General features: G+C 34.2%; 2 protein-coding genes across 9 annotated transcripts in view; both read right to left on the bottom strand.

Annotated features, from left to right (window-relative positions):
- Nucleotides 1–24,808, bottom strand: part of LOC142350056 (glutamine synthetase-like) — a 42,149-nt gene extending 17,341 nt beyond the window's left edge. The window contains exon 1 of one of the 2 annotated variants that reach the window (XM_075401975.1): nucleotides 23,993–24,808. In XM_075401975.1, the coding sequence (XP_075258090.1) occupies nucleotides 23,993–24,522 (530 nt within the window). In that variant the 5' untranslated portion in view covers nucleotides 24,523–24,808. The remainder of the gene's footprint in view (nucleotides 1–23,992) is intronic. The other variant, XM_075401973.1, reaches the window with a different exon arrangement.
- Nucleotides 24,809–41,006: 16,198 nt separating this feature from the next.
- LOC142350015 (uncharacterized) lies at nucleotides 41,007–69,124 on the bottom strand. Of its 7 annotated transcripts, none has more exons than XM_075401940.1 (4): nucleotides 50,890–51,074; nucleotides 50,596–50,793; nucleotides 49,315–49,628; nucleotides 41,007–41,556 (listed from the first exon to the last, which is right to left on the bottom strand). In XM_075401940.1, the coding sequence occupies exons 3-4, from the start codon at nucleotides 49,465–49,467 to the stop codon at nucleotides 41,320–41,322; spliced, it is 390 nt and encodes a 129-aa protein (XP_075258055.1). In that variant the 5' UTR covers nucleotides 49,468–49,628; nucleotides 50,596–50,793; nucleotides 50,890–51,074; the 3' UTR covers nucleotides 41,007–41,319. The 7 variants fall into 7 exon arrangements, with proteins under 7 accessions (XP_075258055.1, XP_075258047.1, XP_075258071.1 ...); XM_075401932.1 differs by lacking the exon at nucleotides 50,596–50,793 and adding an exon at nucleotides 49,687–50,145; XM_075401956.1 differs by lacking the exons at nucleotides 50,596–50,793; nucleotides 50,890–51,074 and adding an exon at nucleotides 69,019–69,124.
- Nucleotides 69,125–72,089: the final 2,965 nt, after the last annotated feature.

Below are 72,089 nucleotides of genomic sequence, written 5' to 3'. Positions count from 1 at the left end.
ATAAAATAACTGGACCTGCAAAGATGCCCGCCTAACAATTGTGGAGGACGGTCACAAAATTATCATCGGGAGAGATTTTTTCAATAGTCTTGGTCTTGCAATTGTCCTACAGTAAGAACCAGAAAATGGTAAATGTGTTAATAATGTTAATAATTCTACATGTAAGATTAAAGAGACAATTGCGGCACAATTTCATCATTTTGTTTCAAGAATTGGCCTCTCAAAGACACTTGTAGCGAAATCAAAATTTCATCAAGAGTTCACAGAATGTACCAAAAAGGCCGACGCGTTTCCATTAATCTACAACCTAGGGTTACGGCGGAATTAAAACGTCTACAGAATGAAGGCCATATTGAAAATTTATCTAATTGCTCAGGCAAACATTTTATATCTCCAATCGTGATTACAGTTAAGAAAGATCAATCTATCAAATTAGCATTAGACTCTAAAGTATTAAGTAAAGCCATACACAAAAATAAATACCAAATGCCTGACATTGACATGTTAATAGACAGAATCTCACAACACCTCACAAGCACCCAAAATGTTCAACAAGCATAGTTTTCCACATTAGATCTCAAATATGCCTATAGTCAATTACAATTGCACAAAGATACATGTTATTTGTGGAGAATCTACTGGCACTTATAGATTTAAAACAGGATTCTTCGGTCTCACTGACATGCCGGCAGAACCTCAAAAAGCAATGGACTATACACTGATAGGCCTAAAAATCACCTATTGTTTCTTAGATGACATGATAAATGTTAGCACAAGTTCTGAAACCGATCATTTAACATATGTCAAAAAGTGTCTTAAAAAATTAGATGATGACAACTTGAGAATTAATCTCCAAAAATGTCATTTTGCAGAAATTGAATGGTTGGGGTACAAATTTACGCAAACTGGCATATCACCACTTGAAACACTGCAGCAATTCTAGCAATACCATCACCATCAACACTAAAACGAAATGTCTTCCACTTAGACCACTTCTCGCAAAATCCACAAAATTTATTTGGACAGAAAAACATAATAAACATTTCAACTTAATAAAGGAGAAAATTGCTGCCAGTACGGAAAATAGTCACTATAATCCGAAATAAGACGTCAGAGTTTAATGTGATGCTTCACGTTCTGGGTTGGGAGCCGCGCTTGAACAGAACACACCTGAAATTTGGAAACCAATAGCATTCGCGTCGCGATTTCCAAATCCAATAGAAGAAAGTTACAGTGTTAGTGAACTAGTATTATTGGGGATAGTTTGGTCCATTGAGTAATTTAATTTTTATCTGTATGGAAAAACTTCACTGTCATAACAGATCATTGTGCACTACTATCCATATTAAAAGAACACAGATCAAATAAATCTTACAATAGTCAACTCACTAGATGTATTGGCCGATTACTTCCGTACAATTTTACAATTGAACACATGCCGGGAGCAAAAATGGTTCTGGTGGATTACATATCCAGAAACCCATTCGCAAAAGCTAAAAAAGTTTCCACATATGATGAACATTTAGTAGTAACAACAATATCTAAAATTCGTGATTCAATGAAACATCTAATTCGAAATTAACAAAACACTACACAAAAACTTAATAGCATATTAAATTTACATTCACCCTCTTATCATTCAAATCAGTTAATCACAACGCAAATGCCTACATCATTAAATGATAATCCGCAATTTAATACTAAACCAGTTGCATAACAATCACTACATTGTAGAAACTTATTACCATTCGATCCGCAATTAACACTTTCAAATTCAACTGTTAATCCGTATTTAAATCCACCATTTGCATCGCAAATGCCTTCCAAAATTGCAAACTGACAATTTGTACCAAATAATCTTACAGCAAACAATTCACATTCCATTGACAAATTAACTGCAAAAGCACTGCAAATGTCAGACATTAAGGAATGTGAACAATTTGAATATTAGAGCCCATAATTGGTATTAAATCAAGTAATCAACACAAATATGTCAAATGAAGCCTGAATGTAAAAAATCCTGAGTATAAATATTGCCCACAGAAACATAACCCGCTTTTTGGCCAAAACTCACTCAGAATAAATTCCAATCAGAAAAACTCTTTCAACTCAATCACTAAAATGCCACGAACAAAGAGAAATAATGCTACCCCACGAGGGCCCGAGTCACCTTCTCAGACACCACACCCTCAACACGGAAACAAGCCCCTCTGGTAGTCTACTCGATGCAGCAGAGGAGTTGCGTTTCACCGATACGCTCAATAAAGTCTTTAGTAATAAAAACTACTAGCAATACTCACCGGGAAAGATGCAATTTTGAAAGAAGTCCGCGACTGTGTGCTCAGAGATGACCCGGACGGATCGAAAGAAATTAATCCATACATTTTTTGCTATTGGCGAGAACTTAGTGTAAAACATGGGTGCTTTTGTCTGGATGAATGAATTGCAATACCGAAGGCAATCAAGTACGCAATATTAGAAGATATCCACTCAAGGCACCCTGGAGCTTTGCTATGCTGTCGCAAGCACAAAATGTTTGGTGGCCATATATCCATCGGGATATACTGGCAAACGCCAGTGAGTGCAAAGCCTGCACGGAAATCGGTAAGAACTTAAAATCAGTGTTTCCGCACTGCAAATGGACACCTTTACCAAAATGAATTGAACCAAATGACGAAATCCAAATAGATTTTGGTGGGCCAATAATTAACGAAAAAGGCAAAGAGCAGTATTTTATTATAAACGTAGATAGATATTCAAAATACCCTATAGCCGAAATAGTAAGTAATGCTTCTGGCACAAACGTAATTAAATTTCTAAATAACTACATATATAATCACGGGGTACCCAAAACTATAACATTAGATCAAGCTAGATGTTTTACGAGAAAAAAGTTTGAAAAATTTTCTACAGAAAGTAATATTACACCTATATACGCACCCGCAAATGACCATAGGGCAATAGGACTAGTAGAACGTCCTTTTCAAACAATTAAACGACAACTATCATGTTCGAAAACACAACCAAATAAAAAATTTAACTTAGAACAATCACTACATGCAAATTTACAACGATTAAGAATATCAAAACAAAAAACAATAGATACTACACCATTCGAGGCACATTTGTGGTAGAAAATGCAATACACCAATTTCAAACATCACCACTAAATCGAATAATAAAAATTTAAATTATAATAAAATAATTCAACATTATTTAGATGAAGATACAATTCCTGGCAGATCCTATCTGACAGAAGAGCAGTGGGCAGACACGGCCTTATGTTCCGATACTGAAATCGAAAAAGTAATTTGTGCAGCGGACAATCGAGCACAAAAAGAGCAAGAAAAAATTAAGGATGGCGAATCGCGTCGGAAGGGCTAGCAGGACCAATTCCGTGTAGTGAACATAGTGTTCAGGAGAAAATTGCGCGCAAAATTTTTGAGCGCCAACGCCAGAAAAAGAACTTACTTAGTTTGGATGAAGTTCTCGCTCCTGGCAGTCCAGTTGGGAAGATAAGTCCAACTACTAGCGTTATCAAAGAACCAAATCGACAAGAAGTGCGCCTAAGAAACTCTGACATCGCAAAATTTGGACCGAAAAACGAGCGAGATACGGAGTTGGGCCAATATATTGAACGTAGATCAAAGAAAATTTCCGAGAAAACGCTCGAACAAAAAATTACAAACCATAGGAGAGATCTTATTCGAAAAGACTTAGGAAAAAGGAAAATTAAGCGAAATAAAAGACCAGCTGACGATGTCAGTTTTATCTCAAAGGGTAGATCTTGTATTTCAACGACGAGTAATGTGGCACAAGCACTAAAAATGAGGATTCCAAAACGAAACCCAAAGCATGATCATGCCTCTACAAACCGACCGGGTTTAACACAAATCCTTCTCTTTAGCCCACCTGTGCCACTTGCATCGCCGCCGAACAATCACAGTACAGCTGGACCATCCGCGTCACAAGTGGCTTCACCACAACACCCAACACCGATATTTGGGAAGGAACGTAAAGGAAAAATACAAATGACAGTGAGCGATACAACGGACTGGGATACGTCATCAGTGCGGAGAAGCAAAAGGACTTTAAAGAAACAGAAAAAGTCTACAACATGAATTGTTGAGAAAATACAAAATACGGAGGGATATTCGGCTGATATTCCCGTATCGGACACAACTATTATTGGGGAAGTGTCACCAAGGAACCCCAATGAGAGGTGAACTACTGACTCTAACCCGAACCTACCGAGAGAGATGACGGTTTTAGAAGCTCAAGAACATTATGACTCAGATTAAAACTCAAAAACTATTTGAACTCTATATTTTATTTATTATTTAGTATTCTATTATGTATGAAACCGGTGAATAGGTATTAATTTTCTGATTTTATCTACTAATTTTTTTCTCCAACAGGGGGAAATGTCATACGGGATGGATTTTGTCCCCAGAATACCCATCATTATATTTAGTTCATGTTTTCCATTTGAAGGGCAGGTGCTTTAATTTAGTTAGTTAATTTTAGTTCATCATGTTTTTGAACCACTTTAATGTCTGTTCATATTTTAGACCAAAATTGTCTGTTCACACTGCAAACATTTTGTTAAGTCCTTCCTGTTTCGTGATTAACTCGTGAAATAAAGTTATTTCCTTTTCAATTACAATTTATTAATTTCAATTGTCACTCTCCAATTTGCATTGCTATAATTCAGTTTCAATTTAATTTTAGCAAATCACTTTTCAAATACACCTGCTCGATTGATATTGAGCCATTCGCACCACGAACATCCGATTCAAAGTTGAGGATTCAAATAGCCTAAGTTAATTGGCAAACGCGACGCAATTGCCCTAGCTTAGTGGTTTGATAAGCATTCGCGACTCGATTGACTAATACAATAGTAATCGAGTACAACAAGAATAATAAAAATTTGGTCTGCCATAAAAATTGATATTTTGATTAAGTAAATATTTCGAATTCTTTTTCTGCAAACATTTAGTAAACGATTTTTGCCTCGTATAGTAAAACATTAATTTGAGATAAATTACTAAAAATATTTAGCTCAATAGAAATTTTCGTTAGAATATTTTAATTTATTGCAAGCGGTGGTAATCGTTATTGAGGAAAGACAAGGCGTTAAACAGAGAAACAAAAACAAAAAACGCATGTATTGAGGATCGCTGCTGTTTTTGCGATATTTCACTAAAGCTTCATTTTATATCTATTGTCATTTTTGGTAACAGCTAGCTGAAAATAAAAATAAAAGTAGAATATTTTAAGAGAACCAAAAATTATTTTGAGCAGTGATCGACTGACTCATTACGTTTTTTCCCCAAAAATAGAAACGTTAAGCATTTTACGCGCGACAAGTCATTTGGTGTGTATCGCAACGTAACGTGCAAAAATTTTTTGTTAACAAAAAGAAGAATCAAGATGGGAAGTTTCGGAGTACTAGCTAAAAAAGTATATATCGACTGTCATCGGGTATTATTGAAAGAAGTTATTTCAACTTCGGTTATTTCGACTTACGTCTGAAGAAATGCATCTTCCTTATCTTTGGTTAGAGGATGCTCAAAGCAATATTTCAATACTACTGGAATTATTTTTAACATCAGTCAAATCACATCAATTCAAATCTAATCGCTTGCTCAAGATCGACATTGGTCTGCCTTTCTTAACATTTCTTTTCTGATTCTTGTTCAAAAATAATCGGTTATGAAGATCTCTTTTTCATAAATGCAAGTTTTTTGTTGAGATGGATTGATGAATATGTCAAACAAACAATATTTGTCTAAACTTTGACTGTCATCAATGTTAAGGAAAAACAAATCATTGGAATTGTTTTTAGCGTATTAATCTCATCTGTTATTTGATCTTAATCAGTATCAAAAAACAGCCCAAAATGTGTTTGAAGGTAATTCGAGTTTGCAATGATTGATAAACGCTAATCTCTGCAATAAAAAACAGTCCCACTAACCATTAAAAAATCATAAAATTAATTGTTGGAAAAAGTTCGACAGTTCTATTGAAACATATTACCTTTGCAAATGGTTCAAAAAAGCAGCAGATGAATTCATAAAACTCAGGCCATATTCTTTTTCCTAGCAGTTTCTATTTTCTCTTTCATTTATAGTTTTTTTGTTATAGGCGTTAGGGTTTTGTCTTTCTACTTCACATCACCAGAGCTTCACCAGCCGATCATTTTAAAGCGATGTCACTGACAGTGGTTCCAGATCTGCTATTTGTCAGCCACCAAACCAAACGTGAAGCGTTTCGGCGTCTTGGCGTTTCTATTGCACTCGGCCTACTGAATTGGTTTAATTGGTTTAACACACAACCAGATAAAAGTTTTGTTCTCCTGACAGCATTTTTCAAGAATAGACATAATTGGCCTCTTGATTAAAAAGGATACGTTAAAAAGGAAGCTTAAGGTCACATGTGAAGCCTTTACTATTTTTACTACAATTTTTTTTCTATAATTTTGTCCAAGTTGGATCTGTTTGTAAAACTCGATTATCAATGAAACAAACGTCTTTGAGAAAAATTTACTGTTATTCTCAATTGAACAGCAAAGAGTTGATCTAAATTTTTTTACGAGCCGCAAAAAGAGGCAAATACCAAAGGTAGAAAAGTTAAACATTTTACTATTTTGAAAAGTAAAACTGTGATTAGAACAATAAATTAGAACAATAATTTTGTTAAATTGAAGACGGGAATTAAGTTTCACTTCAATTTGATCATTTGAAGTGTGAATTTTAACTAAATCAAAAATCAATCAATTTTATGTAGTAGTAGTAGTAGTAGTAGTAGTAGTAGTAGTAGTAGTAGTAGTAGTAGTAGTAGTAGTAGTAGTAGTAGTAGTAGTAGTAGTAGTAGTAGTAGTAGTAGTAGTAGTAGTAGTAGTAGTAGTAGTAGTAGTAGTAGTAGTAGTAGTAGTAGTAGTAGTAGTAGTAGTAGTAGTAGTAGTAGTAGTAGTAGTAGTAGTAGTAGTAGTAGTAGTAGTAGTAGTAGTAGTAGTAGTAGTAGTAGTAGTAGTAGTAGTAGTAGTAGTAGTAGTAGTAGTAGTAGTAGTAGTAGTAGTAGTAGTAGTAGTAGTAGTAGTAGTAGTAGTAGTAGTAGTAGTAGTAGTAGTAGTAGTAGTAGTAGTAGTAGTAGTAGTAGTAGTAGTAGTAGTAGTAGTAGTAGTAGTAGTAGTAGTAGTAGTAGTAGTAGTAGTAGTAGTAGTAGTAGTAGTAGTAGTAGTAGTAGTAGTAGTAGTAGTAGTAGTAGTAGTAGTAGTAGTAGTAGTAGTAGTAGTAGTAGTAGTAGTAGTAGTAGTAGTAGTAGTAGTAGTAGTAGTAGTAGTAGTAGTAGTAGTAGTAGTAGTAGTAGTAGTAGTAGTAGTAGTAGTAGTAGTAGTAGTAGTAGTAGTAGTAGCAGTAGTAGTAGTAGTAGTAGTAGTAGTAGTAGTAGTAGTAGTAGTAGTAGTAGTAGTAGTAGTAGTAGTAGTAGTAGTAGTAGTAGTAGTAGTAGTAGTTGTAGTAGTAGTAGTAGTAGTAGTAGTAGTAGTAGTAGTAGTAGTAGTAGTTGTAGTAGTAGTAGTAGTAGTAGTAGTAAAAGTAGTAGTAGTAGTAGTAGTAGTAGTGGCGAAGTCTTTAGGGATATACCATGGGTTTTCACCCTTTATGTCATTATTGAGTAAGTTTGGAATGTTGGTTACAGTTCGTGCATTGGCAGAGTATCCTCCAGGTACATTGATTGTCTTCGTTGAACTTTTCAAAGAATTTCCAAAATGGCTGTGTTATTCGTGCTTTTCTGTTTTCTTTCGTTGTTAAGTCGATATGTTTACTCAAAATGTTGTGCAGTGTTCCGTTTCGTGTCCAGAAGTTATTGTCGGTCCTTTTGAGTCTGGTTTTGGGAATGTTGAAGCTGGAGTTGGAGCCTTGTCTGGTTCGTTCGTTGGTATTACGTGATATGTAGTCTGATGTTTTTATGTCATACTTGTGGTCAGTGATGGCGCAGAACAGTAGGAGACTGTGGAGTTCGAAGTACATTGAGAGTGGCAGTAAGTTGAGTTCTTTGAGTCTTTCTTTATAGGGAATTGTGTTGTTTAGAATCCACTGTGTTGCACTTTTCTGTATTCTTTCGATGTTTGACAAGTCTGTTTTGGTGGGGTACCAGACCTCACATGCGTACGATATGACGGGTACCACGTATCCTGTGTATGCGTTTAGTCTGTCTTTAGTCGCTGACTTGAAAGAAATGTTACGCTTGAGGAACCACAATGATTTCAGAGATTTAGTTCGACGCAGATTACAGTTTTCTTTTCAGGAGAGGTTGTTCGAGATTAGGACACCACGGCCTTTTTGAACTTTAACAGAATTGACAGCGACTTTGTTCATTTTGACCACTGATTGTTGTTTGAAGTGTATCAGACTACATTTGTCATCATGGAGATTCATTTTGTTTGCGACACACCAGTTATGTAAACTTATTAGGTCACTTTCTAGGAGTTCATGAGATGTGCTTAACAGTTTGTAGTCATCGGCATATCCGAAGCATTCACTTTCACTTGCAACAGTGGGTAGGTCATTTATGTAGATTAAAAAGAGTAGAAGACCTAGTAGAGACCCTTGTGGGACCCCTCTAGTGACATCACGGAATTCAGATCTTGAGTTGTTTATTTTCACGCATTGTTTTCTATTGTCCAAATAATTGGCAATCAGTTTTAGGGCTGTTCCACCTATTCCCATTTTGTAGATTTTCAAAAGCAGGAGATCGTGAGGTGCCTTGTCGAAGGCTTTTTCGAAGTCTAAGTAGAAAACCGTTAGTTCATCAATTGCCGAAGAATCGTTGAGCAGGTATACTTTATCGAGGAAGCAGATAAGTTGTATAATGGCTGAGCGACCGTCTCCAAATCCAAATTGAGAGTCGTGAAGTTTTTGCCTTACTACCGGGTATAACCAGTCAAAGATGACTTTTTATAGGACTTTCGACGGGCAACAGAGGCATTTAATGGGTCTATATTTCGTTATGTCGCTTTTATCGCCGTCCTTGTAGATTGGAGTTATTTCGCTTTCTTTCCAGTATTGTGGGTATACACCTTTGTTGAAGCAGGTTTGAAAGATGACAGTTAATGATTTAGCCAGTGTAGTTGCAAGTTGTTTTAGGGTCTCGTTTCCTATTCGATCCGATCCTTTCGCCTTTTTTGATTTAAGAGAACTGAGTTTTTCCGTGACTTGTTTTTCGCAGCAAATTATTTTGTTGAGTGTATTTGGCCCGCAGTCAACGTTTGTGTTGTTTGTTTTTAGTTTAAAAACACTTTGGAAGTATTGGTTAAACAGGTTTGCCTTTCCTTCATCATTTTCTGCTACTTTGTTTTGGAAATGCATTTCATGTAGGTACGGTGGTGCTTTTTTAATGGATCTCAGATAGGCTTGGATCTTACTGAATTCCCTTGTTCTGAAAATCTCGTTTTCGTAGTCGGCTTGGTCGTTACAGGATTTGCTTTCAAGATCAAGAATTTTTTGCAGGTTTAGGGGTTGGGATTTCTGGCTTCTTTGCGTTTGAGTGTGTTAGTTGGTTGATCAGGTGGGAGGTAGGTTTCGAGATCCATGGAGGGAGGTAAGATCGGTGGCTAGTAATTCTTGGTACGTTTTAAGTAAACAGTTTGTTGAAACATAGGTACCATTGATTGGTGACTTCGTCTACATTGCTGTAACAGTAAGGTTCGAAGGGATTATCGAAGATTGTTTGATTAAAATTCTCCCAGTTAGTCCGAGAGATTGCATTGGTTTTGAGACTTGTAAGGAACTGCGCGTATTTCTCAGGTGGCCATCTGTAGGGACTCTTTTTTGGAGGGATATAGATACAGCTGATCAACAATTTTTGTGCTTTGGTTTTGTCAGTTAGTAAAACAGTTATCGCGTCTTCAAATGTATGGTCAAGTGTCAGTTGTTCAGCGTTGATGTCTCTCCGTACCGCAATGAGTACTCCTCCGTGTTTGGAGACATTTTCAGTTGATGTTCTGTCATTTCTGAACATTTGGAATTTATTGAGAAAAAGAGACTCGTTCGGGACAGATTTTGTTAGCCATTTCTCACTGAGACATAAGACATTGTATTTTCGGGTTAAAATAGCATTTGCAAGAGTGAAACGTCTTTGCAGGTCGAGGACGCTGTGTACGTTGAAAGTGATTAGAGTAATTTGTTCGGTTCTGTTTTTCGTTGGTATAGTTTAGTTGCTATAGTTGGTTGCTTGGTTTATGTTGCTATAGTTTAGTTGCATCGGCTCTTTCAAGAACGCATACAACGTTATTTATGTTTTTCCTCGTCATCATGTTTGCAATGTACCAAACTGTCTAAATGAAAATTGTGAATTGAAGGTCATGTTCGTTAAGTGCTTCCATCCGATGACAGTGATGTTTTTTTCCGGTAAATTTTTCTGTCACAGGTATTTATTAGATGGTACGTTCAAGGTGGTAACGGAAAAACTTTGACTTTTATAAAAAAGCGTTTCTTTTGTGATTATTTTTAGTGTATGTCTAATGTATGATGGCAGCGTGTAGTCTAACAGAGAACTATTCCAAGGATTAAAGTTCGCCAGCATCAGACACATTGATGAATCGAAACGTTTCTTACGGTTAAAATCGATATTCAATCGCATTTTGGAAGTATTAGAACCGAGTAAAAACCATGGCCCGAAATTATTGTATTGGTTGATAAAACCATCAGACACAAGGAAACAGTTTTCCGGAATTTCGATATTGATCAACATTTTCTACTTTTAGCCATTTGACATTGCAAGATTTACATATGACCGATTACTCGTTTATTTTGTATTTTAACACTATTTAAACATTTTTTCATTGTATAATGGCAATTTTTCATATTGTACATTTCCTCTGTGTATTTTGTTTTCTGAAGAAGTGAGAATTATATCTCTTATCGGAACCGGTTAATTCAAATTATTGGTTTTTTTAAAGAAATAAACCAAACCCAAAATGCAGCTTAAAACGCTATCGATACTTATTCAAATATCTTGGCTACTGAGGAGGATAACGGTGTAATCTCATTACAGCATTAAATGACATTTTGAATGATTATGAACATGATTAACATGTGAAAAAATAATTTGCTCATATAAGTGAAGAAATCTGAAAACGGCTGACCTATTTTTTACAATTCAAAGAATTTGAATTGTATTGGGGCGCTGTCTTTTTACGACTCGAAGAGGAGTATCGGAGAAGTCCTTTTTAAGACTCGAAGAGGAGTATTGGAGAGGTCCTTTTTTTTAATCACTTTAGTTGGAGTGAATTTTGAAGCAGGAAATGAAAAATATTAGAGTGGTTTGGGTGCTGAAGCAAATTGAAGAAGGGAGCGAAAAGAGAGTGATTTTTTGTTCATTCCGATGTTTTCGAGAGAGCGAGAAATTGAGGTGTGAAAAAAAATTGTAAGCGAGCGAAATTTTGTATTCACGTGCGGCTTTTTAAAACCGTTTTTTGTTATTTTTTTTTGGTTTAGAAGTCTGATTATGATATTGTGTGATGCTTAGGGTTGTTTTAATAGTGGTTTGTAGGTTTCTGGTCATTATTAAGAATTTTATACCATTTTGCTGGTTTTTCAGCTATTTTGCTGAATTTTAAGTGAATTTTAGCAATTTTTTGCGTTTTGTTTTGTTCTAATGCTTTGTATGGGCTTTGAATAGACGCATGTTAGTTACTGAGTCTTTAGATACCAAGTGATTACATTTTCTTGTGTTTTAAATGAGTTTTTCTATTAGAAAAATGACAATGAACTGAAAAATTTTTAAAAATTTTTCTTAAATTTTTTTTGCTGTTTTCCGCTTTTTTTCTAACTTTAGAGAACGTTTTTAGCCTATTCAACTTTCATATTGTTTTGGAAGTCTTCCAATACTATATTTGCTGCAATTAACGTTTTTTGGGTCTATTTGCTACCGTGAAATAAAAAAAAGCTAAATTTTTTCTAAGATTTTCAAATTGTTTTTAAATGCCCTTTGTGTTCTTCAAGTTTTTATAGCAATTGGGGATGCCTATGGTCTAAATTAGTTGTTTTTGATGCGTTTTGATTTTTCTGATTTTAGTTTTGATTCAGTTTGTTAAAGATAATTGAATAAATTTTTTGAAGATTTCCGCGAATTTTCTGTTTTTTTTCAATTTTGGCTGAAATCTTCTGATTGTCTGCTTTTTGCTACTTTTTAGTGTTCTAGCTTTTGATAGGAGCTACTCTAGAGGTTTTGTTGGAATATATTTAGTGCACTTTCAGTGACGGTTATTACTAACTTTTCTTAATCTCTGACTTTTTTTTCTATTTTTTTCGTTCTTCGTTTTTACTTTTATAAATAGACAATGCTTTGGATTGGTGGACGCTTGACAAGATGTAGTATTAATAGTTTTTTGAAATAATGATTTAGATTCAGCATAATGGCATTTGATTCATAATTTGTGGTCAAATTTTGTATTTTTACAGAGAATATTTTTGGTTTTTTTTTTTCATTTCCTTTCTTTTACCTTCGTTTATTCTACTTGAAAACTTTGTGTTGGGTTTTTGTCTCAATTTGCAGTGATTCAACGAAATAAAACTAAACCTACTGCATGAGTTTTTGCCAAAAGTTGTTTTTTTTTAAACTTGCAGCTCAATGTAAAATTTTTATCACGTGCTTCATCGTCTTTTCTGGTCAGTTATTTTTTCCTTGTTCTTTTTCATTTTCTTGTTTTAAAGTGGCAAGTGTTATTCAGTAGGATGAGCATTATGTTAATTATTTTGGTCAATCAGTAGAATAAGTTTTACATTTGTTAGGGGTGTTAGTTTTTTCCTTCGAGTCGTTTCCGGAATTCTTCCGGCTATGTTTTTTTTTAACCAATGTTATTGGAGTGATTTTTGAAGCGGGAAAATGAACCGCGTGAAAAAATTTAGAGTAATTTTGGTGCTGAACAAAAGTGAAGAGCAGAGCGAAAAGAGAGTGGTTTTTGTTCATACCGTTGTTTTTGAGAGAGCGAGAAATTGATGTGTGAAGAAATTTTCTCTAAGCGAGCGAAATTTTTTTGTTCACGTGCGGCTTTTTAAAACCGTTTTTTGTTAATTTTTTTTGGTTTAGAAGTCTGATTATGATATTGTGTGATGCTTAGGGTTGTTTTAATAGGGGTTTGTAGGTTTCTGGTCATTATTAAGAATTTTATACCATTTTGCTGTTTTTTCAGCCTTTTTGCTGAATTTTAAGTGAATTTTAGCAATTTTTTGCGTTTTGTTTTGTTCTAATGCTTTGTATGGGCTTTGAATAGACGCATGTTAGTTACTGAGTCTTTAGATACCAAGTGATTACATTTTCTTGTGTTTTAAATGAGTTTTTCTATTAGAAAAATGACAATGAACTGAAAAATTTTTAAAAATTTTTCTTAATTTTTTTTGCTGTTTTCCGCTTTTTTTCTAACTTTAGAGAACGTTTTTAGCCTATTCAACTTTCATATTGTTTTGGAAGTCTTCCAATACTATATTTGCTGCAATTAACGTTTTTTGGGTCTATTTGCTACCGTGAAATAAAAAAAAGCTAAATTTTTTCTAAGATTTTCAAATTGTTTTTAAATGCCCTTTGTGTTCTTCAAGTTTTTATAGCAATTGGGGATGCCTATGGTCTAAATTAGTTGTTTTTGATGCGTTTTGATTATTCTGATTTTAGTTTTGATTCAGTTTGTTAAAGATAATTGAATAAATTTTTTGAAGATTTCCGCGAATTTTCTGTTTTTTTTTTCAATTTTGGCTGAAATCTTCTGATTGTCTGCTTTTTGCTACTTTTTAGTGTTCTAGCTTTTGATAGGAGCTACTCTAGAGGTTTTGTTGGAATATATTTAGTGCACTTTCAGTGACGGTTATTACTAACTTTTCTTAATCTCTGACTTTTTTTTCTATTTTTTTCGTTCTTCGTTTTTACTTTTATAAATAGACAATGGTTTGGATTGGTGGACGCTTGACAAGATGTAGTATTAATAGTTTTTTGAAATAATGATTTAGATTCAGCATAATGGCATTTGATTCATAATTTGTGGTCAAATTTTGTATTTTTACAGAGAATATTTTTGGTTTTTTTTTTCATTTCCTTTCTTTTACCTTCGTTTATTCTACTTGAAAACTTTGTGTTGGGTTTTTGTCTCAATTTGCAGTGATTCAACGAAATAAAACTAAACCTACTGCATGAGTTTTTGCCAAAAGTTGTTTTTTTTTAAACTTGCAGCTCAATGTAAAATTTTTATCACGTGCTTCATCGTCTTTTCTGGTCAGTTATTTTTTCCTTGTTCTTTTTCATTTTCTTGTTTTAAAGTGGCAAGTGTTATTCAGTAGGATGAGCATTATGTTAATTATTTTGGTCAATCAGTAGAATAAGTTTTACATTTGTTAGGGGTGTTAGTTTTTTCCTTCGAGTCGTTTCCGGAATTCTTCCGGCTATGTTTCTTTTTAACCAATGTTATTGGAGTGATTTTTGAAGCGGGAAATGAACCGCGTGAAAAAATTTAGAGTAATTTTGGTGCTGAACAAAAGTGAAGAGCAGAGCGAAAAGAGAGTGGTTTTTGTTCATACCGTTGTTTTTCAGAGAGCGAGAAATTGATGTGTGAAGAAATTTTCTCTAAGCGAGCGAAATTTTTTTGTTCACGTGCGGCTTTTTAAAACCGTTTTTTGTTATTTTTTTTTGGTTTAGAAGTCTGATTATGATATTGTGTGATGCTTAGGGTTGTTTTAATAGGGGTTTGTAGGTTTCTGGTCATTATTAAGAATTTTATACCATTTTGCTGTTTTTTCAGCCTTTTTGCTGAATTTTAAGTGAATTTTAGCAATTTTTTGCGTTTTGTTTTGTTCTAATGCTTTGTATGGGCTTTGAATAGACGCATGTTAGTTACTGAGTCTTTAGATACCAAGTGATTACATTTTCTTGTGTTTTAAATGAGTTTTTCTATTAGAAAAATGACAATGAACTGAAAAATTTTTAAAAATTTTTCTTAATTTTTTTTGCTGTTTTTCGCTTTTTTTCTAAATTTAGAGAACGTTTTTAGCCTATTCAACTTTCATATTGTTTTGGAAGTCTTTCAATACTATATTTGCTCCAATTAACGTTTTTTGGGTCTATTTGCTACCGTGAAATAAAAAAAAGCTAAATTTTTTCTAAGATTTTCAATTTGTTTTTAAATGCCCTTTGTGTTCTTCAAGTTTTTATAGCAATTGGGGATGCCTATGGTCTAAATTAGTTGTTTTTGATGCGTTTTGATTATTCTGATTTTAGTTTTGATTCAGTTTGTTAAAGATAATTGAATAAATTTTTTGAAGATTTCCGCGAATTTTCTGGTTTTTTTTCAATTTTGGCTGAAATCTTCTGATTGTCTGCTTTTTGCTACTTTTTAGTGTTCTAGCTTTTGATAGGAGGTATTCTAGAGGTTTTGTTGGAATATATTTAGTGCACTTTCAGTGACGGTTATTACTAACTTTTCTTAATCTCTGAATTTTTTTTCTATTTTTTTTCGTCCTTCGTTTTTACTTTTATAAATAGACAATGCTTTGGATTGGTGGACGCTTGACAAGATGTAGTATTAATAGTTTTTTGAAATAATGATTTAGATTCAGCATAATGGCATTTGATTCATAATTTGTGGCCAAATTTTGTATTTTTACTGAGAATATTTTTGGTTTTTTTTTCATTTCCTTTCTTTTACCTTCGTTTATTCTACTTGAAAACTTTGTGTTGGGTTTTTGTCTCAATTTGCAGTGATTCAACAAAATAAAACTAAACCTACTGCATGAGTTTTTGCCAAAAGTTGTTTTTTTTAAACTTGCAGCTCAATGTAAAATTTTTATCACGTGCTTTATCGTCTTTTCTGGTCAGTTATTTTTTCCTTGTTCTTTTTCATTTTCTTGTTTTAAAGTGGCAAGTGTTATTCAGTAGGATGAGCATTATGTTAATTATTTTGGTCAATCAGTAGAATAAGTTTTACATTTGTTAGGGGTGTTAGTTTTTTCCTTCAAGTCGTTTCCGGAATTCTTCCGGCTATGTTTTTTTTAATCAATGTTATTGGAGTGATTTTTGAAGCGGGAAATGAACCACGTGAAAAAATTTAGAGTAATTTTGGTGCTGAACAAAAGTGAAGAGCAGAGCGAAAAGAGAGTGGTTTTTGTTCATACCGTTGTTTTTGAGAGAGCGAGAAATTGATGTGTGAAGAAATTTTCTCTAAGCGAGCGAAATTTTTTTGTTCACGTGCGGCATTTTAAAGCAGTTTTTTTTCGTTTATTTTGGTTAAGAGGTATGGTTATGATTTTGTTTTAATTTTAGGGTGGTTTCGGTAGCGGTTTGAAGGTTTCTGGTAATTCATATGAATTTTATAATAATTCGGAGGTTTTTAATGTATTTTGCTGATTTTCGAACTTGCGTTTTTTGACGATTTTTTTGTTTTGCTGGCTCAAATGGTTATTGAATGAATCTCTTCTACTTGAGAAAATTAATGAAAACAATTGGTTATAGTTTTCTGGGTAAGAATCTTTTTCTTGTTGGGAAATATGACAAAAGATGGCGAAAATTGGAACAATTTTTCTTAATGTTTTGCAGTTTTTCGTTTTTTTTTCTGTTTTTAGCTAAGTTTCATTGCCTATAATGACTTGTCTATTGTTTTGCGAGCATCTGGATACCCTATTGGCTGAAGGGAATTTTTCTTTGGTTTTATATGTTTTTTGAAATATTAAAAAACTTACTAACTTTTTCCAGTTTTTCAGTGAAAGTTTTTTTAAGAGCTTTTTTTCATAATTTAGCCTAAAGTTTTTTTTTTCAAATTTCACATAAGTGGTTTTTTTTGTACTAGTTGTTTTGATGAAGCTAATTTGGCAGAGATAGTTTTTTCGGGATCTCAATTTATAACAAAATTTGATCAGATTTTTTATCATATTTCAACAGATTTGATTTTATTGTTTAACTTTTTTGTTTCAAGACTTTTGTCCAGGATAATCGTAATTTAGTGAAGGCACGTTTTGTTTGATGAGTAATTGGATGGCGTTTAAATTGATTTTCTATTCGAGTCATTTCCGGAATTCTTCCGGCTATGTTTTTTTTTAAGATCTGTTCACACATTTTCATGATTTTTGAAGTCAAATTGGAGTAGTGATTTTGGTCACGCCAAAAACGGAAATGAAGCGAAAAAGCGAGTGGTTTTGCGGCGTGAATTTTTTTCGTTCTAATTTTAAAGTAGAGTGAGAAAACGGTGTTTGAACAAAAGTTCGCTTTCTCGCTAGTGGTTTTTTGTTCACATGCGGCAATTTCATTCTGATTTTTACTGTTTTTTCGGTTTTTCAAATCGGATTTTTTTCTAAATGGTTTTTCCAATCCTTGCACAGCCATTCTAGGCCTAGTTTTTTGTTTGAATGAAATTTTCATTTCTCGCTAGTGGTTTTTTATGTTCACGTTCTGCATTTTGACATTGATTTTCTGGTTTTTTCTTATTTTTTATCTGATTTTTCTAAAAATTATTTTCTCAATTAATTCATAGTCCTTTCTAGGTCTAGTTTTTTCTGTTTAGTCAATGAAAATTCTTTGAATTGTACGTCAGGACTTGTCCTGCTATGTTTTTTTTTAAGATCTGTTCACACATTTTCATGATTTTTGAAGTCAAATTGAAGTAGTGATTTTGGTCACGCCGGAACAGGAAGTGGAGCGAAAAAGCGAGTGGTTTTGCGGCGTGAAATTTTTTCGTTCTAAATTTAAAGTAGAGTGAGAAAATGGTATTTGAACAAAAGTTCGCTTTCTCGCTAGTGGTTTTTTGTTCACATGCGGCAATTTCACTCTGATTTTTACTGTTTTTTCGGTTTTTCGAATCGGATTTTTTTCTAAATGGTTGTTCCAATCCTTGCACAGCCATTCTAGGCCTAGTTTTTTGTTTGAATGAAATTTTCATTTCTCGCTAGTGGTTTTTTGTGTTCACATGCTGCATTTTGACATTGATTTTCTGGTTTTTTCTTATTTTTTATCTGATTTTTTTAAAAATTATTTTCTCAATTAATTCATAGTCCATTCTAGTTCTAGTTTTTTCTGTTTAGTCAATGAAAATTCTTTGAATTGTACGTCAGGACTTGTCCTGCTATGTTTTTTTTAAGATCTGTTCACACATTTTCATGATTTTTGAATCAAATTGGAGTAGTGATTTTGGTCACGCCGGAACAGGAAGTGGAGCGAAAAAGCGAGTGGTTTTGCGGCGTGAAATTTTTTCGTTCTAAATTTAAAGTAGAGTGAGAAAATGGTATTTGAACAAAAGTTCGTTTTCTCGCTAGAGGTTTTTTGTTCACATGCGGCAATTTCACTTTGATTTTTACTGGTTTTTTTTTCGATTTTTTGGATCGGATTTTTTTCTAAATGGTTTGTCCAATCTATTCATAGTCCTTTCTAGGTCTATTTTTCTGTTTAGTCAATGAAAATTCTTTGAATTGTACGTCAGGACTTGTCCTGCTATTTTTTTTTAAGATCTGTTCACACATTTTCATGATTTTTGAAGTCAAATTGGAGTAGTGATTTTGGTCACGCCGGAACAGGAAGTGGAGCGAAAAAGCGAGTGGTTTTGCGGCGTGAAATTTTTTCGCTCTAAATTTATAGTAGAGTGTGAAAACGGTGTTTGAACAAAAATTCGCTTTCTCGCTAGTGGTTTTTTGTTCACATGCGGCAATTTCACTTTGATTTTTACTGGTTTTTTTTTCGATTTTTTGGATCGGATTTTTTTCTAAATGGTTTGTCCAATCTATTCATAGTCCGTTTTAGGTCTAGTTTTCTTTTAAGTCAAAGAAAATTCTTTGAATTGTACGTCAGGACTTGTCCTGCTATGTTTTTTTCTTTATGAGAATATGAATCTCAACCAGTCTTATGATTAGATTTTCTTCAACGGTAGCTCCTAAATGCAAAACGTTGATAATTGAACAGCAGTTGAGAAGTGTTTCACAATTTTTTCATTTTTTGGGGATAAATAACTTTATTAATTTTTACTTAAATTTGTTTCAGCCAAAATGGATACTGATTAAATTGTCATTCACGGTGTTAGTTTTTAATAGCAAAATTCCGGGCTGAAACTGAAGAGAGGGAATAAAAATAGATCGTACACAAAGAAGATCGAATTTTGATAAGGCCTTCGGTACAGAATTTGAGTGCGCGACACTTAATTTAGATTTAGAAAACCGACTTTTTGTCTAACATTTTTTTGTCAGAAAAACTTGGCTGCAGTCAACGCCATTGTGATAATTTTGCTTCAAGTTTGTTTTGCCAACATAGACGACACGAAAAATCAGCAGTTCAATGTTGATTTTAAAACGAAATTGGTTTGTCAGTCTGTAGTCTAACAAAAACTTTTTTTGCGGAATATTTGTCAAGTTGAGTTTGGTTGATGGACCAAAATGTTAGTGGTCCGTTGAACATCTGCCTCCACTAATAAATTTACCATCTTAAAGTCAAAGTTCATTTGGAGCCATATAAGGTATACATAAGACATAAAACTCATTTTATGAAACTTTATAGGTAATTGATTTCTCATTATTAATAGTACTTTTATGACATTTGTATATTATTAATACCCTTCATTGCGTGTTTTGTTTTTCTGAAAAGTGAGAATCAGTTCTAATTGGAACTTACTCCCACTAAATTGCTTTTTTCATTCAGAAACCGAAATTGAACTGTAGCTAAAGTGGTTCCTGATGCAAACTAATAAGAACTTCGATTGCATAAAAATATCTTAAACTTATGAAAACATAAATTACTTATTTGAGCGCAAAAACACCAAAAATGTGCACTATCTATTTACATGACTGTGAGTCCCGGTCGTTCTTTAAATTGTGTTTTCAGCCTTGATTTTGCATCTAAAATTCTTTAATTGAACAGCAGTTCCAAACTATTTCTCAAATCAGATCCATTAATAGTAATTTTTTTTCTATCAAATTGGTTGAAAACTGATATTTCAGCTTTCTATTTTTGTTTGATATCAAACTCGTCCCGGAAGATTGGGAGTGATAATAGATAGCACACAATAATGCCTCTGTTTTTGGTAGAGAATGAATGCACCTGACATTTAAATTAGATCAAGAAATCTGATTTTTTTCCTATAAATTTCATTTTTTATCGATGAAATTGAATTGCGTTCAATCCTACTCAGAGTTAATTTTGCCGCGAGGTTTACTGCAATTTGTTCGTTTTAGCTTGCACTCTTTTCTGCCAAATTATTTGAAGAACAGTTTTTGACCTTGTCTTTGTTTGATAACACTAAACTCTTCCAGCTAACCACTGAAAGCAGCAATAAGAGGAGGATGGTGCACCATAATTCCTTGTTTTGATGTGAGATCTATAATACGGAGTTTAAAATCCTGATACTTATTTTAAGTCTTATTTTAGAATTTTCATACGAAGAAAATTGGTTGCGGTGCACTCTAATGATATGTTTTTTCGTTAATCTTTTTTTTGTTGTCATTGATATCAAGAATTCCCGGCATTTTTTTATTGTCCGAAAAATAATGCGCGCTTTCTGAGTTTAGTTAATATCATAATTCTAATGTTTCAGCAAAATACTGGAAGTGAGACAAATTCGAATTGATATTGATTGCAGTTCAAAATATTTACAGAAAAACTAATCGATCAAAAAATTTTTGGATACTTTTTATTTTTTTTGCTATTTATTCGTTAAAAACAAATAGAATAATGAATAAAATTTTTCGCATTATTTAATAGGACAATGTTTGATGGTTGCAATTGATGGTCATTTGACAATTTTTGACTACATGCGCGAATTAATTTCAGCTATTTTAAGGGAAATAATACTCTAAACAGTTTAAGAATAGCCACAATAAACGGTTTCATCAATTAAAGCTGTAATTGTGATGAAAACCATCTGTATAAAAGTAAGTTTTTAAACACAACGCAAACAGATGCATTTGACTGGACATTTCGTAGCTCATATTCTGTTCTTTAAACTTTAAAAAGTTCTTTAAAAAAGAGCGACGTCTATATAAAAAAGGGTTCGGACGAGTGGGATCATTCTTTTGTTTTTATTTTAATAGAAAGAAAACTCAAAGAACCGATTCGACAACAAGCATTCAATGCTTTGTAAATTGATAAATTGAGGAACCAATTTTTACGAAAAAAACCGAAATAAAAAAATGAATATCTATTCAGAGCAATTCAGCAGAAAGACCAACCAAAAAAAATGTAAGAACTCAAAATTCTCCTTCTTTTGAAAAAAAATATAATTCCATTGAAAAAATTGTAAGCATTATTCTTGAGGTTTTTGTACCGGCGCTATTGCACTCTTTGAGATATATTATTACAAACCCGCAGAAAAATCATTTAGAGCCAAAACTCTATTTTTCCAAGTAATCAAAGCCAAGCACTATGAAAAAAAACCAGCTTCAACGAGACCTATTACTTTTGGGACTTAGTAATAATACATTATAAGTAAAAAAGTACACAAAATTTGAAGAATTCAACGGAACTTTGATTTAACAAACTAGTTATCAAATGTATAAAATCGCATATTCGAAACCAAAAAAAATAGAAAAAATTCAACTGCTGAAATATTCTGTTAACAAAAATAATTACAGGTCTATAAAACAATTTTTGAGTGACAATTAATTTCCAATGATCTGTCATTTTTTTTCCGGAACGAAAAGAAAACGATTCTCTGTCCAATTCAGAAATTTCAATATGCTTCTATATAAAAATCAGCTGTTCTCATTTAAAAAAGTCTTATTATTAAACTAGTCTAAGTGTAAACAAGAAAAATTTACCAAAAAAATCACATGAGTAAAATAACAAAAATATTATAAATGAAATTGTAACAATGGTATGTCCATGATTAACTATCGAATGAAGAGGACACTCATTATTGACTTCTGAACATTTTAATCAAGGAGATTGAAGGGTGACAACAAAAAATAGCAACAAAAATGTGGGAACTCAAATGTCAAATAGTTTTTAAAAGTGTTAAGTGTTCCAGTCATAAAGACCATTGTTAGAGAAGTCAAGCAGTTCACAGGGTTCTTAAATTCACTAGTTGAAGTCGATGAGACCTTTCCTTACTCAAACTGCAGAAAAAAACATCTATAGTAAGTCAAAACTAAAATCACAAAAATTTACACCAGAAGTAAATTGTTTCCAAATGATGATTGCCATATACTGTAAATTGAGAAAAATATTTAGGTTCATTTCGAGTTTATCAGAGCTTCAATGGGACTTGTCGGTGTTCGGACTCAGCAACACAAAAACTCTAATACCAAAATGTGCACACAAATACAATGTTTTAATGAAAATATTTATTGTCAAAATCGACAAAATCAATCGCTTCCCATCGACTAATTCGGACAACAGTACATATTCACTTTTAAAACAGATGCACCGTAAAAATGGTTTTTGTGAGAAAGTCACGAGAAGAACCAAATCTGGTCATTAGGCCGCAAAACATAAAAATAAAAAACGGCTCTAATAACCGAAAAATCTAGATCCAAATGCAGATCTGTTTTATACCTAAGAATATACCCAAAAAATATCTTTGATATCGCTTGAAGGTACTAAAACTCTTAAATGTTGACATTCTGCATGTTGACAACCTGTAACATATTCGGGCATAAATTAACAACATTCTTTTTAAAAGGGTTAAAAATGTGAACATAATCATTGTTAAACAAAAATGTTCACAAAGAATTTAAACCTCCATAGCTGCTTGAAAAATAAACCATTTTGTAAAAAAACTTTGAATCAAAACTAATTTTAATTTGATATTCTACGCTTGACACGCTTTCTTATGATTCCTTTCACAACTCTCTACGATGAATATATCGATCGGCGAAAATTGACTGAACAAAAAAAAACCCAGTTGAACGTATAGTTCCTCCCCCACAACTGGCGTCGAAACAATCAAGTCATAGAAGCAGTTCAATGAATCCTTTTGGAAATCTTTTAGGTGAAATCCAACTCAAAATTCCCAGAGAAATTATCACTACGTATACAATAATGACTGTATAAAATGTTTTGTAAATTTATAAGACCGTTCCTTAAAACCACGGACATCAATATGCTCATTTAAACACTAAATAACGATAGTCGTGATATTGCCCTGGAATATAAAACTGGTGATTATATCTGCATTAATTTAGCGAAAGCTACAAAAGCCGATTCAAAAAAGCACAATGACTTCTGAATTATATACAACAGACGGTTGATCAGCAGATATAAAAACACTTTATCTTGCGTGGCATTTGTAAATTTCAGACCACAATAACAGTTTTTGACAAAACAAATCATTCGGCTTTATTTTTCATATTAATCTGTTGCGAGCTGTTCTGAACTGAATGTGGTGATGACTCACTTGGCAGGGGATTTTTACTCAAACAATAAAAAGTCTTGTCTATCATCTTTATTTTGCTGCTTACATTAACTTCTACCATCATCTTTCTATTCCTTTCCAATATGATGATTGGTATGATAAAGATGAGACCTACTCATTATACAAAAACCGAATATCGAACAGATGGCTTGCTTTTTCACATTAAAGGTCATATATAAAGTAATCTTCTCAGTAACTCGAGTTCTTTTCTTGTCGAAAGAACTGTTTTCAGATCAGCAGAATAAGCAATTTTCGCTGCTTAACTTTATTATATATTAAAAAGGAGTAAAAAGAACTAACATCTACTTTCCACTTAATCTGAAAAGCACTGTATGAATTTTTGGAAAATTTTCACGGAAAGAGTTTATTGATATGTAATAATAAAGTAGATTTTTTAAAATTACTTTTATATTTTGTCGGCCATTAATTTCATTCTGACTTGCAGCAATACGCAATACTTAAATGCTAAACAAAATACTTCAAATATTATATTTTGATTTTTTATGGAATTCAAAAATTTTTTTACCAACGTTCTGATTTAAAGTTTTGGCGGAGCGAACTACTTTTCCAAAATCAAAACTTCTCATAAATTGCTATACTATAGTATAAAATGCGCATCCATACCTCTCTGACATGTCGTAGCAGAAATCTTCGGACACTTTCATTATGACAGGAATGTAAACATTGAGCCCCGACGTCAGAGGTTCCCCGCCCTTTCCCACTCCAAATTCGTACTCATGAGCCGAGTAAAGTTTCAACCCAAACTCATTTTCCAATTCAGTCAGCAATTTCCTGCAGACATAACGAGTGTCGAACCCACAGGGTGTTAAGTCTTTGTCCTTTTCTTTCAATTCACACAGAACTGCGGCAACTTTTCGGCCAGATTTGGATCCGGACCATTGGCAGAGGTGCCATGTGTCCAAATCGGGAACTGCGTAGCAATCAGGGAATCCCTCATCATCAACTATGGAATAATATGTCAAAAGTGACGTTGTTGACATAACAGAGAGACAATTTGGCAGTCCAGTTCCTCCCGGTTTGCTCAATCGTTTATAATTACGACGAGGTACGACTTTCGCTCGCGGAACTGCATTCATATCACAGAATATAAACCTAACAAAATCAGCGTCCTGGTTTTGATTATTGGAACTCATTGTTAAAACGTGCTGTCAATTAAAGATGTTTGAATATACTAAATTTCTGCTTCGTGAGCATAAACTGCAGTGACTTAACAGTCAGGGGAGAAAACTTAGATTGGTAACTTTTTATTTCTGCTAGCTAAACGGAAGGTCAAAAGATGTCTCTTAATCGGTTATGCTGGCACTTTTGTTTGACTGGTCAACAATTTCATGATTTCAAGTGGTGCCTCACTTGAAGATCAAGATTTCTCTGATCAAAAGACCATTTGATTTCACATTCAGTAAATAGTACATTTTCTGTCTCTTCGTAGAAGCGCACCAAATGTAACGTTTATAAGTTCAAACTTCTCAAAATCGAGTACTAAATTTCAGCGTTTATTTACTTAAAGTAATTATGTACCAACCAAACATGCCAATGAAAACACGCCCATCAAATTAAGAGTAAAGATTAAAGCAGTTAAACTTTAAACGTGTACTCTCTAATATTTATTTGGGCAAACTTGGCCTTACTCTTATCATATGGTGAGTAAAACAGTCTTCTTTAAGCGTTGACTGATCACTGAAAAAAACTTTACACCTACTGCCTAACAGTCGAATCCACTAAAACTAATTCTTACGAATAATTCTTAGAACGGGTAGCAAAAAGTAATCAAATTGAATGAAGTTAGAGTCAAGGTTTTTTTTTTGCAAAATTCAGACATTTCGCACAATTTTGGCGAGAAGAAAAAGAACTCAAGCGAATAACGGGAACAGACGTTTGGTGTTTGACTATACAAAAATCCAGCCAAAAGACAGTGAAATTTCAATTTAATTGCCGGTAAGATGAAAACCCGTTTGGAAAAACTACAGAAAAAACAGAAAATGAATCGAAAAATGAGAAGCATGAGAAGTTTTTCTTTCAATAATTTATCTTTGTTTTCGAACGTAATATTTGAAACCTTCTCACCTTAAAAGAATATATATATATTTATATATATATATATATATATATATATATATATATATATATATATGTATAAATATAGTTCATTCAAACAGTTGACATTTAAATGCTCTTTTCTTGAAAATACTAAATCGTTTCTTCCACAATAAATTGAACAAATTGTCAAAGTTTTCTTTAAATAATACGTTTCTTGTGAAGATAAAAACAGTAAATATAGATAACAGCTATCAACTTCCCAACCTGCTAACTCTTGATGAATGAAAACAGCTAAATAAAGAAACTTCCTACACTCTTTTTGTTGATTTGTCTAATGAGTTTCTTCACCCCCCAATGGATTCGGTTTGTTCCAGGAATAAATCAGAGATTTAATAAAAATCATTTCAGGACTTTGCTGGAGAATTGTGTTTTGGGTAGTAGCATAACAGCAAAGCTAAATGACGATACAATTATTCCACTGGACAGGGCAATTCATGCCTATCAGGTTACCTCAACGCTTGAAAACTAAAAGTTGTTGACAAGTATGAGTAAAAAAAACCAAAAAAGCTACTTTTGCAGGATGAGACTAATAGCGTTTCAAGATGATTTGCTAAATAGTACTTATGGAAATGGTGATAATGCAACTGCAGTGCTTAAGCTAAATGATATAATTCGAAGTGTCCCAACCTGCAATCCATGCATCACACACTTCAACCAACTATACCATAACAATGTGCAATTAAAATATAAGTTGGGGATACCATTCTTTAAAAGCTCTTTGCTAGGATACCTGTTAAAACCTCAATTGGGATTATTGACTTCAGTAAAATACCATCTAAGGCTTCTTATAAAATGCAGAGCAAATTCTTTTATTATCAACAACGCTACTTTTCACACCCTCCAAACTACAACCAATCTTTTAATTTTTGTCATCCATACTATATGATGTCAAACATTAACATTTATATGAAACAAATGGAAACATTTTGATTGTATGTTCGATTAATCGGGCACGAATAGTTTGACATCAATAACTGATTACATTGTTTAAAGCTGTAATTCTGATAAATGTATGTTATTTTTTTGACGAGGCAAACAGTGGTTCACATGCCACTGAGCCTCACTTTGGAAAACTCAAACATTTTTTGATAAAAAATGACCTGCTGAAAGTTCTCGGCATCGTATGTTTTTCCCATCTGAGCTCCTTTTTTTCTATTATGTTTTCATCTACTTACACTAAATCATGGGGATATCGAAACAAACCCGGGACCCTTGGAAACCTTGAGCAGTATACGCACAAAATGTAAAAATGTGTCCTATGCAAATAAAAATTGTTCATGCTAACTGTTAAATTATCCAAAAAAAATCTGCAGTTGAAAAATTTACTGATTGTTATTGGTCCAATTTGTATTTATGGTTTAACAGAAATCTGGTTGACCAGTTGTGATAGTGAGAGTTTTATTAACCGTAATCTTTATCAATTTGATATCAACGGATGTGATCGACAGGATAAAAAAGAGGAGGATTATAATTATAAGTATCAAAATTTTGCAATTCAAAAATCAGGAATGAACTTAACAACATGTTCAAGATTTTTAAAATCTTTTTTTTTGGGTTGAATGCAAATTGTCCTCTCACAAAAGTATCTTGATCATTATTTCTTACAATCCAAATAACCAATTTTGTTCACAGTTCTTGGATGAGTTGGGTTTACGCATTGATAAGGCTTCCACTGAAAATAAATCAATATCTTTAATAGGAGATTACAACCTTAATTACTTTAACCGAAAAGAAAAACTGGATACAATTATTCTACTTTACGACTTGCATTTGATGAATTCAAGAAATGCAACCAGGTACCAGAATGGTAGCTGCAGATTATTAGATTATATAATCAATGATAATGGGTTAAGAGGGAAAAATATTATGTATTCGACTCTCCTCTCAAAAACGATCATCGAGCACAATTTCTTTTCACTGATTTCACGCTAACTCAAAAACAAAAACCACTCAGAAAATGGATTTTTGAAAATCGTAATTATGATCGCGTTAATTTGAGAAATCCTCTATTTTACATTAACTGGAGCCTCATGTATGCATCTAATGATGTCGAAGAAATGTTCTCACGTTTTAAAAATCTGATTGCAAATGTAATCAGATTACATGTACCTATCAGAAAAAATTTCATACGAAACAACAAACCTAATTTTCCACTTGCAGATAAGTTTGCCTCCAACATAACAAAACGCCTCAATAAAAAAAGACAAAATTCTACTACCAGAGAATAATAATAGTTTCCTAAAACTAAACGATGTGACAAGTAGAGAGTACTGAAAGATTATGAACGCTTTCAAACACAATTGATTGAGTCTGCTAACAGCTCCAGGAAACAATGAAATCTGGTCAGCAAAATCAGAAATAAATCTAGAACTGGAAAAAATTTCTCTCTCTGAAAAATTGCTTCGATGATTTAGTAACTGACCGCAATAAAGTGGTGATATCTTTGGTGAATACCTTTCAATTTCGGTGAAAGTGTTTTCACTTGTTGAATACTTTCGAATGAACCAACCATTAAACAAAACTTTCATCTGGTCGAGCCTTATATGTTCTCGTTTCGTTTCTTCACCACATTTGAATGTCGTACAGCTCTCAACAACCTCAATAAGAACAAATAATTGTGTCTTTCGACCATTCCCACTTGGGCATTAAAAGATGGTACTCATATTTTAACAGAGCCGATGTCTTCTTTTTAACGGATTTCTTAAACAAAACAAATTTCCTTCTCTACTGAAGTTGGCAAATATTACGCCTATCAACAAAAAAGGAGGCACTAAAATCTATTCCTATTTCTATAACTCTTGCTTTGCCAAAAATTTCTAAGATACTAATCAAAGATCAAATTGAGGAACATCTGTCAAAATACAACCTTCCATCGAAAGCATAGTTTGGAATAAGAAAAATTTTCAAAAATTGTGCTTCTAATGCTTTTGTTTATCTAGCAGAAACTGAAAAATAGAAATTTGATGAAAAAAAGTAGTCACTGCAGCGATTTTAGATTCGTCAAAAATTTTTGGTTCAATTGATCGCTCGCTCTTTTACTAGAAAGATTTAAACACCTTGCTTTCTGCTCTTCGGTTGTCCTTTTCATTAAGAGTTACCTCAGTAACCAAAATCGAGGAGTTGCGATACCAGAAGCTGAATCTGACTGTCTGGATGTCATGCAAGTTGTTCCACAGGGAACAGTTTTAGGGCCACTTCTTTTCAATCTATATGTAAATGATCCAGCAAACTTCATCAACTGCAGTTTAATCCAAAACGCTGACGATGCAGTTGTTTATACTTTCGGCAAAAAAGTTACTGATTGCAAGCTATTTTTAGAGAATTCAATTTCCTCTCTTGTTAACTATTTGCACACAAATTTTTGAAACTGAATTCAGAAAAAAAAACAGAAATCATTGTCTATGGCACTTCATCCGTAGCAGAGTCTATTAAAATTGGCAACCGTGTATTAAAAGAAGTTTAGAACGTGAAATGTTTCTCAGTTATTTTAACAACAAGTTAAACAAATACTTAGCAAAAAAGCGCAAAGATTAAAACACTTTATATCCTCCAAAACGTAGTACCATACCATTCACACAAAATTCTACTGAATTAGCCATCTCCAGTACTCAGCTGGTTTGCTTTCTTCAATTTCAAAAAGTCTTCTGACAACTTTAGAAAAGGCCGTAAATGTGGCAGTAAAAGCCTGTTCCTTTATTTGATTTAGCAATTCTACACTTAGTATCAAAATACATAGTTATATACTGCCAATTGAACAAATGCTTGAAAACAGAAGAGCAATGTATATCAGTCAAGACTTCACATATAAGAAATCTGCTTTCCGGAGAATAACAGGACTTAGCTTGCCAACTTTTTTCAGAAATTTAAGAACGAAAACCATTTTCTTGAGGAGAGCTCAAAAACGTCATGGCTGGGCAAAAGTGTCATCAGAAGAGGCTTATCATTAAATACTTGTCTTGAAAAAAGCTTAAAAAGAGAATGAATCAAACAGGCGGGTTAAAAAAATTTTCAAAAACTAATAATTTAGTCGGCAATGTTTCTTATAAAACTTTTTTTTTAAACTAACGCTTCTCTTTTTTTGGTTTGTACACTCACATTTGAGCTTAGAATTCGTCTGTTCCAATTAGAGAAAAAAATCTTCTATCTGTTACTTTTATTTTACTTATAGTTTATGTTATTTTACTTACTTATCTTTACGCTGCCATTTGTGATATTGTTAGGTTCCCTGACCTATTTATACTCATTTGGAAATTCAGTTTTTCATATATATATATATATATATATATATATATATACATATATATATATATATATATATATATATATATATATATATATATACGCTTTAGTTGTTTTTGATGCTATATGAAGTCAAAGCAATCCTTTTAATGAGGAACGCAAACGCTTTTCCTTTTAATTTCGATAATTTGTACGTAATGTGTTCACAAAACGCAGACAATCTTTTTGATGACCAGCTCGCACTCTATATTGCTGTTCTTAAAAATTAAAGGATGGAAAAACTGAGCGTCAGTTTCCAATTTTCCAGAGAGCAGGCTAAATAGCCAGAATTAAGTGCCAAATATGAATTACAGTTAATATCAAATAATCTAGCATTTCAAAAGAAATTTGACCCATATTTATTTACAAATTACGGCTAAAGCAAAGGGAATACTGACTTAGTTGAAATTTGAAAACAAAATTCTGAAGATGTCTGGAATTAATAAACAATTGAAGAACCCTGCATTATTAATTATTGAATTTTTATGCTCCAAAATGTTTCTTCACTTACTTGGTTCATTACTGACATAGTTAAATTTTGCCGACAGTGGCGTGATAGCCGACAGGTAAGGTGTGTGGTTCACAAGCCAATGATTGAGAATTCAATCCCCTGCCTCAGTGAAGCTATCTGTGTGAGGATGAGCTCTTACTTAACCATGGCATCAAGTTGACCTTAGCCTGACCAATGTTGGCTGCAATGATGGTACCACGTGAAAGTTTCAGACTCAAAATCAAAAGTGGCTATAGTCACCAAAAAAAGAGCAATGCTGCTTATAAAAAGCAGTCTGAATTGTGGGGAATAACAAGTAAAAGGGCAGCTGAGAAGAGGCTACCATAGGCCTAATGTTGTTCCGCTGCGAATACGCAGGAACCACAATTATGACTATTATTTAAATCCACAGTCAACTACATGAGTTTAGCGTCCCCCTCCTGTTCGATAATTTCATCGATTACTTTCTTTTTTTTTTATTTTCCGTCAACTGAAGCAATTTCTTTGCCTCCCCTCTCATTGGATGTGTCGAAAATTGAATCGCATGTTAAACAATTTGCTGCTGACACGTTAGAAACGTTCAGAAATCGAATGACACACGAAGAGCACAACTTTAGCCCTCGAACAAGAATTTGTGTCAGAATAGACAAATCGAACAAAACCAGCGTCTCCATTTTTATTACGGCCAGCCATTGAAAACTTACTTAGAAGTATATAAATATGCAGAAACTTGTAATAAATCTTCTGTGAAAAGCTTGACCGTCGTTTAATCTAAACAGTCTTTGATGGATTGTTAACATCTTTGAATAGTTATCTCAATGGCAAACTCTAACAAAAGGGGCGTCTATTTTAATTTCGAAAGGGCGTTTAAATAAAGACGTATCTTTGAAAATTAACAATAAAATAACTTTTCGCAATTTCTCATTGAGATAAGCGAATTATAGCAAGATCAATAGCGCCCAGCTTCCTTGATTGATCAATAAAGCGGCTATCAGTTGATGATTGGGTTAGCCACAGTATATTTCCTATTACGACCAGTTAACCAGTCAGCTAGAAACATTTTTTTTAAAAAACTTGTCGAATTATTAAAAAATACAGTTCAATGAATACTCAAACAGCCTCCTTTTTGAAAAAAGTCTTTTGAATTGATATTTGGATCAATTTTATGGCCAATTTTTTTTTGGTCAAAAAACGATCAATCCATTTACGTTTACTCAATTTTTCAGTTGACTACCGATCAAACTGAAGATTTTACATGTTCTCTGGGACAAAGTTTCAATTGATGCAATCCAAGGTGTCAGCTGAATCTTATAATTCGAATGAACAAGGAGTGAACATAAAAATGTCTGGTTTTTCAACACAGTGTCTAATGTCAATCAAAAATTTCAATGATTTTTTGACGCAAAATGAAATTTTAAATGCCAAGACTTTTGACAGTAGGCAAGGATTTCTTATCTGAAAATTTTTTTATATTTTATAAGTTTTGGTAGTAAGTTGGAATTATGTTAAAGTAATGAAAATTATTATACAGCGCTGAATGTTCAATTTCAGCTTGCCATCCCACACTCTTTCCGTGTCTGGCAAAAACAGCAAGTCTCAATTGGTTGATTCATTTTTTATCAAAATAGTCTTCTTCCAAATTTTCGTGCCTTCAGAAAAAATGGCTAAAGATACTATTTAAAAAAAAGCTGTTCAAGTATTTTGAAACTTGAATTCTTGTACTCAATTTAGACCTAATGCCAAAAGAAGGTTTAATCGTTTTTGTAGTTTGTTGGTATCTTTTTGCTTTGAATCTACTTCTGGTTAATATCTTGAAATCCTCATTGTAAGGTAAGTTAAGAGTTTTCTACAATTCATGCTTTCCAAAGAATTGTTTTCATCCGAAAAACAGAGAAAGCCTTTCCGTTGCCAACTTAACCGAGAGATTCAAGGTATACTTTTTTAGAAAAGTTATTTAAAAAATGAAGAAAATACATCTTTGTTAAGTGAACATATCGGTCTAGTAAGCGCCATAGTTTTTAAATGATATTGGGGGTGAAAAACTTCGATTAGATATCTCACCAGCAAACACTTAGGACCACTTTTCCACCCTTGCAGTCAATTTGGGGCCTCAATTTGCAGGAAACGCACAAGAAAATTTGAGCTGGTAATCAATAAATTCAATGAGTGGCTTAGAATTTGCACAACACATCATAATTAAAATTGTTTACCTACAGTAGAATGCTGTCGAAACTGATAAATTTAAAATTTGTTGTTTGTAGATTAATTGCATTTATATCTGCTCTAGTCGAGGAAGGATGTTAATCTTGCAAGATCTTGCAAGACGATGTTAATCTTGCAAGAATGTCTTGCAAAATTATGCATAATCTTGCAAGATCTTGCAAGATTCTTGCAAGATTAACATCCTAAATCGACTAGGGTGTCGAGTTTATCTCTGATCCTGCTGTGAAAATGGTTGTTCGTTAACGTATAATGGCTTAGAAAATATTGTAGATTTATTGCTGGCAACCTGGGAATTAGTTCTTGATTTTGTATTTGGGATTCATGCTAGCTTGAAACAAAATTTGGCGGGCCATAGAGAGCCCAACAGCTGGTACAACAGTTCATCATGTTTTTTGGTTTCAATATGTAATCCAGGCATCTCAGAAAAGCGGACGAAAGAAAACAATACGTCTTCAGTTTTCAGCACCCCAACAACCATGTGTTTTAAAGCTCCTCTTCTTTTATTCTTTTCCGAGTGTTTTCATTTTTTTTGGAATTTTGTGTTTTGTTTACAGTTCTCGCACTGAATTCCAAAAAATGGGGCGGCAATATCATCATCGGAAGTTCTATTTTGCAAAACTTAATTGTGGTGAAGCTGCAAATCCATGAATAGACGGAGGAATGATTTTGTCAAGGTTCAGTTGCAATCTTTGGAAGCAGCCCATCTTCAGCGATGATTTGCAAGAAAATAAGATCTGTTATTACATTGTCACAGTCTCATCTCAAGATTTTGTCAAAGGAAAAGTCATTCTCATGTGCCCGAAGATGTAAGCAAGTTTTGGATGGAAATAATTTTTTTAACAGAAAAATAAGATACCTTTTGGTTTGGCAAATTCCGATTGATGAATTTCTGAAAAATTTACTTAAAAACGTGTAAATCTGTATAAACATGTTCTAAAACGTTCCCTCGGAGTTACCTCATAAGGCATTTCAGCACTGAACCATTCTATTTCAAATCTACACATTCTATTAAGGGTATCCTCAGAATCGCCTTCCTATGGGCAGAATTCATTTTCGCGTATCCCTTTCTGTGTAGACTGATTTACACACAACTCAATTTTTGTGTTGAATCGCTTATACACTGCTCCCTTTCTGTGTAGTCTGATTTATACACAACTCAGTTTTAGCGTTGAACAACTTATACACTGCTCCCTTTCTGTGTAGTCTGATTTATAAACATCTCAGTTTTTGTGATGAACAGCTTATATACTGCTCCCTTTCTGTGTAGTCTGATTTATAAACAATTCAAATTTGGTGTTGAACAACTTATACACTGCTCCCTTTCTGTTTAGTCTGATTTAGACACAGCTCAGTTTTTGCGCTGAACAACTTATACACTGCTCTGTTTCTGTGTAGTCCGATATATAAACAACTCAATTTTGTCGTTGAACAACTTATACATTGCTTCCTTTCTGTGTAGTCTGATTTGTACACAACTCAAATTTGGCGCTGAACAACTTATACACTGCTCCCTATCTGTATAGTCTGATTGATCCACAACTCAATTTTTGTGTTGAACAGCTTATACTTTGCTCCCTTTCTTTATAGTCTGATTTATATACAACTCAATTTTGTTGTTGAACAAATTATACACTGCTCCCTTTTTGTGTAGTCTGATTTATACACAATTCATTTTTGGATTTGACCAACTTATGCACTGCTCCCTTTCTGTGTAGTCTGATTTAAACACAACCCATTTTTGGCAGCGGACAACTTAAACACTGCTCCTTTTCTGTGTAGTCTGATTGATATCCAACTCAATTTTGCTGTTGAACAACTTATACACTGCTTCCTTTCTGTAAAGTCTTATTTAAACTCAACTCAATTTAGATGTTGAACATATTATACAATGCTCCCTTTCTGTGTAGTCTGATTTACACACAGCTAAATTTTCGTGTCAATGGGCATGGAATCAACTAAGCGTTGTAAAAAGATATTGTCGAAAACCGTCGAGAAATGAAGAAGGAATTGATGTGATTAGACCTTCTCTCCTAACTGATCCGGGAAGTGGGGGCAAGTTTTTATCAACTTGCGGCCTTTTCATAACTGGCCAACTACCCAAGGCCTCTGCATTTCGTTCACCTCATGTAAACATATAGATCATGCTACACAGAAAATGAGCCGTGTAGAGATCATCCTACACAGAACATGAGCAACGTATAAATCATCCTAAGCAGAATATGAGCCGTGTGTAAATCATCCTATACAGAAAAACGGACTGGAAAGCTAGAATGTACATCCTATTAAATGTCATTATCAGAACTCTGGTAAGGCAAAATAAAACATAATGGGAAATAGTGTGTTTCAGTCCTGTGTTTAGGGATTAGATAGATCAGGATCTGCAAAACTAGACCACGATCAAAACTATGCAGTTGCTGATGTACTGTTAACCAGTATGAACTTAATAAAATTTTTCTCATTCAATATGAAATAACAAATAATTGGGATCTATTCTGTTTCGGCCCTCTCAGCTTAGTGGGCTTAAATTTTTTTACGCCCCCCCAGGCGCACGTGCTATTTGCTTACATAGTAACGTGCTATATAACAACATATAATTTGTAACTGGGGGTGTAAAAGTTTAAAGTGTTCTCTGAGTTTAAGGTGTTCTATAAGAACGTCAGTGTACCCTGCTTATATCAATCACATGAATCAGGGAGATTGAAAATTGGATTAGATTTCTCTCAATTATACAAGCGCAATATAATTCTACTGGACAGTACTTTTGCCCGTTTATTTTGACAAAATATCAGTTATTCACTGTTGTGTAACTTACTTTGTCGCTAGCAGTGTCACTTAGCAATCAGATGAAATTGTTATCAGATGAAATTTTAAACACACTAGATACAACTGTTACTCTGCAGTTATGCTCATGCTAGACTATGGTTTTCTGAATATCACACAAACACTATACAAATAATGCCGCCTGAAATAGCTGATAACATTTAGAGACCTTAAAATTTTCGAAAAGTTCAAAATCAATGATCACGGTTTCTTTTTGATTTCTTCGAGTGAATGTTTGCAAAGAATGACCAACATCTCACACAAAAGCTGCAGATGTTTATACAAAGAAATTTTCCAGCAGCTACCAACTTCAAGAGAACAACGGAAATTCATCAAAAACAGTATCAACTCCAACAGCCAAATAGAAAAAATTGACAAATTAAGGGAAGGTAGTCATTTTGTTGAGGATGACAGAAAGATTGCCAATATTCTTAATAACTGTTTTGCGAGGCTCGGATTATACAAAGGCAAAGACGTTTCTCCAAATCATTCTTCCCTAACATTTGAGGGACCGGAATTTAGCTTCTGACCAGTCACCAGAAAAGAATTGTATAACGCTATTGATTATCTACCTAGGCATAAATTGCCCGGACCGGGCTATATGCCAGCATGTGCGCTAAAAGATAGTAAACTGTAAACTGTCGTTTGGAAATCATTTACAATTTGTCGTCAATGAATGTATAAACAAAAACACGTTTCCTAATATTTTGAAAACAGCCCATGCTACACCTGTTTATAAGAAAGGAGACCAATTAGAACCAGAAAACTATAGACCCATATCAGTCACACCAACTCTAGCAAAAATTTTTGAGACATTATTACTTGAAGAACTAACTCACCACCTAACTCTTTATGGTCTGACTACCAAGAATCAATTCGGATTTCAAAAGCAAAAGTCCTGTCTCGATACTATCATTTCAATTACTGAAAAAATAAAAAAAAATTGTTGACGAAAACGAAATTGTTGTCACAGATTTTTTAGACATAGCAAAGGCGTCTAACTCAATATCTATAGATGTTTTTATGAACAAAATAAAAAGGTATTGAATTGGAGAGAATGCAAGAATCTTATTAAACTCCTTCCTTTGTTATAGAAAACAGTGTGTAAAAATGGGATAGCAAAATCTGATTGGGTTGTCATAAATCACGGTGTTCCTCAGGGAACTCTCTTAGTGCCTTTAATTTTTATACTTTATGTCATCGAGTTCAGTGAAGCTGTATCAACGAATTGCGATGTAATACGGTTTGCTGATGATACAGCAATTCTATGTCATGCAAAGAATGAAGCAAATTTGCAGATAACAGCTGAAGATACATTAAACAGGGCAGATCAATAAATGAAGCAAAACAGGTTGACCTTGGATGAGGAAGAAACGGAGTTAGTGGTCTCCAGAAAAGAAAAATTGCCAATCATTGAAACTGTCGATTTCAAGGGACACCGGTTGGAAGCATCTGAAAAATGTAAATAATTAGGTGTAATAATTGATAGGGAACTGACATACCAAAATCAACTAAATAAGGTTTTTAGTGAAATGGCTTCAGCAATCATTATATTTGGATCGTTATCTGGTACCGTTAAAAACAAAAATAAATCTTTTTAAATCTCTAGTTTTATCTCATTTAGATTTTAGTGCGATTTTTTTCAATTTTTACCGTCTTACTCCATTGACAGAATTAACAAACAGATAAACTAGGGCATAAAAGTTTGCTTTATGAAAAACAAATACGATACTGCAAGAGATCTCCTGCTGGAGACTACAATTCTTCCAGCAGAGCTACAAATAACACGGGTGTCATTACATAGGTTTTTCAATATTCTCCAACAAACAAGAACTCGCTCTAATAAACATTTCAAGTTTTTGGAAAACGTGCCAAATATTGCGAACAAACGAACCCATAACCTTCTCTTAGGACAAAAATTTAAGTCAAAATGGAGTAATGGTTCATTTGTTTCTAATTTTATTCAAAAATGGAACACACTTCCAATTACAATTAGAAAAGAAACGTCGAAGACCAAATTTAAACAAAAAGTTATAGCGGAAATACGTAAACGACACGAAAGAGTTCCAATTGACAGAAGGGTTGCAGGATTCAAACATTTTAAACATTCAAACTATTTTAAGACAACGGAACCTTAGTTTGTTATGAATTAGAAAATAATAATGTTGGATTAATAAAATTAACATGTAACATTAACCAATTGGTTATTTTAGATTACATGTTTCGGATTTAAAAAAAAACCGTTTCTGAAAAAATTTTGAATGAAATACAATAATTATTAGTGTGTTATCGATTTTTATTCACTTTCATTTTTTTAAGGATCTGACCGTTTTGATGTTTTTCATATGCCTTTTTCTCTTTTGCTTTCTTAAAAACTCAAACAATGCAGCTTCTCTATTATTTTTAAAAAAGTTTATTCGATACACAAGTAACTAGTCGATTTTTTAAAAAAACAATAAAGATCCGCAAATTATAGCAACATCAAAGCCACCTAGCTTCATCAATCAACAGAATGCTCCAGTTAATTCCTAAAATTTCCAAGATATCACCAAAATGTGAAAAATACCGTTCAAAGAGGGCTCAAAAAAGCTCGCTTTTCACAGAGGCCATTCGAGAGTGATTATTTCTTGCGTTTGAGAAATGTAAAAAAACTATATTTTCACTGCAGTTTTTCGAACGATTAAGTCTGAAATAAGGCCAAACTTGTTCCTTTAGTCCTACAAAACACTGAACTGTTTTCAAAATGAAAAACATACAAGCAACGCTTTCTGACAGTGAGCAGAGTTTCTTATTTGGAAAATTCTGATATATGGTAAATTCAGAATTTTTGCAACTAAAGGTTTTTGTTGTATTAAAAAATGCCTAAGAGTGACAAACAAAATGCAGCAACTGTTTTTTTTGTTGAACGCGTCAGCTTAGTCACCACCATAGAATTTCAGTGAGTTCGACGGTAAGTTCGAAACATAGACTCTCTCTATATATATATATATATATATATATATATATATATATATATGTATATAGATTATATATATATATATATATATATATATATATATATGTGTGTGTGTGTGTGTGTGTGTGTGTGTGTGTATTCTGTTAGGAAACATGGTGACTGACATTTTAGACAGAATGGTATAATTCATTTACTGTAACTACGGTAGAATGCTGTCGAATTGAATAAACAATTTTATTTTGTATTTCCGGTAATAAATTGCATTCATAGCTTCAGCCCTTGTCACTGAGTCTGGTGTATTTTTTCCATAGAGTATTTTTTCTTTGCAAATGTTCCATAGTTATTGCTGGCAGCCGTGGAGTGAATTTTTGATTTCGGATTCTGTAGTCACGCTAGCTTGCATCAAAATTTGGCAGGCCATAGAGATCTCAAAACGAGGCGCACATGTTCACCATTTTTTTGCAGCTTCAAGCAATTATTAACGTATGTCAGAGAATGGTTTCTAATTCTGACCTGATAAAAGAAAACGTCTTTAGTTCCCATAATTAATGAACAACAATTTCTTTATAAAGCACTCTTTATTGCTTTCAACCTAAAATTTTTGAATTATTGCACCTTCTACACGATTATTGGATTGGACTGCATTCAAGAAATGGAAATTTACGATTATTGGATTCACGATTATAATTCACGATTGTTGGATTGCATTCATTCATACAAATTCCATCGGATAGTCGTTTTTGCAAAGAAAACATGTAGTGACATTTTATATCGAGGAAAAGACGAAGTGCTTTTTTCAAAATTTAGTTGCATTCCTTTTAGTCAGCTCTTCCTCGGTATTGATTCGCCACAAAAAAATGAGTTTACTTTGCCATCTATCTTGTCACATAATTTCGTCAAATTGTCAGGCACATATTCCCGTTGATTACAAAATAGTTTAAAGAACAATTTGAAAGATCTCGAAGAAAAACAAAAAGAAGCAGTTGCTTTTGCAAATTCAGATTAATATTGCAGCTCAAGAGATGCAGAGAAGCTTGTAGACCTGTTTTAGTGTATTTTTATCAGAGTTGGGATCAGATTAAGAATTGCTTTTTTCCTTGATGGTGAAATAGAGAATATCTCTTCTGTGAGTTTTAAGGTGAATCTTCAGAATCTTTTTAATGTTCTGCTGATATCACCTGACTTTTTATTAACTGAAATTTCAGATTAACTGAATTTGAAAACTACTGATAATTGTTTCTCTCAAATTTTTCCCGGTAAAGGTAAAGATCTCAATTAAGATGATTCGTTTGAAAGTTTCTTTTGAGTTCCCTGAGTTTCCAAAGCAATAAATTATTAGTTTTGAACATAGTTTGCATTGTAAATTTTTTCTTTCCTTTTATTATTGAAAATCTTACAGAGAACTTGTATAGGATTTAATTCTGATACTCTTTCGAAAGCATCAACCAGAAGAATCAAAATTGGCGCAAAATTTACGTACCATTGCGCTTGTTTGTTTATATAAACAAATTTTAAAAGCCATTCTTTTGACAGTGAGTAGCGAATTTTATTTGAAAAACAGTTAAATCGTAATGAATTGCGAATTATTCAAGGCTTGCACTGTAGCAAGCAATTGAAATTCTATTACGAATTATTGCATCGTCTCCCTGTGTCGGTGTCTCCAAAAGCAGTAATTACCATTAGATTGATTAATTCTTCCGAAATATTTTTTTCCCAGTTACAAATTCCAATAGGTTTTTTTTGTTATGAGAGAAAATTGGTTCCCTGTTTATTGAAACATGCTATGCTTGAAAAAAATGTTTCCAATAATTGGGAAGTTGATAACCTGTATTTTATGTAGTGCCCTCTAATTTGAGCACCAAGAAAGTTGTCTATTTTTTGTTTCTTTGAAGTATCTCTATTCGCCTTAAATTTAATTGTCGTTAATTTCTTATTGTATTTTTTTTTCAGTTGAGCGTTAATTTTTTTGCCTTTATTTCAGAACCTGGCTTAGTTTTATTCTTCAAGCAATTCCTGTCCTCTACAAAATGTAGAAAAAATGGCAATTGAACTGGAGTCTTCAACGTCTACTTCAACGACAAATGTTTAGAAAACTCATCTGTTTTGATTGAACACATCCGAGTAGTCAGCCTTATAGTTTTTTCTAATAGTATTGGTAAATAAAAGCTGGTATTAGATATCACACCCAGCATCATTTTTCACCCCAAAATATCCACTTGTTGTCAATTTTTTGCTGTGAAAGCCCACAAGAACAAAAGATACACAATCAATGACTTAAAACGGGGGCTTACAATTTTGCACTAAGAGTGAATTACTAGTACTATCCGACAAAAACTAACCGAAGAGATCTGTACCTAGCGTCATTTAAATCATTGAAACGTATCACCGAAAGTCGGGACACTTTATTAAAAGAAATTTTTAGCAAGCGGGATGGGTGTGTTTTGTTTTAAGGCATTTCACAGAAAATATTTATAATGAAAAGTTGATTTTTCTATTTTACAGGTTGCCCCCTGCTTGATAAAGATCGTTATTATTTTGGTTAATAAAATTATTTTGCAAACGTTTTTGCAGCAGTTATGGAATATGAGTTTTCAAACTAACAGTAAAGGCAGAGATAATAAAAATGAATTGGAGTGCCTCTCCACATTTTCTTTCGTTTGTACGTTTTAAACTGCAGATACTAGTTTCTATAATTCTAAGGTACAAAAATTAACAGACTGGCTTGGAAGATGGCAGATAGCAAACGCGCTATCTTTAACTAGTGTGTCAAAAAACGTTTTTTTAACCTTCATTTTTAGCATAAACTCATTCACATCAGCTGAAAAAATTAAAATCTGTGCAACTAATTTATAATCGAGCGTAAACTAATATAACTGCTATAGCAATTGAAAAATTAAGCGGATTTATAAATAACACAATGAACTGCAAATAATTGTTTACAATTTATGATATACAAAAAAAAATTAAACCTACTGTTAACTGAAAAACTTAAACCAGGTTAAAGTTAACCGCGGTATAATGAAATTCAACGAAGTTTAAGAAATTGGAAAAGTTTATAATTATAAGTTAGTACTGCAGAAATGGCTCTTCTTTTTTCTTCCAGTAGACTTCACTTTTTGGGTTGAACCGGGGAAGAATGCCTGCAAGCCTGACACTGTCCAGAACGTAGTCACCCACTACATCCTGCGGGTACTTGAGGGGTATCCAGTCCACTAAGAGGTGTTTCCTAGATGCTCCAATGAGGAAAGACCTGAACTCTGAGTCCCATGGGTCAATGTGGGAGTTGACACTCAGTCCGAACAGCTAAAACGTACACATATATATATATATATATATATATACGCATATACAACGTGTATTGTTAGAATATCGATCAAACTATAGTCTTAAACTTAGTGAGAATTAGAAAGAAAGTTTGACTTACCAGATTAGAAAGACAAGCAATATGACTTCGATCAAAGAAATTATATAAATGAATCGTCAAGAAATGGTGCTGAGAATCAATATTCGGTTCAAATTGGTGAATCTAGATAACTATTATTAGAGTTAGATTAAGTGATGTAAAATCTTCCCAGCATGTATTAAATGATGATGATATCTCCGGAAGTGTGAATGAATTCTTAGAAAAGTGCAAATGCATTCCATTTATGGTTCCCATTGCGAATGATTTGCAGAAGCAAACCATATTGGGTAACCTTTGCGACCCCCACTATAAATCACGGTGCTAAGATTAGTTTTGTATCTTGACTTTTTCACACTGATAATGGGTATATATACAGCTGATTTTTGAGTCCTTTTTCATCCCCAAATTCAAATCACCATCTTGATCTAATAATCAGATCTCTCCTGTAAATCTCTAAATTCTTCTGTAAAATATCATTTTGTTATTCTCTCATTTTTTGAGAAATTAATTCTTTTACTTAGTTAAAAACGCTTTTTAATCCGCTTGCGAAAGTCCATAACCCAACAGGTTATGGGCCCAGCAATTTTCTAAGTCATAAAATTAATTTCCAAAACAAAACTAATTTGTTGTTGACAGTCATAATCCTTTTCTGCTTAGTACCTTTTCTTTTCACAACTGTTTTGCCTGCTCAAACTTCAATGGATCAACAGACATTGAAGCTGCTGACCTACACAGGAAAGGCACAGGACTTTCCAATCTGGAGCACAAGATTTGTGGCAATGATGCAGACGAAGGGACTCTACAAATCACTACTGGGGACAGAGGAGCAACCCAATGAGCCTGCGCCACTGGCCAATGGGGCAAACAATGATGAGGAGAAGAACCACAAGGTGCTGAAGGATGCATATGAGAAGGAAGTTGCAGACATCAAGGAGAAACGGCACAATGTTTGGTGCCATTTGGCACTGACTCTAGATGCAACAACCCTCATGCTGATGAGACATGACTGTGTGGGAGATGACGGCATTGGAGATGGAGCAAAGGCTTGGAAGCTTTTGCAAGAGAGATTTCAGAGTGTGGAGACGCCGACAGTGGTGACTTTAGTGGCACAGCTTGCTCGACTGCAGCTCGAGGATTCTGAGGATTTGGACAGCTTCTTCATCAGAGGACAGGAGTTGCTCACAAGGCTGCAAGAAGCAGGGGAAGCAGTCTCAGAGACCCTCTTCAACGCCTTGGTCCTCAATGGTCTGCCAATGAGGTATGAAAGTTTTGTTATACAGGAAAGCTTCAACCCGGCAACGAACTTCACAGAGTTGAGGAAAAGGCTGCAGAACTTTCATGAGAGCACGGTGCAGACACACAAGGGACAAAGTGGTTCAGTGGCACTGGCAGTGAAGCGTGACTTCAAGAAGGGACCCAAGAAAGGAAACTGCTTTGTTTGTGGGATCCCTGGACACTTTGCCAAGGACTGCAGGAAGAAGGAGACAGCACAATGCAGCAAGTGTGGTGAGAAGGGTCACCTAGACAGGGCATGCAAGAGACAAAGAGATGGAGGCAAACATTAGTCCAACATGACGAGGAATGCTACACCAGACGAGGAATGCTGGGCAGCTCTTACCCAGTGGAAGACAGCAGGCATGCTAGTGGACAGTGGTTGTACAGATAACATAGTGACGAACATCGATGCGTTCCTGGACTTTGTGCCCATTCAATCAGTGGTCAGAAATCCCAACGGAGAGGCTTCCAGAGGGGTGGGCAGAGGCTGTGTGAGGATCAGCATACCCTCAAACAAAGGGGAATTCCAATGCGAACTCAAAAATGTTCTGTGTGTGCCGGACTATTCTTCAAACCTCCTATCAGTCTCAAGATGCACGGAGTGGGGACATAGCTTCACTTTCGAGAGAAGAAACAGCTGCATGAAACTCCAGAAGGGAACTCGGGTAAAACTAACACAAGAAAATAATTTGTTTTACTTACCCTGCAGCGTTCTAGAATTCAAGATGAGTTCCAACAGCGTGAAACTTGACAGTGCAAGGAAGTGGCACAGATGATTGGGTCATTTGAATCAAGCGGATGTGGTCAAGAATGCACCAGAGACAGTGGGGGAATTCGATGATGTATGCATTGTGTGTGCATTGGCCAAGATCACAAAGACTCCAGTACCAAGAGTGGCAGAGACCCAAGCAGAAGAGAAGCTGGAGAGGGTGTTCACAGACGTGATGGGACCTTTCAGAGTAGAGTCACGCTCAGGGTTCCGGTTCTGGATAGTGTTTGCAGAACAGTACACGAAGTTTGTGTTTGTGGACTTGCTTAAGGCAAAGAGTGAAGCACCGGCCAGCCTGAAGAAATTTGTTCTCAGTGTGGGGACGCCCAAGAAGCTGAGGCAAGACAATGCGAAGGAGTTTCTCTCAGAGCAGTTCAAGACGTACTGCTTAGATGCAGGCATTCTACAGGAAAAGACCATACCAGAGAGGCCACAACAGAATGGGTTAGCTGAGAGGTGCAACAGGACACTGCTGGAGATGGCAAGATGTTTGCTCATTGACTCAGACTTCCCAAGATGATGTTGGGAGCAGCAATTCCTCACGCAGCAGGGATCAGAAACTTGGTTGTGAGACGAGGAGAAGAAAAATGCCCAGCAGAGCTGATGAGAGGTATAAAACCTAAGCTTTCAATTAGTAAATTATCTATTTTTGGTTGCTCAGTCTCCATGAGGAAGAGGGACAGAGAAGTCAGCAAAATTGAACCCAAGGCACTGGAAGGAAAGTTTGTGGGTTACACTGAAGGAGAAAACGGATACCTGGTGTACATACCCAACACACGCAAGGTGATGGCAGTTCGAGATGTGATCATCAAGGAGTCTGAAGTGGGCTCAATCCCTGACAACAAAGAAACGGCTGACCTACTAGATGATGGGTCGGAACTGGGAATATGGCACCCAGATGATGGTCATCAAGATGATGACAACAGAGAACGACAGGACACATCTACTGCAATAAAGGAGGAGTGGCATGACGCAGGGAGCGTGAATACTCAAGAAACAACACAGAGACCAGAGGCCTCAGATGTTGGAGAAACAGCACTAAATGAAGGATCTACTGCAACAAGAGGGAGTTACAGAGACTCAGAGTCACTGGAAGACAGTGACACAGAAGACTTCTCACAGTTAGAGACAGTTGGCTTCAATGAAGATGCACTGGAACACGCGGACAGAGCAGAGCCCAGACGAGGGACACGAGCAAGGAATGTTCCGCAATTTTTTGGAGAAGTCAGGACCCATCTTGCTGTGACTGAGGGCGACTATGTGGAACCCAAAACAGTCTACGAAGCCAAGCAAGGTGACGATTGGGACCAGTGGCACCGGGCAATGAAGGACGAGGTCAAGGCACTCCAAGACAACGAGACTTGGAACCTAGTGAGACCACCCACAGACAGGGACGTCATACCGGGCAAATGGGTCTAAAAAGTGAAATTGGGACCCAGTGGTCAAGTGGACAAATACAAAGCGCGCTATGTGGCAAAAAGCTTCAAACAAGTGGAAGAACTGGACTACTTTGAGACTTTTGCGCCTACCTGTAAGCCAGAGACATTCAGGATTCTACTTCAGCTATCAGCGAAGCAGGGCCATGTGATGCACCAATTTGATGTCAAGACTGCTTTCCGGCACTCACCAATCGAGGAAGAAGTGTATCTGGAACAGCCACAGGAGTTTGTAAAACGCGGATCAGATGGGGAGAAGTTAGTATGTCGACTAAATAAATCAATTTATGGTTTGAAATAGGCTGCTAACAACTGGTACAAAGAGCTGGCAAACTTCCTACTGACACAGGGGTTCACCAGAAGCAGGAACGATCACTGCTTGTTCGCAAGATCAGAGGCAGAGGATCACACATTCATCTTGGTCTGGGTTGACGACATCATAGTAGCATCAAGAAGTATGACAGTGGTCTCTGATGTCAAGAAGGCACTAGAAGCAACCTTTCACATGGAAGACAGAGGGAGACTACACTGGTTTCTGGGTCCAAGAATCAGACGAGATGAGGGCAAAGTCACAGTCGACCAAGAACGCTACATAGAAACAATGCTTGAGCGGTTTCAAATGGATCAATGCAAACCCTCAAGAACTCCAGCTGATTTGAATTTGAAACTTCGGACAGCACAGAACGGAGACGAAGAAGTGGACCAGAGGATCTACAGAAGCTTGGTTGGATCACTTCTGTATCTGGCCAAACAGACGAGGCCAGACATCATGTTCACAGTCAACATTCTGTTCAGACACATGAATGCACCTACCACTCAACACTGGATGTGCGGAAAACGACTTCTGCGATATCTTCAAGGTTCAAAAGGTTTAAAACTTACTTACACAAAAGAGGCTAGTTATGATTTAGTGGGGGAAAGTGATGCAGACTGGTCTGGAGACGTGAACGACAGAAAATCAACAACGGGCTATTACTTCAAGCTCAACGGACGTGGCGCAGCACTCAGCTGGGGTGCCAAGAAGCAGGCCACAGTTGCTCTTTCTTCATCAGAAGCAGAATATCAGGGCATGGCAGCAGCAGTTCAGGAAGCACTCTACCTGAAACAACTTCTAGAGGATTTTGGCATCCAACAGAAACGTCCAATAGCAATTGGAGAGGACAATCAAAGTTGTATCAGACTTTGCCAAAACCCATTCATGCACAAATGGAGCAAGCACATCGAAACAAAGTTTCACTTCATTCGTGACAAGACTGAGGATGGGACTGTTTCAATTCATTACGTCCCTACAGACAAAATGGCAGCGGACATCTTCAAAAGTCCTTATCCGTTTCGAAAGTGGAAACATTCAGAGCAGTTTTGATGGGAGCAGACTCTACGCAATCAGCTCAAGTCTGAGTGGGGGTGTTAGAATATCGATCAAACTATAGTCTTAAACTTAGTGAGAATTAGAAAGAAAGTTTGACTTACCAGATTAGAAAGACAAGCAATATGACTTCGATCAAAGAAATTATATAAATGAATCGTCAAGAAATGGTGCTGAGAATCAATATTCGGTTCAAATTGGCGAATCTAGATAACTATTATTAGAGTTAGATTAAGTGATGTAAAATCTTCCCAGCATGTATTAAATGATGATGATATCTCCGGAAGTGTGAATGAATTCTTAGAAAAGTGCAAATGCATTCCATTTATGGTTCCCATTGCGACTGATTTGCAGAAGCAAACCATATTGGGCAACCTTTGCGACTCCCACTATAAATCACGGTGCTAAGATTAGTTTTGTATCTTGACTTTTTGACACTGATAATGGGTATATATACAGCTGATTTTTGAGTCCTTTTTCATCCCCAAATTCAAATCACCATCTTGATCTAATAATCAGATCTCTCCTGTAAATCTCTAAATTCTTCTGTAAAATATCATTTTGTTATTCTCTCATTTTTTGAGAAATTAATTCTTTTACTTAGTTAAAAACGCTTTTTATTCCGCTTGCGAGAGTCCATAACCCAACATGTATAAAGATAATCTGTACTTGAGTCCAAGTATTTCAAGCAAATTTAAACTTTATATAAAACTTACTCAAAAAAGGCAAAAACATTATTTCGATAGAACTTAATACTTAATTTTTTGAAACTAATTGTATTTTGAGATGTTTTTGAGGGGTCAGTATTTGTCGTCAAAAAGGTAGTTGTGAAGAAAAAGCCAAAAACCGTTAAGTTAATTTTGAAGCGATATACTATGGTACCAACACTTGATTTTTTTTGAAACATCATGAACATGATAAAAACTATTGAGTTCAAATCAGTCTAACAAACAGTTGATGGTTTGTAAATTTTCATGCAACTTTCTGACGATCTCTGCGTCCATTTCATTGAAAATTTTCGATACTTTTTTCTAAATTTTCCTGAAGGAGCTATTTGTTTTTGCAATTACTGTTATCAGTAATCGCTCAAAAGTTATGCGTCACTCTGATGCGTTCCCGAATGTTTTTTGAGTCTCTAAAAACATCGTATACTATTTTTTTCGGATTTTTTCTTGACAATTTAGTGGGTTTTCCGCTCAATTTTTTGCCTTTCAAAAATGTTATTCATTATGTAACTGTTGTATGCATGCTGAGCACCCGATCTTGATTTTACGTTGAGTTCTTTTTTATTTTGTCCATTAAAATCCGACTTTCTCTAGCGAAACAACTATTAAAACAAAGAAAAAACAAACAACCTATTATGTTTAAGCGCAGAAAACGATTAAAAAACCTCACTTAAAAGTTCAAACTTCCTGGTGTTTTTTCACTCCTTGGCTCAATTCATGCTCACGAAATATGAATCATGCCTAATGAGTGGAAATGGTTGCAAATATTTCTCAAATCGCTGCTTTTAACCATGAGACTTCATACAGACCTTGACTAATGACCTATTCCCTGTAATGAGAAACACGCTCAATAGGGGTAATTGACGTTGGCACAAATAAGAGGCTAGTTTAATTAATCGGATTACCCAGTGAATCGAACTTGGTACATCTTGATAAGATACATACTAAATCTTGGTAAGTCTTGCCAAGATCTTGACATGGTACTTACCAAGAAAACATCGAGATATGTACGAACTTGGAAGTTTTTTGCATGGCTGCCAAGAAAAAAAATCTTGGCAAGATTTTCAAGAAACATTAACCATGACATGGCAAGGTATATCAAGTATTAAAAATTCAATAGCACCCAAAAACAAGATGTAGCAGGAAATCATAAGATAAAGCAGGAATTGTCAAGAATTATCATCAATGTCGGAAAATACTGCTACTGTTAGTTTATTAACCAACAAATGAGCCGCTTTGTTCCAGTATAATAAAATTTTTAAGTGGATGCTAGCTCGGTATGTACATAGTACACACCTTATACAGGACCGCAATCACTCCATTCTGATCGTAATTATTCCCCTCAATCAAATCAGATATTAACTTTAGCAATGCTCTAGGTCAATTAACAGCAGTTATCGAGAGCAGAGGACAAACGACTTCAAAAATTTTTTTCTAAGAAATAATAAAAGTAATCGCCTGATATTAAAGTAACAATTGTGCAGTTCTACATGATAATTTAATTTCGTGTTTTGTCATTGAAATGGATGTGACTTGTGATTTTCTTTTTTGGTAATTTTCACCACTAATTGCTAATTGTCACGCAGAGCTAATTCTCACTACTTCGATTCATAGCTAAATTTTTGTCTGGATTGTTTGGTCATGGCCGATTTTTCTATGGATTCCCGGTTCATATTTCCACCCCCTCACTTCGGGTTGCTTACAAAAAAGTTTTCTATGTGTCAAGAATTATCAAGATCTTATCAGGTTACGCCAAGAAAATTTCTTGGCATGTCTTGATAAGATCTTGCCAAGATCTTATCAAGGTGTTCCAAGAAATTTTGTCTATCAAGACCTTGGCAAGATGTTTCAAGTTTTGCACGAGTTGACAAAATCGGATAATTGAACGAAAAGACCAAAGAGCATTGGGTAAGTTGGCATTGGGTAAAATGGAATTGGGTAAATTGCCATGTAACCGAGAAATCCGTTTTACAGTCTTAGTAAATGGGAGAGAGCATTTCAAATAGGATTTAGCTTATTCTTTTATATATTTGCTACTTTTAAGTGATTATTACCATATAAGGGAAGTCAGAAAGTAAGATACAAACCTGTTGGAACGTGGCCCTGAGGTTACTCTGTGTGTGGGTGGATCCGATGTAGAGCATCCTCACTTTCGCACCACCAGTTGAAATAGCCACAAAATAGACACCCCTCTGTAGGGGGGCTGTCTTCAGGGCAACATCCACTTTTTTCCAACCCATAACTCGCAAATACTGGTTGCAATCTTTGTGTACGTGTCGCAATGAATCTGATCGAGTATCGTCTGATGATGACAAAATTCACAAACTGACCGTGACCAAAAGTAAGATCTTGTACTTATGGGAAGCGTAATATTGTTTCTGAAATGCTTGGCGGCTTTTTTCTACAAAAAAAAATAAACGTTCGCTAACTTGAAATGAACAAATTTTAATTAGAAATACCTTAAAAGAGAATTTGAAGAAACAGATTGAATGGTGTTGTAGAATACTAGCGTGCATCAAAGTAGATAATCGTACACTTCCTCTGAATGGAAGCACTTAGAAACCTTGCTGTTAACAGCTAAAACTACTAAAAATCTCTGATTCTTAAGAGAATGAGCTCCATTAATTTTTAATTAAGAAAGCTTCTAGTTGGAAGAGAAATATGTATATAAAAATAAATCAAATATTGAAAAAGGCAGTTGTAATCGAAAATCTATATTTAATATGTCCTAGAGGACAAAAACAAGAATTTAGTTCATTAACAATCAGGCATGGGTAAATTTTCAAATGAACCAAAAGAACACCTGATGCTCGTATCTATTACGACTAGTAAATATTTGGGAAAAAGCCAATCAAGTGATAACGTTCCAACGCTGTTTTTATTGCAGATCAAATTTTATAACAGTCGTGTTAGCCGAACTAAATACCACATGAAAATCAATACGAGACAATGCGCGCATTGTCTCGTATTGATTTTCATCTGGTAAGGAAAATTTGCCTAAAGGAAAGCGGTGTAAGGAAAATTTACCTAAATGCAAAAAAACAATCAAAAATGCCAGAACAGCATATTTTAACCTTATTGGGGGTTGAGGAATTCATTGAAAGGTCAACAAATGGTTTAAAATGAATTTGATTGTGAACAAATGGTTGTTGAAAACTTTGTGCGATTGATTAGCGATGTGATTAAAGGCTTCAAAGGCTTGTTCGAATTCAACTTTAAAGAGTTAGAATTCGAACAAGGAAATCCGCTTTAGACGTTCTAGTTTCTAATTCCTTACAAAATAAACAATTTTATAGCCTTAGGGTTCCCAAAAAAGTAGTTTTTCTAGTTTTGTAATTTATGGCGCCAATAGTGCTGTGAAATAATACCGTTTAAAATTAAGAAAAGGAAATAAATGGTTGAAAAGTTGAGAATAAAATTGTTTATTATAACTGGCTGAAAAGAATATAACCCTTTAACACAGTTGGTTGTAACAAAAATTATCAACACAATTTGGGTAGCGAATGAATTTGCAAATAAAAGCGCTCCGAAACCCAAGAAAAAGCAGTAAAACTGCTTCAATATGCCTACAAAAATTGAAAACAGCTGTTTGAAAGCTAATGAAACAATGATTCAAAAAAAGAAATTATTTGAGTTTTTGAATCAATGTTTCATAAGCTTACACTTTATGGGTATTTCGAATATTTCCAAGTGTTAAGCTCAAAGGAATTCAATAACAAAGTGGCGTATGAATTCTTAAGTTCTCCCGAAAAGGTACATTAGCTTCAAATTATCATGTAAAGCAATTGTAGAAATGGGAGAGAGAGAGAGAGAGAGAGAGAGAAAATCGAAGGATAAAAGAGACGTTATATGCTCATAGAGTATTTTAATCGACTGGTATCAGCAAGGGAGTGGTAGGAGACTGATTTCAAAATAGGACAAATCCCACTGGGCTACTGGTAGAAGTGGAATAAGTCAGACAACAAACAACCAGCTAATGACCACCGGCCACTTTTCCCACAACCCACCCACAAACAACACTCTATCAATTATCACACAAGTCTCATGGCACCAGTGGTGTCATAGATTTTCATTTTTCCTCATTTTTTAACAGCTTTAAGAAACTTTACTTTCCATCTTTGACCAGATGACTTTGCAGTTTTCTTACTCGAGGAAGATAAAACAGCAAGTTAAGAATTGTCGAAAGGATTCTGAATTCTACTCAGGTCGAGGTGGCCACAGCGAATTGAGCTCTGATCAGACCATCTCCGAAGGCACACATGTTCTCTGTGCGTTCGAATTACATGGTCTGGAGAAGACATCGAGCGCACTTTTGTCTGGAAAATGATCTGGAACTTATCTGATCAGAGGTTACTTCGGTCTGGGACGGTCTGATCATAGAGAGTTTCAAGCGCACAGTAGTCTGATCAGAGGCGATGTCGAACATTTTTTTTTCATTTTTTTTTCGTTTTTTTACTGAAAGATATTGTCTCTGCTATGAGTCAACAAGGCAGCAGCATTCTGATCAAAACCCCATTGGGAATCTAATGGGGTTAATCAGATAAGATCTGGAATTAATGTAGATCAACACGATTTTATGCAAAGCTGTCTAATTTCATCTATTCGGTTAAAAAATTTGAATTATTGGCATACTGAATGAATCTTTTTGGGCTTGTGTTTCTTTTCTCTGGTAATATTTTTGGAATTGGCTTTTCATTAGTAGAATATATGATTGAAAACATCATTTTTCTTAAAATGAATATATTAGAGCGCTTTTGAGAGATGGCTCATGTTCAAAATCATTCTCTGGTCAGACTTTTTGAACGCACTTTAGTCTGATCATAGGCAATTTTGAGTGAACTTCAGTCTGCTCAGAGAGGATTTTGAGCGCATTTTAGTCTGATCATAGGGAATTTTGAGCAAAATTCTATCTGATCAGAAGCAATTTTGATTGCTTTTAGGTCTGACTATAGGTGGATTCGAGTGTACACTAGTCTTATCAGGGGTGACTTTTGAACTCACAATAGTCTGACCAAAGGAGGTTTTGAGCGCACGTTAAGTGAACATGGAGCTTCGAGCAGACGATAGACTAATCAGAGGACAATTCATTCTGGGTTGGTCTGAAAAATACGATAAAAGTGCAATGTCCTATATATATATATATATATATATATATATATATATATATATATATGTATATATATATATTATATATATATATATATATATATATATATATATGTATACATATTTTATATATATATATATATATATATATATGTATATATGATATTGCACTTTTATCTTATTTTTTCCAAACATAGACATAATTGTTGGAGTAAAATTGATGTTGATTAAAATTGCAAAAACTCATTCTTTATGTTTTTGAAAAAGTAAGCTCAAGTTTAAATTACAGAAATACGTATTTGACATTCCAATGTACTTACTTACTAAATTATGCTATATAATCTGCACCCCGGTTTGGTTCAGACGAAATGGCCTCTGATCACACCGTCCCAGACAAAAACGACCTCTGATCAGACCAACCCAGAATGAATTGTCCTCTGATAAGTCTATCGTCTGCTCGAAGCTCCATGTTCACTTAACGTGCGCTCAAAAACCTCCTTTGGTCAGACTATTGTGAGTTCAAAAGTCACCCCTGATAAGACTAGTATGCACTCGAATCCACCTATAGCAGACCTAAAAGCACTCAAAATTGCTTCTGATCAGACAGAAGTTTGCTCGAAATTCCCTATGATCAGACTAAAATGCGCTCAAAATCCTCTCTGAGCAGACTGAAGTTCACTCAAAATTGCCTATGATCAGACTAAACTGCGTTCAAAAAGTCTGACCAGAGAATGATTTTGAACATGAGCCATCTCTCAAAAGCGCTCTAATATATTCATTTTAAGAAAAATGATGTTTTCAATCATATATTCTACTAACGAAAAGCCAATTCCAAAAATATTACCAGAGAAAAGAAAACACAAGCCCCAAAAAGATTCATTCAGTATGCCAATAATTCAAATTTTTAACCGAATAGATGAACTTAGACAGCTTTGCATAAAATCGTGTTGATCTACATTAATTCCAAATTTTATCTGATCAACTCCATTAGATTCCCAATGGGGTTTTGATCAGAATGCTGCTGCATTGTTGACTTTTAGCAGAACGTTTTCTGAGCAGAAAAAGAGATTAATTTTCCCAATATCAGCGTGTATGATAGTTTAAATTCAAAGTTATATCTTCGTTCGTTATCAATCACCCTTGTCGTCAACTGCTTTGTGTAATGATTACTAAGATATCGTTAAATATTGTCTCCTGGGGGAAACAGAAAAAGATCCAAAACTTTTTACAGGCTAAATCTGCATAGGTGGTTTGTGAATTACCTTTTAATATTTTTGTGCTGTCGGTGCTCATCCACCATGCATTCTTCAACAAAATTTATGTCAACGAAAAAAATATTTTCTTTAACTTCAATTTGTGAGATTTTGAGTTAAGTGGTTTACTAACGCTCATTGTCGATCAAGTTTGTCTCCAAATTTTGTTGTTGTTACTTTCAGATTATGTTGTTGTTGAGCTTTTTGAGTTTTTTGATGTTGCAACATCATGGCATAGAATTTCTTATTTGTCAATTCCGTGTTCTTACTTTTTGATTGCCAGAAGATCAAAGCTGAGTAAAGAGTTCCACAATTTAACGAAAACGTTATCAACAAGCTATGAAATTCTCAACTGTTTAAAAACCCACTAGAATAAATTTTCTAACAAAAAGTTCCAGATTGACAAAAATCAAGAGAAAAAAAAACCCAGACTTTTGTGTCATAGTAATTGAGCACTTGTGAAGACAATATCAGCAACAAGCATTACCTCAATTTATAATCAGTTAAAGTTCTAAGCTCTCGACTACCCAGAGCGCGAGCCGACTGTCGTAGGTCTGGTTAGTTTTTATGGCCATCGACACTGTCGATGGCCGGACTCTGTCGACGACTGTTTTTCGAATAACCAGAACAGAGCACCGACTGCGATATATTGGGCCATGTACACAGTGAATGCTGTTATTATAGATCATACATAGTAGATATAGTGGCAATCGAAAATTTCGAAAATATGTTATGAAGTTGCAATTTTAAATGGGCAACGCCGTAACTATCGGTTATCGGAATCCAACTGATTACTTCATAAATAATTTCATAATTGGGCCACAGTTCTGAATGCATGCGAAGCTGAATGCCTACAGGGATTGTGTTTTGTGGGGTGCTGTCGGGGGTAGGGGAAAGGTGTGTTGTCGGAATGAGAGCTGTTGCAACAGAATAGTGCACTCAAAGGTCTTCAAGTAGTTGTATATTACGAAGTTGTGCGTGAGAAGTTGTTTTCGAGAAGTTGTGTTTGAGAAACTTGTGATCTTTCCGAGTGTGTCAGATGAGGTATTCTCTGATTTGCAGATTATAGAAGGTTTGTTCATTTGCAACATTCCAGTGGTAATAGTATTAGCAGATGTCGAAACCGAAGACTCGTAAGATCATACGATTGTCATAATATTATTCCTTGGAATCAGAACTGGTTGATTTGATCGACGGTTTGAATTCTGAAATTTCTGAAATAGCTTTAACCCGAAAAAGGATACATGATGAAAAGAGCAGCTCATATCTGCAGGCGTTATCAGTGGTACCCCCATTACCCCCAGCCCCACATAGCCCCACCCATAGTCCCCTTCAAACCCCATCAATCCCCCATCAATCCACCCCACATCATCCCCTCCGCCAATTTCACCCCTCAATCCCCACCACTGACATCTTTCCATACGTAAGCTAGCGTGATTGATTCCCCCGACAGCCCGTCCCTCCGTGCCCCCAATTGTCCCACCACAAAAACGCGCCGCTGCGCTACTCAACACAGCCCCCTGATGCAGTTAGAAGGAGCCAACCATTCACAGAATGTTTGAGAGCAATTCACCCAAACTTGCCGGTTTTGTCGTAGCATAATTGTGTCACATGATGTGCATTGATGGGAAAAGGTGATTTCTTTGTGCTGATAAAAACCAGAATTGTTTTCTAACCGTATTCCCAGCAAAATTATTCACTGGCGTCAATTCTATAAAATTCAGACTTCGCTTCATGCTCTTTCATTTCAAAACTTATAGCGGCCAGATACGCACACAGTCCAGTCCGAACGATTACGAAGTCGGGGAAATTTTACTCAAATTTTGACTCACTACTAATCTCCACGTGATCAGTGGTACCCTCGGGTGCAGTCTCCGGCCGCTTGAGAATCAGTATTCATGTAATGGTTTCAGAATAGCTGCCAGCCAAGAAGAACAGACAAACCCGATTCGGTCACAGCACTTGCGGCACAGTAATGAGAGGAAAGATCGTATAAGAAATAGTACGATTAATAGAAATTAAAAATAGATCTTCAAAACAATTAGAAAACATTTTCAATTGAATGGATCTGGTTCATGAAATTGTTTGATCCTTTTACACAAAATGATCACATGCTGTAAAATATTTTATGAACCAAGTCATGATCATGTTATAAATAACAATTATTCAATTTTTACTTATCAGATCACATTTTAAGTTTTAACTAGCAGGCCCGCAAAAGCATCGCAAAAAATCATTTAAAAGAATAGGTTTAAAATTGAGATTTTTTTGTATCAGCTCGGGCTGTAAGCCATGCCCATCCTTCAACAGCCAGAGGTATTACGTTAAGTTATCGATGTGTTTTGTTTCGTAAATTTCCCAAGTAACACCAATTTTTTTTATTAAAGACTTAATTGGCTGAGATATCCTGCAAATTTTAGTACCGCTAAGACTTGTACAGATAACGAACTTCTACATAGCTTAGCAGAGCGCAACTCATATAAAACATTAATCTATATGTTTAAGGTGCGGTAAAACAGGCAAAGAGCGGATGAGAATTAAATCCTAATTTTTCGAAAAAATTCGCATCTTTCGAGATCACATTTTATACTCCCAAATTACCTATAAATTCCAAGTCCAACACCCAAACACGAATGAACGATTCATCTCCCCATACTCAAAAGAGCTGCGGCACTTACAGCTGAAAGCCCCTAGGGGATTACATGTGCTGCAAGTGCCGACCAACTGGGAGCGCGAAAGCTGGAGATGAAAAGTCCAAACGTGTCCAAGTGAAGGACTTGGCCAATCTGACTCCATCATAATTGGAGGTGAACATTAACAATCTATTACAGTAGATGAGGTCGTCACATACGACGTAATCTTAAATCCGTGCTTTAAGAAAGTGAGAAAATAAAGTGAGAAAAGAAAGTGAGAAGAGAAAGGGAGAAAAAGTGATAAAAGATAGTGAGAAAAGAAAGTGGAAGAAAGTGGGAAAAGAAAGTGAGGAAAAAAGTGGGAAAAGAAAGTGAGAAAAGAAAGTGAGAAAAGAAAGTGAGAAGAGAAAGTGAGAAAAGAAAATGAGAAAAGAAAGTGAGAAAAAAAAGTGAGAAAAGAAAGTGAGGAAAGTGAGAAAAGAAAGTTAGAAAAAAGGGAGGAAAAAATGAGAAAAGAAAGCGAGAAAAGGAAGGGAGTGGGAAAAGCAAGTGAGAAATGGAAGTGAGAAAAGAAAGTGAGAAAAAAACGAGAAAAGAAACTGAAAAGAAAAAGAGAAAAGAAAAAGAGAAAAGAAAAAGAGAAAAGAAAGTGAGAAAAGAAAGTGAGCAAAGAAAGTGGGAAAAAGAAAGTAAAAAAAAAGTGAGAAAAAAAAGTGAGAAAAGAAAGTTGGAAAAGAAAGTGAGAAAAGAAAGTGAGAAAAGAAGGAGAGATGAGAAAGTGAGATAAGAAAGTGAGAAAAGAAAGTGAGAAAAGAAAGTGAGAAAAGAAAGTGAGAAAAGAAAGTGAGAAAAAAGGTGAGAAAACAAAGTGAGAAAAGAAAGTGAGAAAAGAAAGTGAGAAAAGAAAGTGAGAAAACAAAGTGAGAAAAGAAAGTGAGAAAAGAAAGTGAGAAAAGAAAGTGAGAAAAGAAAGTGAGAAAAGAAAGTGAAAAAAAGAAAGTGGGATAAGAAAGTGGGATAAAAAAGTGAGATAAGAAAGTGAGAAAAGGAAGGCAGAAAGAAAGTGGGAAAAGCAAGTGAGAAATGGAAGTGAGAAAAGAAAGTGAGAAAAAAACGAGAAAAGAAAGTGAAAAGAAAAAGAGAAAAAAAAAGAGAAAAGAAAGTGAGAAAAAAAAGTGAGCAAAGAAAGTGGGAAAAAGAAAGTGAACAAAAAGTGAGAAAAGAAAGTGAGAAAAGAAAGTTGGAAAAGAAAGTGAGAAAAGAAAGTGAGAAAAGAAGGAGAGATGAGAAGGTGAGATAAGAAAGTGAGAAAAGAAAGTGAGAAAAGAAAGTGAGAAAAGAAAGTGAGAAAAAAAAGTGAGAAAAGAAAGTGAGAAAAGAAAGTGAGAAAAGAAAGTGAGAAAAGAAAGTGAGAAAAGAAAGTGAGAAAAGAAAGTGAGAAAAGAAAGTGAGAAAAGAAAGTGAGAAAAGAAAGTGAGAAAAGAAAGTGGGATAAGAAAGTGGGATAAAAAAGTGAGATAAGAAAGTGAGATAAAAAAGTGACAAAAGAAAGTGAGAAAAGAAAGTGAGAAAAGAAAGTGAGGAAAGTAAGTGAGAAAAGAAAATGAGAAAAGAAAAAGAGAAAAGAAAGTGAGAAAAGAACGGGAGAAAAGAGTGAGAAAAGAAAAAGAGAAAAGAAAGTGAGAAAACAAAGTGAGCAAAGAAAGTGCGAAAAAGAAAGTGAAAAAAAAGTGAGAAAAGAAAGTGAGAAAAGAAAGTGAGAAAAGAAAGTTGGAAAAGAAAGTCAGAAAAAAAAAATGAGAAAAGAAAGTGAGAAAAGAAAGTCAGAAAAGAAAGTGAGAAAAGAAAATGAGAAAAGAAAGTGAGAAAAGAAAGTGAGAAAAGAAAGTGAGAAAAGAAAGTGAGAAAAAAAAGTGAGAAAAGAAAGTGAGAAAAGAAAGTGAGAAAAGAAAGTGAGAAAAGAAAGTGAGAAAAGAAAGTGAGAAAAGAAAGTGAGAAAAGAAAGTGAGAAAAGAAAGTGAGAAAAGAAAGTGAGAAAAGAAAGTGGGATAAGAAAGTGGGATAAAAAAGTGAGATAAGAAAGTGAGATAAGAAAGTGAGATAAAAAAGTGAGAAAAGAAAGTGAGAAAAGAAAGTGAGAAAAGAAAGTGAAAAAAGAATGTGAGAAAAGAAAGTGAGGAAAGTAAGTGAGAAAAGAAAATGAGAAAAGAAAAAGAGAAAAGAAAGTGAGAAAAGAACGGGAGAAAAGAGTGAGAAAAGAAAAAGAGAAAAGAAAGTGAGAAAACAAAGTGAGCAAAGATAGTGCGAAAAAGAAAGTGAAAAAAAAGTGAGAAAAGAAAGTGAGAAAAGAAAGTGAGAAATGAAAGTTGGAAAAGAAAGTCAGAAAAGAAAGTGAGAAAAGAAAGAGAGATAAGAATGTGAGAAAAGAAAGTGAGAAAAGAAATAAAGAAAAGAAAAAAAGAAAAGAAAGTGAGATAAGAAAGTGAGATAAGAAAGTGAGATAAGAAAGTGAGAAAAGAAAGTGAGAAAAGAAAGTGAGAAAAGAAAGTGAGAAAAGAAAGTGAGAAAAGAAAGTGAGAAAAGAAAGTGAGAAAAGAAAGTGAGAAAAGAAAGTTAGAAAAGAAAGTTAGAAAAGAAAGTGAGAAAAGAAAGTGAGAAAAGAAAGAGAAAAGAAAGAGAAAAAAAGTGAGAAAAGAAAGTGAGAAAAAGGAGAAAATGAGAAAAGAAAATGAGAAAAGAGAGTGGAAACGTAAATGAGAAAAAGTGAAAAAAGAAAGTGAGAAAAGAAAGTGAAAGAAAGTGAGAAAAGAAAGTGAGACAAGAAAGTGAGAAAAGAAAGTGAGAAAATGAGAAAAGAAAGTGAGAAAAGAAAGTGAGAAAAGAAAGTGATAAAAGTGAGTGAGAAAAGAAAGTGAGAAAAGAAAGAAAGAAAGTCAGAAAAGAAAGTGAGAAAAGAAAGAGAGATAAGAAAGTGAGATAAGAAAGTGAGATAAGAAAGTGAGATAAGAAAGTAAGAAAAGAAAGTGAGAAAAGAAAGCGAGAAAAGAAAAGGAGAAAAGAAAGTGAGAAAAGAATGTGAGAAAAGAAAGTGAGAAAAGAAATAAAGAAAAGAAAGTGAGATAAGAAAGTGAGATAAGAAAGTGAGATAAGAAAGTGAGAAAAGAAAGTGAGAAAAGAAAGTGAGAAAAGAAAGTGAGAAAAGAAAGTGAGAAAAGAAAGTGAGAAAAGAAAGTGAGAAAAGAAAGTGAGAAAAGAAAGTTAGAAAAGAAAGTTAGAAAAGAAAGTGAGAAAAGAAAGTGAGAAAAGAAAGAGAAAAGAAAGAGAAAAAAAGTGAGAAAAGAAAGTGAGAAAAAGGAGAAAATGAGAAAAGAAAATGAGAAAAGAGAGTGGAAACGTAAATGAGAAAAAGTGAAAAAAGAAAGTGAGAAAAGAAAGTGAAAGAAAGTGAGAAAAGAAAGTGAGACAAGAAAGTGAGAAAAGAAAGTGAGAAAATGAGAAAAGAAAGTGAGAAAAGAAAGTGAGAAAAGAAAGTGATAAAAGTGAGTGAGAAAAGAAAGTGAGAAAAGAAAGAAAGAAAGTCAGAAAAGAAAGTGAGAAAAGAAAGAGAGATAAGAAAGTGAGATAAGAAAGTGAGATAAGAAAGTGAGATAAGAAAGTAAGAAAAGAAAGTGAGAAAAGAAAGCGAGAAAAGAAAAGGAGAAAAGAAAGTGAGAAAAGAATGTGAGAAAAGAAAGTGAGAAAAGAAATAAAGAAAAGAAAGTGAGATAAGAAAGTGAGATAAGAAAGTGAGATAAGAAAGTGAGATAAGAAAATGAGATAAGAAAGTGGGAAAAGAAAGTGAGAAAAGAAAGTGAGAAAAGAAAGTGAGAAAAGAAAGTGAGAAAAGAAAGTGAGAAAAGAAAGTTAGAAAAGAAAGTTAGAAAAGAAAGTGAGAAAAGAAAGTGAGAAAAGAAAGAAAAAAGAAAGAGAGAAAAAAAGTGAGAAAAGAAAGTGAGGAAAAGGAGGAAAAAATGAGAAAAGAAAATGAGAAAAGAGAGTGGAAACGTAAATGAGAAAAAGTGAAAAAAGAAAGTGAGAAAAGAAAGTGAAAGAAAGTGAGAAAAGAAAGTGAGACAAGAAAGTGAGAAAAGAAAGTGAGAAAATGAGAAAAGAAAGTGAGAAAAGAAAGTGAGAAAAGAAAGTGATAAAAGTGAGTGAGAAAAGAAAGTGAGAAAAGAAAGAAAGAAAGTCAGAAAAGAAAGTGAGAAAAGAAAGAGAGATAAGAAAGTGAGATAAGAAAGTGAGATAAGAAAGTAAGAAAAGAAAGTGAGAAAAGAAAGCGAGAAAAGAAAAGGAGAAAAGAAAGTGAGAAAAGAATGTGAGAAAAGAAAGTGAGAAAAGAAATAAAGAAAAGAAAGTGAGATAAGAAAGTGAGATAAGAAAGTGAGATAAGAAAATGAGATAAGAAAGTGGGAAAAGAAAGTGAGAAAAGAAAGTGAGAAAAGAAAGTGAGATAAGAAAGTGAGATAAGAAAGTGAGATAAGAAAGTAAGAAAAGAAAGTGAGAAAAGAAAGCGAGAAAAGAAAAGGAGAAAAGAAAGTGAGAAAAGAATGTGAGAAAAGAAAGTGAGAAAAGAAATAAAGAAAAGAAAGTGAGATAAGAAAGTGAGATAAGAAAGTGAGATAAGAAAATGAGATAAGAAAGTGGGAAAAGAAAGTGAGAAAAGAAAGTGAGAAAAGAAAGTGAGAAAAGAAAGTGAGATAAGAAAGTAAGAAAAGAAAGTGAGAAAAGAAAGCGAGAAAAGAAAAGGAGAAAAGAAAGTGAGAAAAGAATGTGAGAAAAGAAAGTGAGAAAAGAAATAAAGAAAAGAAAGTGAGATAAGAAAGTGAGATAAGAAAGTGAGATAAGAAAGTGAGATAAGAAAATGAGATAAGAAAGTGGGAAAAGAAAGTGAGAAAAGAAAGTGAGAAAAGAAAGTGAGAAAAGAAAGTGAGAAAAGAAAGTGAGAAAAGAAAGTTAGAAAAGAAAGTTAGAAAAGAAAGTGAGAAAAGAAAGTGAGAAAAGAAAGAAAAAAGAAAGAGAGAAAAAAAGTGAGAAAAGAAAGTGAGGAAAAGGAGGAAAAAATGAGAAAAGAAAATGAGAAAAGAGAGTGGAAACGTAAATGAGAAAAAGTGAAAAAAGAAAGTGAGAAAAGAAAGTGAAAGAAAGTGAGAAAAGAAAGTGAGACAAGAAAGTGAGAAAAGAAAGTGAGAAAATGAGAAAAGAAAGTGAGAAAAGAAAGTGAGAAAAGAAAGTGATAAAAGTGAGTGAGAAAAGAAAGTGAGAAAAGAAAGAAAGAAAGTCAGAAAAGAAAGTGAGAAAAGAAAGAGAGATAAGAAAGTGAGATAAGAAAGTGAGATAAGAAAGTAAGAAAAGAAAGTGAGAAAAGAAAGCGAGAAAAGAAAAGGAGAAAAGAAAGTGAGAAAAGAATGTGAGAAAAGAAAGTGAGAAAAGAAATAAAGAAAAGAAAGTGAGATAAGAAAGTGAGATAAGAAAGTGAGATAAGAAAATGAGATAAGAAAGTGGGAAAAGAAAGTGAGAAAAGAAAGTGAGAAAAGAAAGTGAGAAAAGAAAGTGAGAAAAGAAAGTGAGAAAAGAAAGTGAGAAAAGAAAGTTAGAAAAGAAAGTTAGAAAAGAAAGTTAGAAAAGAAAGTGAGAAAAGAAAGAGAAAAGAAAGAGAGAAAAGAAAGTGAGAAAAGAAAGTGAGAAAAAGGAGGAAAAAATGAGAAAAGAAAATGAGAAAAGAGAGTGGAAACGAAAATGAGAAAAAGTGAAAAAAGAAAGTGAGAAAAGAAAGTGAAAGAAAGTGAGAAAAGAAAGTGAGACAAGAAAGTGAGAGAAGAAAGTGAGAAAGTGAGAAAAGAAAGTGAGAAAAGAAAGTGAGAAAAGAAAGTGATAAAAGTGAGTGAGAAAAGAAAGTGAGAAAAGAAAGAAAGAAAGTGAGAGAAGAAAGTGAGAAAAGAAAGTGAGAAAAGAAAGTGAGAAAAAAAAGTGAGAAAAAAAGTGATAAAAAAGTGAGAAAAAAAAGTGAGAAAAAAAAGTGAGAAAAAAAAGTGAGAAAAAAAAGTGAGAAAAAAAAGTGGGAAAAGAAAGTGAGAAAAGAAAGTGAGAAAAGAAAGTGAGAAAAGAAAGTGAGAAAAGAAAGTGAGAAAAGAAAGTGAGAAAAGAAAGTGAGAAAAGAAAGTTAGAAAAGAAAGTTAGAAAAGAAAGTGAGAAAAGAAAGAGAAAAGAAAGAGAGAAAAGAAAGTGAGAAAAGAAAGTGAGAAAAAGGAGGAAAAAATGAGAAAAGAAAATGAGAAAAGAGAGTGGAAACGAAAATGAGAAAAAGTGAAAAAAGAAAGTGAGAAAAGAAAGTGAAAGAAAGTGAGAAAAGAAAGTGAGACAAGAAAGTGAGAAAAGAAAGTGAGAAAGTGAGAAAAGAAAGTGAGAAAAGAAAGTGAGAAAAGAAAGTGATAAAAGTGAGTGAGAAAAAAAAGTGAGAAAAGAAAGAAAGAAAGTGAGAGAAGAAAGTGAGAAAAGAAAGTGAGAAAAGAAAGTGAGAAAAAAAGTGAGAAAAAAAGTGATAAAAAAGTGAGAAAAAAAAGTGAGAAAAAAAAGTGAGAAAAAAAAGTGAGAAAAAAAAGTGAGAAAAAAAAGTGAGAAAAAAAAGTGAGAAAAAAAAGTGAGAAAAGGGAGTGAGAAAAGGGAGTGAGAAAAGAGTGAGAAAAGAGAGTGAGAAAAGAGTTAGAAAAGAAAGTGAGAAAAGAGAGTGAGAAAAGTGAGTGAGAAAAGAGAGTGAGAAAAGAAAGTGAGAAAAGAAAGTGAGAAAAGAAAGTGAGAAAAGAAAGTGAGAAAAGAAAGTGAGAAAAGAAAGTGAGAAAAGAAAGTGAGAAAAGAAAGTGAGAAAAGAAGGAGAGATAAGAAAGTGAGATAAGAAAGTGAGAAAAGAAAGTGAGAAAAGAAAGTGAGAAAAGAAAGTGAGAAAAGAAAGTGAGAAAAGAAAGTGAGAAAAGAAAGTGAGAAAAGAAAGTGAGAAAAAAAGTGAGAAAAGAAAGTGAGAAAAGAAAGTGAGAAAAAAAGTGAGAAAAAAAGTGATAAAAAAGTGAGAAAAAAAAGTGAGAAAAAAAAGTGAGAAAAAAAAGTGAGAAAAAAAAGTGAGAAAAAAAAGTGAGAAAAAAAGTGAGAAAAAAAAGTGAGAAAAGGGAGTGAGAAAAGGGAGTGAGAAAAGAGTGAGAAAAGAGAGTGAGAAAAGAGTTAGAAAAGAAAGTGAGAAAAGAGAGTGAGAAAAGTGAGTGAGAAAAGAGAGTGAGAAAAGAAAGTGAGAAAAGAAAGTGAGAAAAGAAAGTGAGAAAAGAAAGTGAGAAAAGAAAGTGAGAAAAGAAAGTGAGAAAAGAAAGTGAGAAAAGAAAGTGAGAAAAGAAGGAGAGATAAGAAAGTGAGATAAGAAAGTGAGAAAAGAAAGTGAGAAAAGAAAGTGAGAAAAGAAAGTGAGAAAAGAAAGTGAGAAAAGAAAGTGAGAAAAGAAAGTGAGAAAAGAAAGTGAGAAAAAAAGTGAGAAAAGAAAGTGAGAAAAGAAAGTGAGAAAAGAAATTGAGAAAAGAAAGTGAGAAAAGAAAGTGAGAAAAGAAAGTGAGAAAAGAAAGTGAGAAAAGAAAGTGAGAAAAGAAAGTGAGAAAAGAAAGTGAGAAAAGAAAGTGAGAAAAGAAAGTGGGATAAGAAAGTGGGATAAAAAAGTGAGATAAAAAAGTGAGAAAAGAAAGTGAGAAAAGAAAGTGAGAAGAGAAAGTGAAAAAAGAAAGTGAGAAAAGAAAGTGAGGAAAGTAAGTGAGAAAAGAAAATGAGAAAAGTAAGTGAGAAAAGAAAATGAGAAAAGATAAAGAGAAGAAAGTGAGAAAAGAACAGGAGAAGAGAGTGAGAAAAGAAAAAGAGAAAAGAAAGTGAGAAAAGAAAGTGAGAAAACAAAGTGAGCAAAGAAAGTGCGAAAAAGAAAGTGAAAAAAAAGTGAGAAAAGAAAGAAAAGAAAGTGAGAAAAGAAAGTTGGAAAAGAAGGTCAGAAAAGAAAGTGAGAAAAGAAAGAGATAAGAAAGTGAGATAATAAAGTGAGATAAGAAAGTGAGATAGGAAAGTAAGAAAAGAAAGTGAGAAAAGAAAGCGAGAAAAGAAAGTGAGAAAAGAAAATGAGAAAAGAATGTGAGAAAAGAAATAAAGAAAAGAAAGTGAGATAAGAAAGTGAGATAAGAAAGTGAGAAAAGAAAGTGAGAAAAGAAACTGAGAAAAGAAAGTGAGAAAAGAAAGTGAGAAAAGAAAGTGAGAAAAGAAAATGAGAAAAGAAAGTGAGAAAAGAAAGTGAGAAAAGAAAGTCAGAAAAGAAAGTGAGAAAAGAAAGTGAGAAAAGAAAGTTAGAAGAGAAAGTGAGAAAAGAAAGAGAGAAAAGAAAGAGAGAAAAGAAAGTGAGAAAAGAAAGTGAGAAAAAGGAGGAAAAAATTAGAAAAGAAAATGAGAAAAGAGAGTGGAAACGAAAGTGAGAAAAAGTGAAAAAAGAAAGTAAGAAAAGAAAGTGAGAAAAGAAAGCGAGAAAAGAAAGTGAGAAAAGAAAATGAGAAAAGAATGTGAGAAAAGAAATAAAGAAAAGAAAGTGAGATAAGAAAGTGAGATAAGAAAGTGAGAAAAGAAAGTGAGAAAAGAAAGTGAGAAAAGAAAGTGAGAAAAGAAAGTGAGAAAAGAAAGTGAGAAAAGAAAATGAGAAAAGAAAGTGAGAAAAGAAAGTGAGAAAAGAAAGTCAGAAAAGAAAGTGAGAAAAGAAAGTGAGAAAAGAAAGTTAGAAGAGAAAGTGAGAAAAGAAAGAGAGAAAAGAAAGAGAGAAAAGAAAGTGAGAAAAGAAAGTGAGAAAAAGGAGGAAAAAATTAGAAAAGAAAATGAGAAAAGAGAGTGGAAACGAAAGTGAGAAAAAGTGAAAAAAGAAAGTGAGAAAAGAAAGTGAAAGAAAGTGAGAAAAGAAAGTGAGACAAGAAAGTGAGAAAAAAAAGTGAGAAAAAAAAGTGAGAAAAAAAGTGAGAAAAAAAGTGAGAAAAAAAGTGAGAAAAAAAGTGAGAAAAAAAAGTGAGAAAAAAAAGTGAGAAAAAAAAGTGAGAAAAGAAAGTGAGAAAAGAAAGTGAGAAAAGAAAGTGGGAAAAGAAAGTGAGAAAAGAAAGTGAGAAAAGAAAGTGAGAAAAGAAAGTGAGAAAAGAAAGTGAGAAAAAAAAAGTGAGAAAAGAAAGTGAGAAAAGAAAGTGAGAAAAGAAAGTGAGAAAAGAAAGTGAGAAAAGAACGTGAGAAAAGAAAGTGAGAAAAGGAAGTGAGAAAAGAAAGTGAGAAAAGAAAGTGAGAAAAGAGAGTGAGGAAAGTGAGAAAAAAGTGAGAAAAGAAATTGAGAAAAGAAAGTGAGAAAAGAAAGTGAGAAAAGAAAGTGAGAAAAGAAAGTGAGAAAAGAACGTGAGAAAAGAAAGTGAGAAAAGGAAGTGAGAAAAGAAAGTGAGAAAAGAAAGTGAGAAAAGAAGAAGAAAGTGAGAAAAGAAAGTGGGGAAATTGAGCAAAAGAAGGTCTTTTTGATAGTTGCTCTCAATTTATCTATTTCGGGGCACTTTCTGAAGGCTCTGCTCAACTTTTTGAGTTTCTTTCTGTCAGACTCTTGGCTTTTCGTTTTATAGACAGAATAAATTAATGCCGTCTGCAACCGCTCAACAGCAACAATAATTTGTTGCTCAAATTTTTCGATCTCAGCTTTAAAGCTTTGCTGCAGTCCTTTTATTGGTAAAGCAGTCATGTCTGAAAGTTAGCTTTAACGAAGAAAAGCGAAGAACGTTTTAGCCAAGAGAAGCGAACAAAAGTTATAGCGAAGAAAAGTCAGGAGGATAACTGAATTGCAAGATAAGAGTCTGAGAAAATGAAAAAAATCTGAGCAAAACCTCACAAACCTTTAGACCAGTTCAGACCTGCCCGCCCTAATTAATTTTGATCACCAATGGATGCTTACCAAATCGTTGGCCATCTGGGATATGCAAAAACGAATGATAATATGTAAAAAGAATAATCAGTATTGCATTAAAGCAATTCAATGTAACGGTTAACCTCAGTTAAATGTCAACAGTTCAAGGTTTCACACGCGTGCACCTAAACACACATACATACACACACACGCGCGCGCGCGCAAACAGGTTCACACACAAACGCACAATGATAAAATTCAGTGGTTGTACTCCAAGCCATGGTTAACGTCAGTTAAATTTTATCAGTTGAAGGTCACAAACACACACACACACACAAACACAGTCACATAGACGTAAGCGGTCAAGTTAAAAGAACGTTCGAAAACAAATTGAACGTTTGAAAAGCAAGCAAACGTTCGAAAACGAATTGAACGTCCCAAAACCGAAAGGAGCAAAATGGTCATTTGAATGCCTACGTGCACACACACGCACACACACACACGCGCGCGCACACACACATACGCATGCATGCTCATGGAAACACGCACGCACATACATAAAACCAAGTCACAGAACACGCTGCATGTTTAAGGACCGTTAAAACATGTGAAGATTGGCGCTTAAACATGGTGGTATAGGATGCATGCATTACGCTAGGCTGCATGTTTAAGGGACGCTAAAACATGTGAAGATAGGCGCTTAAACATGGTGGTATAGCATTCGAGTTAGAATTAATATATAGATGCTTTTTTCGCCATAGAGCGGATTTTGAATAGCAAAACAAGATCAAACCATGACACCATTAAAGCATGATTTCAAGAGATATGTAGAACTTAAATTGAGCTTACGCAGCATTGTAATTAGATTTTGCCGCTTTAAAAGGCATTTGGCAATTACATTTTGTAACTCGAGCGTCAGTTGGAAATTTACGTTTTTTCATGCCAGATGAATGACAGTCGGTAATTTTATCTGTCTATTTTGAGGGCAACTGGCAGTTAATTCGGACCAGTTCATGGACTGTCGCCAATTCATTGCAGCCAGTTTAATGGTAGTCGACTATTATTTCTGCGGTCTAGTTGAAAGACAGTCTGCAAAAAATTCACGCACAGCTAAAGACCAGCCCGATGGTTTATAGGTAGTGTGATCTGCAGACTAAAAATTGGAATGTTTTAATTGAACATATAAATGAGCAGTCCAACAAACAGTTTAGCTTTTTTATGATTCAACGCTGATTTGAACGGACAACAAGCCAAGGGGCGGTTAGTGTTTTGCAATTAGTTACACTTTCATTTTAGTAGAAGGCAACTACACGAAAAATCAAAATATACGACTCGGAAATGCAGCATTCCGAAATTTTGTTTCGTAAAAATAATTAGATAAATTAAAACTATTGTCAGACTAAAAAGGTTTGTATTGGGTCTCTCAATATTGTTTAGCTTCAAAATTTTCACCCAGTTGATGGGAAACAGACAAGAAAATTCACCCTGTTGGACAAAAACAGACAAGAAAATTCAATATTGTTTAGTTTCAAAATTTTTTCTAAAAATTTTACCCAGCCAACAGAAATCAGATAGGAAATTTCGTTGATCTACTATTGACAAACAGCCATCGCAAATTGAGCTTACAAAGTATAGGTTTTCATATGAAATTCTCGCATCAGAAACCACGATAGCGCTGCGAAAACTGTTCATTATTCTCAGACATTCTGCACAAAGTTTTTCAGTTTTTCTTGGAACTCACTGTTAAGTGTAATACTTTTTGCTCTATTAAATGAGACCTCTACTGTTAAAAAGGTAGTATATATTTTTTATGCAACACTTGACTGCACTTCTTACAGACACCTTTTTTGTATTTTTTTCAAGGTGAATCTCTCATTGCAGGGATCTTTGTGCTTGGAAGCTCTAATATGTTCTGAGACATTGTATTTCGTAAAATGTGCCTTAAAAAATTGCAAAAACGTTTTCTATCTTACAAGAATCAATATGTTATTATTTATCTTGAGTTTTCAACAAAACTTTACACAAATGAAGTCTTTTTCCATAAAAACGAAAAGATTTCACTTTATTAAAACGCTCATATTTTTCTCAGGTTTCAGAACGATTCACCCTCAAAAAAGATTATTATTTTTCCGAGGTCTGTTGATATTTAGTTCTCGGCGTAAATCTAAAAAATTGAAACGAATGAATTATTACTAGCGTCTACTGTTACCAAATTTTGCAAATATTTTTACTCACTTTTAACACTACAATTCACTTTTCATATTTTAACCAATTAAACGTGTGAAATGAATATACAAGCTCCGAGGATGAAAAGGCGGTTCATTTATTGGAATTTTTGGTCAGTTTTTCACTTTAATTCTCAAAGTTGAAAAGTGGAAATTACTTTCCGTCGCAAAAACACTTTTTGCGGAAGGGCATTCCACAAAGAATTGTCCGAAGGTTAATTGCAGTATAATCCCTCATTTTATTAATCTTAAAACATTAAATCGTACAAGGATTAAATTTTTGTTTTAAATTTATCTACTGAACATAACTATAGCAACATATCTTCGGAAGTATTTTCCATTTTAGACTATTTAATTGCCGTGTGAAAACGACTCACACGTTATTTAAGCGCTCTCCTCATTGGGCGTCAAATTACGATGCGAAGGGCGAACCACATTTTTTGTATCTTGCTTTTGTTTTTGGTGCCGGTAGACGATAGTAATGATTTTTTACTTCTTGAATAGGAAACTTCAATGGGGAAACATAAAAAGCAACAATTGATTTAATCAATAAATGTTAATTAAAATGAATTGTTGGAAGAAAAAAAAAGGTATGAAATCGAGTAGACCTAACCTGCCAAATATGAAGAGACGAGACAGATTATGATTCGTAATATGGTCGCAAAAATTTCAAAATTATTCAGGCAGTTGAAATGACAGACTACCTATATTTAGGCTGTCAAAAGAAAGCACAAAAGAAATTTTTTGTCAACAAGTGTATAAATGATATGCTCTTCAAATTTATGTAAATTAAAATTTCGAGATGCGCAGTTGACGTTAATTTGTTGCTTCAACCTTGAGAATTGCTGCCTTCGAGTGTTTTAGGGTTAAGTTAGTTCATATAAATAAACGCTAATTTCACCTTCACCTTGTCTCACAGTGTCCTTCGAAAAATGGAAGTTTGAAATGCCAGTTCGAGATACGACTGAACGCTACGATTAATTCAGTTATGTGCTACTCGTGAGAAAATTGAAATTAGTGGCCAAATGGCAATTGTTTAAACGAAGACCAATAAGATTTAAAATCTTCATTTAATGGATTAGACCACAGTCCCGTAGGATTGTAGTGCAATCAATTTCATTAAGTTGCAAATTTTGGGACTGTTTTGGCCTTTCGTGGAAAACTGACAAAATTTCGTCAACCATTTGTCCAAGATTTTGAGCATATACACTTAGCCTTAAATCTTATTTCTGCAATTTGATTATTATTTATATGATACAGAATTCGGAGACTTAATTGTTTCTGTGAGCTGTGATATGGGTAGTTGCAAATCAGCTTATTGTCTTCCTAATCCACAATGAGTATTGAGAGGGACATTAAGTCCTGGGTTGAGGTTTGGCGGTGAACTTTCGTAAGAAATGCGGTGAAATGCGGTGAAAAAAAATTTCACCGCGTACTTTAAGAATGTTCCCTACCCGGGTTCGAACTTCGGACCTCCTGTAACTGCTTGTTCTACTGCGCCAACTGTCACTAACATACTTGATATTTATTGTGAGTTTAAATCAGATTGAGTAAACGTTTGAAAGCAAATGCGGTGAATTTTTGTAAGAAATGCTGTGAATCGCGGTGAATTATTTTTTTTTCACCGCAATCACCGCTTTCACCGCATTTCTTACATTAATTTGCTACAAAAGTCGATGCGGTGAGTTTTTGTAAGAAATGCGGTGAATTTAGCGGTGAATTTTTGTAAGAAATGCGGTGAAATATTTATTGTCACCGCCTTCACCGTAATCACCGCGTTTCTTACAAAAATTCACCGCATTAACCGCATTTCTTACAAAAATTTACCCAAAAACCTCGACCCGGGGTACTAATTAGCGGTTTTTCACTTCGGTCTAAACAACTTTTTGGTAAATATCTGGATTAGCAATCGAGAAAAATGATGACGGCATGAACAGGTATGAGAAAGGGTATGGAAATCGTGATCCTATTTTTTTCACTGTTGTCTATGCTCGAAAACAGGAATCATGGATAAATGTGATGGATATTTACAAATTCGCCAACTGTCACAAATGTTCACACACGGTGAAAATGGTCATGAATAATTTTAAACTTTGAAATCGATGGGATATTGACTTCGGCAATGATAAGTCCCTTCTGGCTGTGAACTTTTGTTTTAAGGAGAGCTAAACATCACACTACCTCTATCTTGGAATTTCAGATTTGGCATGTCTTAATTCAAGTCTCGAATCAAAACAAGTCTTGAGTGAAGTTTGGGGAGAGACTTGGGGAGAGGGAGGAAAAGTTTTCGACTGGTTTGCCACATAAATAGCAGGTGATGTTTAAATGGCGGAGCATAGTTATGGAACCCGTTTTATTTGTGCTCTAGGATTGTCTATAGGGTTGAATTTGTTTGACACAAGTAAAATAGACAAAAATTCTTTATTATTGTATCGTTGTTATTATTTCTTACTGAATTTAATGTTATATGTTTCTACAAATTGATATTGCAAATTCAAGACCACTCAGGTTGACCCCATACTTCAAAAATCATAAAACTACAACTTCATAATAAGGCATCTATGAAAAGCTGTAGTCATAGAACTTTCATAAAAGGGAGTTCTATGAAGTTGGGTTTTCATGAATTTTTTGAATACTTTATGGGAAGGAGGCAGAGTTATTGCTTTAAAAAACTAATTTGAAAACATTATCAGATATTAAGTTTTAAGCAAACACAGTATTCTGGAAAAGTTGTTGTCATAGCACTTCATAGAAGAAAAAAATAAGAAAAATAAAAAAAACATTTTTTTTATTAAACTGAATAGTTCACTGCAGCTCCTAAATATTTTAATGAAAGGTAATCTCAAGAGGTGGGAGTTCATCTACCAAACAAGAAAAAAAGTAGTCGTAGAACTTCATAGAGCAGTTTTGATTAATTTTTGCAATTGAAAACAGAAAATTTTTCCTTTAAAAGATCACTTTTTATTGAAGCATAAACGTTTGAAGCATAACTTGTGCTTTTAGCTGACATCAAGGATATGTTTACTTCATCAAAAAATAAAACCCATATCTCAGTTTTTAACTTTTGAAAACACTCCATCTCAGATTTAAATTTTTTTGCACCATCCAAAAAGATTTATCTGTTATTTTCTTCTCAATTTCAGCTTAAGAGGCGTACAGCTAGTGCATAACACAAAGGGATGTGGAAAATGTAAACAACGACAGACAGCGAAATAAGTTTCTATGCGAAAAATACATTGGGGTAAATTGGACACCCACAATTTTGATAAATGTAGCATTTTTTAGATAGATAACTTCTTATAGCCAACGGCTTTCTGGCAAGGAATCGGACCGCTTTTGGAGCATATTCTATGTTTTTAGACGATTTCATGGAATTGTTTACTTAATAGAGAACTGAAAAGAGCCTCCAATTCTGCTTATTTTGCGAGAACTGTCTTCTCTTGTAGTTTAAGAAGCTCCTGAGTTCTCACGAAAAAACGAAGACTCTTTAAAAACCTCCCGTTTGTTGTTATTGTTATTGAGAGGCAGTAACTATAGAACTCCACCTTTATCAAAAAGTTGTAGGACTTCCGTTTATGAAAAAGTTTTCGTCATAGAACTTTAATTTACAGTACTTCTCGACACGAGTACTTCTTGTGGTGCACAGTTTATTTTAAAATATGAGCATCGGGGCAGGAAACAACA

The sequence above is a fragment of the Convolutriloba macropyga genome, chromosome 1, assembly GCF_964194025.1.
Source record: "Convolutriloba macropyga chromosome 1, txConMacr16.3, whole genome shotgun sequence".
Classification (NCBI taxonomy): domain Eukaryota; kingdom Metazoa; phylum Xenacoelomorpha; order Acoela; family Convolutidae; genus Convolutriloba; species Convolutriloba macropyga.
Note: the sequence above shows the minus strand (reverse complement) of the source record. Positions and strands in the feature narration are given on the sequence as shown.

Bases quoted from the DNA above. Each gene is read 5' to 3' on its own strand.
- LOC142350015 (XM_075401956.1), bottom strand. From the start codon at position 49,467: ATGGGTTGGAAAAAAGTGGATGTTGCCCTGAAGACAGCCCCCCTACAG. The intron at 41,557-49,314 runs GTTTGTATCTTA...TGTACGTTTTAG, and splicing joins TCAGGGCCACGTTCCAACAG to CTGTTCGGACTGAGTGTCAA.